This window comes from Lineus longissimus, chromosome 9 (assembly GCF_910592395.1).
Source record: "Lineus longissimus chromosome 9, tnLinLong1.2, whole genome shotgun sequence".
Taxonomy (NCBI): Eukaryota; Metazoa; Nemertea; class Pilidiophora; order Heteronemertea; family Lineidae; genus Lineus; species Lineus longissimus.
The window spans coordinates 11,870,051-11,929,562 of NC_088316.1; the positions used below are offsets into that span (position 1 = coordinate 11,870,051).

General features: G+C 40.1%; 2 protein-coding genes and 1 long non-coding RNA gene across 4 annotated transcripts; 2 read left to right on the forward strand and 1 right to left on the reverse strand.

Annotated features, from left to right (window-relative positions):
* Nucleotides 1–14,247: 14,247 nt before the first annotated feature.
* Nucleotides 14,248–17,398, reverse strand: LOC135493486 (uncharacterized). Of its 2 annotated transcripts, XR_010448251.1 has the most exons (4): nt 17,337–17,398; nt 17,180–17,224; nt 16,764–16,856; nt 14,248–16,481 (listed from the first exon to the last, which is right to left on the reverse strand). It is a non-coding gene; the product is annotated as an uncharacterized LOC135493486 (long non-coding RNA). The 2 variants fall into 2 exon arrangements; XR_010448252.1 differs by lacking the exon at nt 17,180–17,224.
* A 25,795-nt stretch (nt 17,399–43,193) lies between these two features.
* LOC135494064 (uncharacterized) lies at nt 43,194–45,632 on the forward strand. The gene has a single exon (XM_064781814.1). It carries the CDS (start codon nt 43,194–43,196, stop codon nt 45,630–45,632), a length of 2,439 nt encoding a protein of 812 aa, XP_064637884.1.
* A 5,649-nt stretch (nt 45,633–51,281) lies between these two features.
* LOC135494065 (uncharacterized protein F54H12.2-like) lies at nt 51,282–52,622 on the forward strand. The gene has a single exon (XM_064781815.1). It carries the CDS (start codon nt 51,282–51,284, stop codon nt 52,620–52,622), a length of 1,341 nt encoding a protein of 446 aa, XP_064637885.1.
* The last annotated feature ends 6,890 nt before the right edge of the window (nt 52,623–59,512 follow it).

Consider the following 59,512-nt stretch of genomic DNA (forward strand, 5'->3'; position numbering starts at 1 on the left):
GTACATCGAGCCCATGTGTGAGCTCGAAAAAAGCCAGGAATTCTAGCCCAAACGCATTTAAGCTTAAGCCATGAAGAAAAACAGGAAAACCCATCGGTGTAATAATAATTTGACGTCACAAGGCCAGCCAACCAATCAAGCCATTGTTTCGGCAACCAATCATTTTTGCAATAGGCACCTCGCACTTCGTCCGTTTTGGGGTTCGTCCCTTTTGGGGACGAAGTATTGGTCCAGACCACAGCCACCTCCCCTCGTACTTCCGCCCATCAAACAGAGAAGGACATCATTTGAAGAATTCTCGTTCTCCTTTCAGCTATCATCAGTTATAGTCTGAATGGACCTCATCCAGACGTAAGGTAGGTATATGGACTTACAATCAATCACGAAAGCAGGTCTCAAACCGTCTTTGATTGCCAATATCACTTAATACCCATTGTCCGCTCAAATGATGCAGAGACGAAACATAACATATTCTAATGAGTCAGGGTGCTGCTTCGAGCCCAGGCCGTCACATCGCAAAAAATTATCCATATCTTCCATATTTTACTATACTGATTTTCAACTCACGCCTTCTGCTTGAGTGCATAAGCGGCTATTCCTTAAACCGCCCATTTGGTTGCTAAATCGCTACGGTTTTCCACCGTGGTTAGCAGAGCCGGAGAACGTTAACTCATGATTTCCTCAGGATGCTCTTAACTAGTGTGAAGTAACATGATTTCATTTTCATTTTCATTTTTATTATTTGTTCATTATTTAGAATCACTGGTAACGCAGCTTACGTTCACTCAGTCATATTCCGGTCTGTCTTGACAATTAGGGACAACACGGCAAGGGTCACAATTCCAAGATTCGAGATCAGGGGCTTTAGTTTCACTATAGCTCTTTATATATACATACTTGAACATAATAGATGGGCGGTGCTAGTAGGTGACTGGACAACACCATGCCAGTTTCAGCTTTATTTTTCACGAATCAAATTTGGGTTTCACCTCCGTCAGACTTATCATAAAGTTATCATTCACCTAAAATGCAAAATTAAAGACACTTTATTAAACCTGCTACGGTGGACATCTGTTGTTGTGACCTGGGACCGTCGAGAGCGTACAGCAGCGATGTATGTGAATGGTCAAGTTGTCCAAAGGCAACATGTCATGGGAAGTAACCTGGAAAGTATTTACAACAAGCATGAGCGGTATCAGCTCGGATGGAATTGGAAGGGGGATGAGCACGGTGGAGTGGGTGTGTTTATCGGATCCATGAGTAACCTCCATGTTTATCACCATGCACTTTCTCCAAGCAATGTCAAGAAGTTCCATAGCGCCAGTAGGTGTACGCGATGTTATAACTTATATCACCAGTAGGAGTCTTGACGGTTTCTCTAACTTTTCCTGATTTATCTGACAATAGTATAATAATAATAATAATATTTTATTATTTTTATAGCGCCACTTAAAAATTAATTGCCAGTAGCGCTTTACAAAAGTACATTCATACAGTAATAATAGGAAAGAGATTTAAAACATGATTAATTACAGGACAGTTGAAAACATAGTTAAAACAATCAGTGATAAAAGGCTTCCTTAAACAAATATGTCTTGATGCATTGTTTAAAACTTTTAAAACATACAATCTGCCTAAGATGTGTGGGCAATGCATTCCAAAGCCGCGGAGCACAGACCCCAAAAGCTCTATCACCAGCAGTGACTTTTTTGGAACGTTTCCACTCCAGGGCAGGAGCCGAGTGAGCTCTGGTTCCCTGCCTAAAACGCTGGAGTGGAAGCTGAAGATAGTTGGGGCCGGTGCCCTGCACGGCTTTGAAAGCGAAGGTTAAAATTTTGAACTTAACACGTTGTTGAACGGGGAGCCAATGAGGTCATATAAAACAGGCGTGATGTGATCATATTTTCCAGTACCCGTCAAGAGTCTGGCTGCTTGGTTTTGAAGTTTCTGGAGGCGGTTAATTTCACAGAGAGGGAGACCATAGTACAATGAGTTACCAAAATCGAGTCTAGATGTAATAAAAGATGTAATAGTCCGACAATGTCCGACTTTTCCCTGAAAGTTCGGTTTTTTTTAAACTTGCGATAATATCAGGACTTCCCAAAATAGGTCAATAAAGATTGAATGGGGTTAATGAGGTGTGAGCCAAACACTCAGAGTGACCCAAAGTGTGAATACTAATTAGCTCACTCAAGTAGGTAACCTAATGCCACTGACCATCGCTATTGCTCGATCAGTGGTCTGATATCTCGGCTAGTGTAGCGTGTTTGTTTCTTATTCAAAACCACAATATACTTCTTCCTCGAATCGAGTATTGTATTAAAATACGAGGCTGAAGTCAGAAACTCTTCAACAGATCCCCAATTGGTAGCTGGCTAAATTCTTTACGTTTTGTTTTTTCAGTCGTCGTTGATAGAGGGAAGTACATCCGGACAAACACGGACCGAAGCTTATATGACGTATCTGGCCCAATTGAAACATCAACACGACGCACAACAATAAGTTGCATTGCGTATTGTCAATCGTGGATTGTTCCTTGCAAACATGCTATTTTCTCGCAGAAAGCAAAGAAATGTGAGCTTTTCTCAAAGTCGATTTATGTTTTACAAATAAGAACTAACTTAAAGGCAGAGGTTAAAACAGGATTTCACTACAAGCTAAAAGTGGAGGCCATGTAATTAATGAATAATTTGGCCATGTAATGATTGAAAAGAGTTGCTTCTTTCTGATGAGCAGCATAACAAATTTCCATTGATACAGATAGACAAGCCAAAAGTCGTCAGTATACTCGGCGACGAAGGAATTACCTCTACTGGTATCATCAGTTGCGACGTGGTACTATCGGCATAACCTTGTGCACGTGTGGAACATCAAAATACATTCACTAGAAGTGGCTTTTCCGACTTCTTAACAGTTTCTCTACCGTTTTCCTGATTTATCCGAAAAAAGTCCGACATTGTCCGACTTTTCCCAGAAAGGAAAAAACCTGTGAAAAATATCAGGGCTTCCCAAAATAGAGCATTTGAGGTCATAGACCTGGGTTGGATAGGGTTAATGAGGTGACTTAATTGAGTGAGCTAATTAGTATTTACACTTAGGGTCACTCATAGGTCTTTGATCCTTATTAATGCCCTAGTCGCCAACTCTACTACATGACAGTACATCGGCAGCGCTCATGTTTCTACGAGGAATATTTTTATCACTCAGTCATACCATACCCATGCATCTTGACCACAAGATTTCAATGTTTCTAAAAGTACTTGAAATATTAGCGATAAACAATGGGTGAGCCTATGTGAACCAGACCAGACCAGCCGACGAATGTCTTGCGCCCTATCACTGCTTGGAGATGAAGACAGATTACGGACACCACATGGTCGAAGACGATGGGGGCTGCCTGCTGCGCATGAAGTCGACTGGTCATGTGCGTAGCTGGTCTTTCGGTAGGGGAGGCTCTCTTGGGGCGGGGTGGCTAATTGACACTTTTTGAAAACATTCGGCCTGAATCACCGATCATAAATATATACATGTAAGACATTATTTTGGTGATTTCTGCGGCATCTGACCCCCCCCCGCTGCCCAGCTAGCTTTGCCTAATGCTGGTAGTGGTGATCATAAGTCAACCTCACAATTGTGCCATCATGATGTTTCATTTTAACACTTATTGATCTTTATGACGAAATATGCAGCAATCGATAGTCTGGTATATATTCACCAATCAATATGACAAACTTATAGGCCTTTGAAAGTTTGCCTCCTTGGCTCACCGAACAGAGCATTATACAATGGACACTATTTTTGTGCTACAAGCATCATCACTTATTATTTGGCTTACTCATCACTCAGATCTAATCTGTGTCACACGTCGATGATAATTGGGTTTCTTCTTCGGAAATGACAGGCATGCAAAGTCTGCTGCATTCCCGTTTGTGGCTGTCGTCAATCACCATTATCTCGTTGACAGCGTCAGTCCGGCGTCAAAATATGGAGCGTGAGTACCACTATATACATACTTAGTGCTCTCTATCGCATTTCCCCACTCTTACTCGATATTTTCTCTTCAAAGATGAACCCAACAGATTCATTCCTGATCGCAGCCACCTCCCCTCGAGCCCAAAGATGAACTCAACCGATTCATTCCTGACCGCAGCTAGCCCATTATATAGCCTCGATCCGCTACGCTGTACATCGAGCCCATGTGTGAGCTCGAAAAAAGCAAGTAATTCTAGCCCAAACGCATTTAAACTTAAGCCATGATGAAAAACAGGAAAACCCCTCGGTTTAAAAATAATTTGACGTCACAAGGCTAGCCAACCAATCAAGCCATTGTTTCGGCAACAAATCATTATCGCAATAGGCACGTCGCACTTCGTCCCTTTTGGGGACGAAGTATTGGTCTAGACCACAGCCAACTCCCCTCGTACTTCCGCCCATCAAACAGAGAAGGATATCGTTGGAAGAATTCTCGTCTAAGGATATTCTCGTTCCTATTTCAGCTATCATCAGTTATAGTCTGAATGGACCTCATCCAGACGTGAGGTGGGTATATGGACTTACAAGCAATCACGAAAGGAGGTCTGCCGCTTCGAGTACCCTGCATTGAGAATGGCTTCAAAGGCCATTCAAGTCTAAGAATAGTCTCTCTGCCAACGTAGATGTTCATTAAATCGCCAAGTCCCGGATGTGGCACATAGGTGCTTGATGATATTCGAATCATAGCAGAGCAAAGCGATCGTACCTACAATCAGACACCCCCCACATAGAACACATAGAACGCTGGAGATAAAGGAGTGATAGGGTGCACCTAAAATTTGGAATAAAAACCAGTATTTGACCACTTAGGGTCATATTTGGCCAAAAAGTGTTAAATGGCTATCTTGAGTGGTTCACATAAGACTGCTGTTTTCGGCATCAGCACACCTGTGTACATTGAATAGGCCGCAAAAACCCAAATTACCTAAAATTGTAATCAGAAGCCAGTATTTATTATCAAAATATGGCAATTTTTGCAAAAAGGGTTAAAATGGCTATTTTGTCTTGAGTGGTGCAAATAAGACTGCTATTTCAGAATGAACGCCCCTTTTTACATAGAGTAAGCCTGTCAAAACATCCTTACCTAAAATTCTGATTAAAGGCCTCTGTCTCTTGGAGTGCTTGTTCTTTAGATTGTGTCTATTTATTTCGGAGCTGATCAATCGCTATAAATCTGGTATCTTCACGCACCTGTGATCGTGGACGAGGTAAACAAGGCGAAGCGTGTGAAATTGACGCCATTTTTGCATGGCTATCATGTACTACAAAGCTAACAATAAAGACTGACGAAGTAACAAGTAATATGCATGCCCTTTTGCTGAGATACATTGCAAAATATGTTGACTTCATGAAAGTGTACGATGTTTAGCGATATTACTGTACACCGGTTTAGCAATGTAACGCACTGAAAGTGTACGGGTTGTATGGTTCAACGATTAAAAATTATTTATCGCATTTCACTCGTAATATGGCCCAGACAGTCATAATTCCCAATCTAAAAAGTAACTTTACTACCAATAGTCGATCGTTTTTGCCTTCAAGGCGTGGGAATTGTCTTTAATTAACCAAATATTTTACTCAATTTCAGGAGCAACTTTTGTGAGAAAACGTCGATGAAAATGCACGGTCTCGTCGAGCAGTTTCTCATACACCATCCCGGAGAGTGCACTTTATGCTTGTAGGTCTTGTCGCACACCGTATACTCTGTTTTTTATTAACCTTGACCTTTATGGATAGGATGACCATGGAGACGAGAAGAACTGGGATTACCATGCCGGTACCGTGTCATGGAATGCTGCAGTATACGTCTGAAACTGAATTTTAACGAACATATTGCCTTTGTTAAACCGCACAAGGTGAAGTCGCTGAACCACTCGAGGGTAACATATACGGTCATTGCAGAAATCGGTCAAAATCACGAAAAAAATTAAGAAAAGAGCAGAATTGCGAATAAAATACCACGAAACACATACACAGAGGTTGACTCCACAGCTTTGAAAGGAACCTGACGGACAGCGATGACATGGTACCCTACTAAACTTGTTTAAAATTTCAGGAGCAATGTTTCTTCAGAACTTTTGTGAGAAAACGTCGATGAAAATGCACGGTCTCGTCGAGCAGTATCTCATACACCATCCCGGAGAGTGCACTTTATGCTTGAAGGTCTTGTCGCACATCGCACACTTGTAAAGGTTCTCACCAGTGCTATCTTTGACGTGTCTTGTGCTGATTGAGCGTCCATTTTACACATACGTCGCACACCAGTGCTTCGCACCTTACGAGCTTATTACTGACGAACCGTTGCTCGGAGAACAACTTGTTTGTTGAAAGTAAAAAACAAAATTCTATCAGTCAAATTGTTGTTTGCTTATACCTTTTTGTTCTGTTTTATATGAACATTGATGATTATTGATAGAATGTTCATGGAGACGAGAAGAACTGGGATCACCATGCCGGTACCGTGTCATGGAGTGCAGCAGTATACGTCAGAAACTGAATTTCGACGTACAGGTTGCCTTTGTTAAACTGTACAAGGTGAAGTTAATGAACCACTCGAGGGTTCGCTAAATGTGTATGAGCATTGCAGATATCGGTCAAAATAACGAAAAAAAATAAGAAAAGGGCAGAAATTCGAATGAAACACCACGAAACACATCCCCAGAGGTTGATTCCATATAGCTTTAGAGGGAACCTGACAGCCTACCGTTAACTAGACAGCGATGACATGGTACCCTACTAAACTATTTAAAAATTGCAATCAATTAGCCCTATAAACGACAAAAACCATCGCGTTATGATCTGAAGGATAGTATCTAGCAAAAGCCCAGGCCGCTACATCGCAAAAATGTATCCAAATCTTCCATATTTTACTATACTGATTTTCAACTCACGTCATCTGCTAGAGTGCATAAGCGGCTGTTCCTTGAACCGTCTGTCACAACCAAGGGCTGCGGCGACTCAACGAAGGCTTTTTCCTCTACTGCGTTTTATTATGAAACCTAAAAAAGCATATACAAACATAAGTAAACGTAAACATATCACAAAATACGAACCAAAGGCAAAATACGAACTAAAACGAAAACTTACGGCTGTTCTTGCTCTGCTCTTGCATGTCCAATTGCTATGCGGCCAAAAGACCAGGGACCAAAACGGGCGAGGCCAACGCGACCAAGGCCTATATGCCGATGGTCGCTACCATTATCAAGCAATAGGGGTGAAAGCAAGGGTGGTATGTGACACCGTCCATTTGGTCGCTAAACCGTTACGATCATCCACCGTGGTTAGCAGGGCCGGAGAACGTTAACCAACGATTTCCTCACGATGCTCTTAAGTAGCGTGAATAACATTTTTTTTTTCATTTTCTTTTTTTATTATTTGTTCATTATTCAGTATCACTGGTAACGCAGCTTACGTTCACTCAGTCATATTCCGGTCTGTCTTGGCAATTAGGGACAACACGGCAAGGGTCACAATTCCAAGATTCGAAATGCGAGGCTTTAGTTTCACTATAGCTCTTTATATTTTCAAACTTGAACATAATAGAAGGGCGGTGCTACTAGGTGACTGGAGAAAACCATACCAGTTTTGGCTTCATTTTTCAAGAAACGAATTTGTGTTCAGCCTCCGTAAGGCTTTTGAAAATAATATCATTCACCTGGTTTGCAAAATTAAAGATACCTTATTAAACTTGCTACGGTGGACATCTGTCGTTGTGACCTGGGACCGTCGAGAGCGTACAGCAGCGATGTATGTGAATGGTCAAGTTGTCCAAAGGCAACATGTCATGGGAAGGAACCTGGACAGTATTTACAACAAGCATGAGCGGTATCAGCTCGGGTGGAAGGAGGATGAGCTCGGTGGAATGGGTGTGTTTATCGGATCCATGAGTAGCCTCCGTGTTTATCACCATGCAATTTCTCCAAGCAATGTCAAGAAGTTCCATAGCGCCAGTAGGTGTACGAGATGTTAAAACTAATATCACCAGTAGGAGTCTTGACGGTTTCTCTAACTTTTTCCTGATTTATCTAACAATAGTCCGACAATGTCCGACTTTTCCCTGAAAGTTTGGATATTTTTTAAACTTGCGATAATATCAGGATTTCCCAAAATAGGTCAATAAAGATTGAATGGGGTTAATGAGGTGTGAGCCAAACACTCAGAGTGACCCAAAGTGTGAATACTAATTAACTCACTCAAGTAGGTAACCTAATGCCACTGACCATCGCTATTGCTCGATCAGTGGTCTGATATCTCGGCAAGTGTAGCGTGTTTGTTTCTCATTCAAAACCACAAAATACTTCTTCCTCGAATCGAGTATTGTATTAAAATACGAGGCTGAAGTCAGAAACTCTTCAACAGATCCCCAATAGGTAGCTGGCTAAATTCTTTACTTTTTGTTTTTTCAGTCGTCGTTGATAGAGGGAAGTACATCCGGACAAACACGGACCGAAGCTTATATGACGTATCTGGCCCGATTGAAACAGCAACACGACGCACACCAATAAGCTGCATTGCGTATTGTAAATCGCGGATTTTTCCTTGCAAACATGCTATTTTCTTGCAGAAAACGAAGAATTGTGAGCTTTTCTCAAAGTCGATTTATTTTTTACATATAAGAACTAACTTAAAGGCAGAGGTTAAAACAGGATTTCACTACAAGCAAAAAGTGGAGGCCATGTAATTAATGAATAATTTGGCCATGTAATGATTGAAAAGAGTTGCTTCTATCTGATGAGCGGCATAGCAAATTTCCATTGATACAGATAGACAAGCCAAAAGTCGTCAGTATACTCGGCGACGAAGGAATTACCTTTACTGGTATCATCAGTTGCGACGTGGTACTATCGGCATAACCTTGTGCACGTGTGGAACATCAAAATACATTCACTAGTAGAGGCTTTTCCGACTTCTTAACAGTTTCTCTAACTTTGTCCTGATTTATCCGACAAAAGTCCGACATTGTCCGACCTTTCCCAGAAAGGAAAAAAACCTGTGAAAAATATCAGGGCTTCCCAAAATAGGGCATTAAAGATCAAAGGCCTCGCTTTCCAAAATAGGGCATTAGAGATCAAAGGCCTGTGTTGGATGGGGTTAATGAGGTGACCTAATTGAGTGAGCTAATTAGTATTTACACTTAGGGTCACTCATAGGTCTTTGATCCTTATTAATGCCCTAGTCGCCAACTCTACTACGTGACAGTACATCGGCAGCGCTCATGTTTCTACGAGGAATATTTTAATCACTCAGTCATACCATACCCATGCATCTTGACCACAAGATTTCGACTTTGCTGAAAGTACTTAAAATATTAGTGATAAACAATGGGTGAGCCTATGTGAACCAGACCAGACCAGCCGACGAATATCTTGCGCCCTATCACTGCTTGGAGATGAAGACAGATTACGGACACCACATGGTCGAAGACGATGGGGGCTGCCTGCTGCGCATGAAGTCGACTGGTCATGTGCGTAGCTAGTCTTTCGGTAGGGGAGGCTCTCTTGGGGCGGGGTGGCTAATTGACACTTTTTGAAAACATTCGGCCTGAATCACCGATCATAAATATATACATGTAAGACATTATTTTGGTGATTTCTGCGGCATCTGCCCCCCCCCCCCCCCGCTGCCCAGCTAGCTTTGCCTAATGCTGGTAATGGTGATCATAAGTCAACCTCACAATTGTGCCATCATGATGTTTCATTTTAACACTTATTGATCTTTATGACGAAATATGCAGCAATCGATAGTCTGGTATATATTCACCAATCAATATGACAAACTTATAGGCCTTTGAAAGTTTGCCTCCTTGGCTCACCGAACAGAGCATTATACAATGGACACTATTTTTGTGCTACAAGCATCATCACTTATTATTTGGCTTACTGATCACTCATATCTAATCTGTGTCACACGTCGATGATAACTGGGTTTCTTCTTCGGAAATGACAGGCATGCAAAGTCTGCTGCATTCCCGTTTGTGGCTGTCGTCAATCACCATTATCTCGTTGACAGCGTCAGTCCGGCGTCAAAATATGGAGCGTGAGTACCACTATATACATACTTAGTGCTCTCTATCGCATTTCCCCACTCTTACTCGATATTTTCTCTTCAAAGATGAACCCAACAGATTCATTCATGATCGCAGCCACCTCCCCTCGAGCCCAAAGATGAACCCAACTGATTCATTCCTGACCGCACCCACCTCCCCTCGAGCCCAGATATACACCTTTCCAGAAATGGGGCGCTGAGTGTCCGAAATAGTGATGTCATAAGGGGAAACTAGGCCTCATTGTGGAGGGACAAAGGAGATAGTCATGGTTGACCAACACACTTGAATGCCTTTGATGACGGACAAAGGGGGAAAGTTAGTTCCAATGCAAGCCACCAATTTCGGTAGGCATGTATAAACCCAACCGATTCATCCCTGACCGCAGCTAGCCCATTATTTAGCCTCGATCCGCTACGCTGTACATCGAGCCTATGTGTAAGCTCGAAAAATGCCAGGAATTCCAGCCCAAACGCATTTGAGTTTAAGCCATGAAGAAAAACAGGAAAACCCCTCGGTGTAAAAATAATTTGACGTCACAAGGCTAGCCAACCAATCAGGCCATTGTTTCGGCAACAAATCATTTTCGCAATAGGCACCTCGCACTTCGTCCCTTTTGGGGACGAATTGCGAGGTCTAGCTATTGGTCTAGACCGGAGCCACCTCCCCTCGTACTTCCGCCCATCAAACAGAGAAGGATATCGTTGGAAGAATTCTCGTCTAAGGATATTCTCGTTCCTATTTCAGCTATCATCAGTTATAGTCTGAATGGACCTCATCCAGACGTGAGGTGGGTATAAGTTCCTCTTTCAGCTATCATCAGTTATAGTCTTAATGGACCTCATTCTGACGTGAGGTGGTTCTATGAACATTCTCGTTCCTCTTTCAGCTGTCATCAGTTATAGTCTGAATGGACCTCATCCAGACGTGAGGTGGGTATATGAACATTCTCGTTCCTCTTTCAGCTATCATCAGTTATAGTCTGAATGGACGGCATCCAGACGTGAGGTGGGTATATGGACTTACAAGCAATCACGAAAGGAGGTCTCAAACCGACTTGGATGGCCAATATCACTTAATACCTCATGTTCGCTCAAATGATGCAGAGACGAAACATAACAGATTCTAATGAGTCAGGGTGCTGCTTCGAGTACCCTGCATTGAGCATGGCTTCAAAGGCCATTCATGTCCAAGAATAGTCTCTCTGCCAACGTAGATGTTCATTTAATCACCAGGTCCCGGATGGGGCACACAGGCGCTTGGCGATATTCGAATCATAGCAGAGCAAAGCGATCGTACCTACAATCAGATACCCCCACAGAACACATAGAACGCTGGAGATAAAGGAGTGATAGGGTGCACCTAAAATTTGGAATAAAAACCAGTATTTGACCACTTAGGGTCATATTTGACCAAAAAGTGTTAAAATGGCTATTTTAACTTGAGTGGTTCACATAAGACTGCTGTTTTCGGCATCAGCACACCTGTCTACATTGAATAGGCCTGCCGATCGCGAAACCACCTTACCTAAAATTCTAATCAGAAGCTAGTAAATATGTATTTGATATCAAAATATGGCATTTTTTGCCAAAAAGGTTTAAAATGGCTATTTTGTCTTGAGTGGTGCAAATAAGACTGCTATTTTAGAATGAATGCCCCTTTTTACAAAGAATAAGCCTGTCAAAACATCCTTACCTACAAATTCTGATTAAAGGCCACTGTATCTTGGAGTACTTGTTATTCTGGTTGTGTCCATTATTTATTTCGGAGCTGATCAATCGCTATGAATCTGTCATCTTCACGCACCTGTGATATACTCTACGGATCGTGGACGAGGTAAACAAGGTGGCGCCCCCTGTTGGCAACCATTGAACGATGTTAATTTTAAGGATAACAACAAAGTTTCCCTAAGACATCTCTTGTAGCATCCTGAGGAAATCATGGATTAATGTCATGCACGGTGAATAACCGTAGCGGTTTAGCGACCAATATGTACGGTTCAGCGAACTTTCAAGGTAGCACACATTTTTACAATTTTTGGTAAGTTCCTGTGGTTTAATCCGGTTCTGCTTATAATGCATGCATCATCAGTCGTTGTAATTTACATCAGTATGCCCATATGGTTCTGACTTAGAGAAACAGAGCTAATATTCACGTTGAAAGTTGGAAATTTGATGATCTTCAAAGACATCCTTTTATGGCGAAGCGTCTGAAATTGACGCCATTTTTGCATGGCTATCATGTACTACAGACTGACGAAGTAACAAGTAATATGCATGCCCTTTTGTTGAGATACATTGTAAACTATGTTGACTTCATGAAAGTGTACGGTATTTAGCGATATTACTGTACACTGGTTTAGCAATATAACAAGTGTAAGTAGTAGGTATAATGTCCCTTTCAACGCCCGAAATACGAGGCCCAAAGTCCGAGGGTCCCGGGGCGTTGAAAGGTGCATCATTGACGCCCGCGACAAATGCCCTCCCGTGATATTGTGCTTGAAGATTTTTTTCCGCGCTTCGTGTAAGCGCTCAAAAATTCGGCGCTATCCGTCTGCGCTGTCCACGGGAGTGCATTCGTCGCGTAGCAGAGTACAAGCAGACCGATGCCGCAACGAGCACAGATTAATGTGCACTCTTATTCGCGCTGCTCCTGAGGTTTTACGGGCTGCTGTCAAAAACCGAGCGGAGCGAAGAATGTGGATCAATTAGGGTCTCCACCATCGGGGAAATCTGTTCGGGGCAAATAGCCTACTGAAGCATTCTGTTGCTATAACTGGGATGTTATCAGTGTCTAGGCAATCCTTGTCATTGACAATGCATAGAGACTGCTCATCCTAGCTAAAATTATGACGCGAATTGCCTCGACTCGTCGCCACATTTTAGGGGTCCCGTCTCCTCAATGTCCGTTTAGCTCCAAAGCAACGAGGTCTGTACATGTCCTCTTCGTCTCGCATGGTGGCCGGGTTCGTATAGCGCGGGAAGAGCAGGACAGGACAACTCTCTTGCGCCACCCTTTTCCTGATGGAATGGTGGATATTTTGACATGCACATGAAGAAAGAACAACTCATATACGACGTATTTGTGATATGGAAGAAACATTTTTATTTCTAATTTCCAAGTACACATTTTCAAATCTAGAAGAGAACTAGGGACAGAGCAATATTGAACATGACACATTGAAGAGCATCATGCATGTTCGTTTTCACTTTTTATTTCGTTGCTCCTTCTCTGGAGTGGGAACTCTTAGTGGCAATCTCTAACATGATCTTATAAACAACTGAGAAAAAGGGAATTTTAGCAGCGAACATTTTCTTAATTTCAAAACGTGTCTTCACTTAGCGGCACCCTTGTGGTTTGTCAATACAATTCAATTCAATTTATTTCAACTGATTTTTAGGCCACTTTTTTTTTGCAGCATGAAAATATAGACACATACAGCGGGATAATACAATAGAAAGACACGATGATATTTATGTACATAGTAATACACATACACTAACGCCTCTGCTCTTTTACTTTTTTGCAGATACGTGGCCGATAAATTTCGTAAAATTTCATATTGTTTTGTAGACACGATATTGATAAATAATGATAGAACGGTTGGTCGTACAAACGATTCGACAGCTCACAAAAAAATCTCTAATGAGCGAAGACATTGGGTAACTGCTCTCTTGCCTTTCTCTGCTACATGATACAAACAAGAGAATGTACCTTTCTAATAGACAGACAACAGGAGCGATTGCTTTTCACTCATATACCAGTATTCATATGTTCAAAGTACAGGCTATATAATTCATTTACAAAAAAATATATACAACAACAGCAACAGTGATCCCGGCAGTGATCCTTTAAAATTTACGGCACCGCCTATCATTGCGAGCAGGAATATCTGTCAAATGCATGTTACCGCACGGAAGGATAATTAAGTGGGCGATACAGTCTGTTTCGTTAGAAATGTTGTTTTCTTATCGAAGAGTTAGTTTGTTTTAAGCTGCGCGCGGTTGTTTTATTTGCGTATTTCTTTGCCAAATGTTTTTTGTAAAGGTAAAATTCATACTGTGCTAGCGTCATTCTTTCTGGTATGTGATGTGGGTTTTTTTTCGCGCTCAAAGGAATACAGTATTCACGCGGATCGTAGATGATATGAATGGAGCTCTTCTTGCAAGATGTTTTTAAAAGAGCCCTTCTCCTCCCTGTTTTCGTTAAAAGTCATTGTTTTTTCTTGCCCCCACGTCCTTTTCCACATGGCTTTCCGCTAAACGGTTTGATAGCTTCTGTCAAAACAGGCAAACAATGCATTAGACGGGCCTTACAACTTTGCAAAGCTGTGGTTTTTTGGTCGAAGAAACAGTGAAATTTTGTCATGGCTTCTTCATTTTTTTTCATGCCCGCAATAAAAGTCTCGACAGCTTTTTCTTCCCGCGCCATGAGTTTGTCTACAGAGGCCTTTCGTGAAACAAAATCCTTGTGGTATTTTTCGCATTTTTCAGCCCAAGGTTTTATCTTTTTCAAAGCGAGCTTTTGTTTTTCGTGGACAGAACAAATGTTTACAAAATCTTCAATAATGTGAGGATATTTTAATCTATTCTTTTTCGACTCAAATATTGGACGAAGATATTTTTTTACGAAGGCTTTTTCATCGCCTGAACAGCATTCATGAGCGGAAGCTCCAGCTTGTTGGGGGGTTATATCATTGAAGGCAAGTTGTTCGTTTAGCTGGTTACGTAAAGTGATAACATCCTGTTCTACATTATACGCTTTCGGAAAAAGAGACCCACTCGACAGGGATAATTTTTCGACTGCATGTGCACCCGCGGCCCCCCGGCTTGCTACTCCATCCGATTCGGTTTCGGACGCAGTTTCCACGTCGTCACTGGACAAGTTCAAATCGGCTTCCAAGCTAACAGCGCCGTGTTCTTCGTTCTCATTTTCAATAGAAGACATTTTTTGTGCGCAACGGCATTGCCTGTATCATCAATAAAACAACTATTTGCCTTTCGTTTTTTGTTCTCAGAAAGTATGTTTTCAATCTGATTCGAAGTTCTATTGAATCCATCATCAATTGCTTTAATCGCACTCTCTTCCTCGCTATCATACTCACCATTACTGCATTCTAAACTAGTTTTCATGACTTTCACAACATCATTTGGGGCAATAGAAATACTTAAACTGGCCTCTGCTTTCAAAGGACTAGCCCCTCCCCTAATCGAACCTCCAAAATGATAACATGATATTTGAATGGTAAAATCGCCCAGAGTATCGATGATGATTTTAATCAGCTTCATCCATGAGGGACGTCCTGACGAGTCAAAGTGTTTGAGCGTTTTTCGAATGCATTTTGTAAATCTTATGAACTTTTCTTCTGATGGCTCGATAGCCGCGACTATTTTTGCAATGATATCCTCAATCAATTCTGTCATGATGTTTCTGTTATCATCAAAAGCAAATGAATTTGTCTGTGATCATCCGAGAGACCCCGTCTGTTGGCAATTTCAATTCATGATCAACCTGATTTTCTTCCAAGAATTCGAAGACAATTCTTGTTTTCTCCGCAAAAAGCTCAATTTTAGTAAAAACAAAATTACATCGAGTGGTATAAAACTGAAAATGAGCTCCTGCGTCTCTGAATTTCAGACCACGCATGGACGGCTTTTCCGTTGCCTCGGAATCTAATTTAACAAGCGGTCTTTCACCCCTGTCTGCCTCGGGTGCAAAAAACGATTCGATAAAATATAGTAGCGACTGTACGTCGCGTTGTCTAAAACAAGAAGTTAACGCACTGCTTGGAAAATTACCTTGAATATTAACAATTCTCCCTTTGAATTTAAGCTTTCGTCTTGGCGGCTGTGGTGTCAAACAAGAATGTATTTCTTCCAAAATGTGTTCATAAAGTTTCTTGAAATTATTGCTTTCAAGCCAAGCGCCTATATTTTTTCGCAGATGCAAAGTAATGTGTAATTTCTTACTAACCCGGTAGGAAATGTCAGTAAAACGTCGCGTAACATAACCGTCTTTAACTGTTTGGAAATATTTTTTGGAAAAGTGGTAGATTTCAAACTTGTATTTTTCAAAAAATGAAGACTCTATAAGGTCAAAGTGAAATATAACCTGTTTGATGGAACTAACTATTGTATCATTCATTCAGCTTTATGGGGGTTATGGAAGAAACTTAAGTTTTTTTCCAGCGCGTGCACGGGCATACAGTTGTTGTTGTATATACTTTTTATGAATGATTATATATTGTACTTACAAATACTCAGTCTTACATGTAATTCCCTTTAGAATTCCTGAAGTCATAAACACTAGTGAATGAAACAGTTGTAGTACACAGTCACGCTCCAAACGTTGAATGATATATTGAGGCTATACTGTATGTGTATGAGAAAACATCAGGTCGAACTGTCTGGAAAGAGAAAAACGAGGGTTGACGTTAGTTTGCTGTCAGAGAATATCGCCTACGAGCATGTAAAGTAATATGTATTTTTTTACTAACCCAGTAGGAAATGTCAGTAAAACCTCGTGTAACATAAGCGCTTTTACTGTCTGGAAATATTTTTCAAAAATGAAGGCTCTATAAGGCCGAAGTGAAATATAACCTGTTTTATGGAACTAAGTATTGTACCGCGTTCACGTGCATACAGTTGCTGTTGTTATACTTTTTATGAATGAATATATAGGAACTTACAAATACTCCTACATGTAATTTCCCTTTTGAATATTCCTGTACACTCATGCTTCATCCGTTGAATGATTTTGTGAAAACATCAGGTCGAGCTGTCTGGAAAGAGAAAACGAGGGTTGACGTTAGTTTGCTGTCAGAGAATATCGCTTACGATCATGTATCACACGCTTTTGTTCCAACGACGTGCTCTTTGCTTTTTACACCACATCATCAGGAATTGATGTAATGAGACAGACTAAGTACAGCGTGTCCTTGTCGCATTGTATAAATAATCAGCCTTAGCGCTTGTCTATTTTGATGAGATGTTATTCTGGAAAATTAAATAGAAAGGATATGATGAGTTGAAAAACAAATAAAAGCCTTTCGTTTAGTAGAGACAGTATTTTTGTGTGTCCTTGTGAGTAACCAAATAGGCCTACCTGTTAATCGGGCGGGCAGCAAGGGCTGTTTATATCTGCATGGCGCTGGAAGAGAAATATGGGTCGCATGTTATTTCATTTCCCAAAGGAGAGATGATTATTATTGTTGAATCAAAATCATACTGAGCCGACAGAACTATAAAAATGAAGGTCCTACCTTGATTCACGATAACATAATGTTTCTCGGCTTTGGGGCGCTTGTGTATAAACCATCCCTCTGAAAGAGAAAATAATGGACGGATGTTACTAAGTCTGTTTCTGAAGACTTTTAGTCGAGCTGCTAACTAAACGGAAATTAACAGTTATAAGGCCTGCCTTTTATCCCGATTGCTTCTCAGCAAAATGTGTGTGCGTAAGTTGCCCGCATATGCGAAATGGGGGAAGTTTTGCCCTCACAGCTCTTAATAAAGGTTGGAATATTCCATTTTTGACCAATCCTGGGGGCTAGAAGTGTAGTTTGCCACGCAAGGAGTCACGAGATCATAATAGAATATTTTCGTATTGATTTACAAACGAAATCCTTGACCTAAAGCCCTTCGAACTGATCAAGGCACCTCCAGACACTTTTGAAATTATTCTCAAGAACAATCTCCCACTGATTATATAGGGCGCTTAATATTTCATCACAGATCCAAGCTCAGATTTGATAAAACTCGGCCGAAATAACAGCCAGTAAGTGCGAAAATGACTTTTTTCCTGTTCAGGATTCATTATAAAACAATTAGGCACTTTAACTTCACCTTTCGGTCACCCAATAGCTCTCATTAGATTGTGCGTATTAGAAATGATGCCAAGAGAATGAGTTCATAAGAGTTTTTTCTTTGTTGCTAGAACAAAAACAATTGTTATCGCTCCAAGGACGGCTGGAAAAAGGCCTTATTTAACATGCCGGTTAATCAGCCTCTCACTAGTACATTCTACCTTTTTGAAATGACGCCAAAAAATCATTTAAACAAGAGCTTGATTTGGCTCATTGACATACTAACTAGCGCGCTGTGTTTTATCAAAGTGATCTTGAACTCATCAACTAAGTAAACTGTGCAAAGTAGTTTGTAGAACATTTAGTTCTGCAATCAGATAATGAGTTGGTCTTACATCTCGTCCACGAAATAACAATGGGAAGATATTGTGTCAACTTGGCACGAAGAGTAATTTGTTTTTCAATAGCAAACTTGTTCTACTTCGTGGAGAAAATCATTTGAGTAGGCCCAGCATATTCTCGTCACAAGGCTATTAGGAGCAAAATGATGTTTGCTGTCGTTGTTTTTCTCTTAACCATGATGTGACACGATAGAATTTAACCAACGCGTTGGCATCGCCGATTGTTGCTTTCAATACGACTGATTTTGTTAGTGCGCATTTCGTCATCATGTCAGACGACCAACTTTTATTCTATAGACCAAAGATTGTGGATGAAAAAAATGATGATGATGAAGTTGAAACACTCATTTTTCACAAATTGAGTGACTTAGCTTCTGCTCCGGAAAGGGCGACGGCACATTCAGTGGGTTTTGACCTGGCTAGCGCCCATGACTACACGATTTTGGCCGGTTGCTCGCAACTTGTCCGCACAGATTTACAACTTGTTCTTCCGAGAGCGTGTTATGGTCGAATCGCGCCTCGCTCAGGTCTAGCCTTAAACTATATGATAGCCGTAGGCGCAGGTGTAATCGATTCCGATTTTAGAGGCAATTTGGGTATTTTGCTATACAATCATAATCCGTGTAAGCGCATCATGTAACACGAGACGAAAATATTCTTTATGTGATAAACTGATGTTTATTAACACCGTAAAAGACTGAAAATATACAAGATGAAAGTATCCTCAGTACAATTACATATATGAACTATTGAAAAACACAGTATTAGAAACATGCTGACTCAGCCTGGTTGTGATCTTAGGAGTACCAAGCACACACATATAATGCATACATGAATGCATGCAACAGTAGCTACACAGGCATCACAAAGGCACAAATGTACCTCTAAATCCTCATCAAACATAAACATTGGAATATATACCATGCATGTATTATAACCTCACTAGTTGAGGAAACTGTTAATACAGAACAGCATATAGCTGCAGGAAATATATATGGATATGTATGTGTGTATCATATGATAAGTTCACAATCTAACAGAGACAAAGGAAACCCAGCATGGTTAAGAGAATTAGGAAAGGTGAGCTCTTTAAACCCTTAAAACTATGATGTTAACCATCATCTATTGGAAATAAGATAATCTATAGACTCTATAAATATTGATAATTGTACATACCATGTTTTGCCTCTAGAATTTCACATGATGCCTTAGATTTTGATAGATACAAATTGTAGGAAAATAGGTACAGTATTTCTCAGTGTGCTTGTCTCCAAGAAAAGGCCTAGCTCTTGTTTACATTCTGTGGTACTTGAGGTCAGCTAGATAGCATGCACGAAAATGATGCTAGATATGCTCGAGCAGGGGTTGAGACTGTAGACAGGTTGTTGAGTCCAATGGTTGCTACAATCCGCAAAACGAATTTCGTATTCGACACGGCGATCGTGTGGCCCAACTTATTTGCGAAAGAGCCCTTATACCACGTATTCGAGAATCCAAAGATGAATTGCCCTCAACCCCGCGCGGCCAAGGCGGTTTTGGATCAACTGGCGGCTATTCTACGAGAAATTAAGAAGCCGTGAAATGAGCTTGTGATAAAAACGGACCATCCAAATGTAACGCTCAAAGTAAGAAAGTGTATATTGCGGTGGTAGGAACTAGGTTATGTTTTAGGCCCTTTTGACCAAAGACCTTACAGGTCTTTTGCCCCAAATAAGCCTACAACCCCCAAAGAACCATCCACCGCAATATACACTTTCTATCATTCATGAGATTCCCAGTGAAGCGTTGCAATGAAATGGTCAATGAAATGGTGAGGGAATACTAGAGCTCAATGGGTTATTCCATTAAAATAAATGGCCTTTTTACTGTCTTCATTATCCAAAATTCAAGGAAAAATTCAAGTAAATTAAATGTATTATCCAATAGCAAATCAACATAAAAGTAAATTCACCTATGACTTCTTTAATTTAGAAGTAACTGTTAATACTAATAACTTCTTCAGACTACAAGAAACTAAGATAACACCTGGGTTTTTGAGCCTGAAAAATAAGAAAGACTGTCTGCGACTGGAAAAGAATCCATTATCGTTTTATCAGAACCAATTTAACATGGCTGTTTGGTTTGCTACAACAGGTTGTGGTATTTCAATAGACGATCACTTGAATCACAGTGACCCATTGATAAGGTCAATTTACAGGTTTCATGTTTACTATCAAATATTGAAGATCATGAAGAATCTAGAGATACCAATTCCAGGTGAAAGTGATTTTAATGAGACAAACAATAACATTAACCGTAGGAAACTAGGAGGGTTATTGAGTGAATTTGGTTTAAAAGACGAGTACGATTTCTCGGTGTTTGAAAATAAAGGTGGTTGGAGGTAATGGAGTGTACCGGATTACAACCCGAACATAACTGATCCCGGATATTACATCAATGATTCTAAAATCAATTTCTTCCTCATGCAAGTTCATGAAAATAGAATGCCACCGATGTTCAGTAAAGACTGGGATGCTGGAATGGCTAATTTCAAATATCCAGATATTTTCATCAAGGATCATGTCAGGAGACACAAGAATGTATTTGATGTAATTACACAAAATGAATGTCAAACCTATCAACAATTCATGATATTTAAATCAAATGGTTTCTCTAATCCTGGAATAGAGAGGTTGAATGACACAATAAGAACATATGCTTACTGTATTCTGGGTGCTCAGGCGTTGACCAGAACACCAATAATTGGAGTACCGGGTACAGAATTGGATGCTCAGAAGGAATTTAACAAACTATTAAAGGACTCGATTAATCAACATCCTGATATTCCCACTTCAATTCAAAGATACCAAAAAGCAGTGAGTGACACTCATACAAGACTAGATTATGTAATAGCACCAGGATTGTATGTCATAGGATCAAATATGGTACTCGTTATTGGTAAGCTGGATAACTACAATAATAACATTTTAATAGCACCAAAAAATGCTAAACCCGGTAAGAATGACATTAACCACAAAAAAACCTTACCACCACCACTGATGGAAGGAAATAGTTCTAAGAAAATAAGAGTTAAGAGTAGCGTTGGTACATCAATGACCAGTCATACATCAAAGAGTAATGTTGATACACCAAAAACAACTGAAACCTCAAAGAATACTCCTACTACTACTAAACTTGACACCAAAGTTGAGAAGGTGGATGATACTCATGAAACAATTAAATTCATGCTTTACTCAGTTGTTGGTACATTGATTGTTTTTATGGTTAGATAAATAAGTAATTATGGCTGAAGGAGGTGAAAATTATGAAATGAGTTATTACTATCCACATTACAATCCTGATTACGATCCTGATTACGAATCTGATTACAAACCTGAGGATTATGTTGATATCTTTGGTATTAATCCAAAGCCTCGATATGATGACACAACATACAACACAGGAGGTGAAAATTATGATGATATCTTTGGTATTAATAAAAAGTTTCAAGATGATGACACAAAATACAACACAGGAGGTGAAAATCTTACTGATGAAACTTCATTCAGTATACCTCCAGAAAGGCCAGGCACAACATACAACACAGGAGGTGAAAATCTTACTGATGAAACTTCATTCAGTACACCAGAAAGAGCAAGAGGTATTGTCCCTGAATTGATGGAAAAGGAGTTTAATTACGATAAAATAGAGGATAAACTTGATACAGCATTGGGAGGAACAAACTGGAAGTATGACAAGAAAAAATTGAGTAATCTTGCATCACAAATTGTTTACAAAGGTAACAAACTTTATTTACATTGGAAATCAAATTCAGAATTTGATTTGATAACGGATAAACTAGAAAACAAAAATTTATTTAGCACGAAATATACTAATAATAATGGAGAAAAGATAAAGTTAATTCCTTTAACTAAGGATAATGGAAGCTTCTATGCTGAAAACACTTTAAAGACTAAGTTTGGTACTAGATTTGCTAACATGATTAAAGATATGATTGCACCTGACCCACCAGTAAGGGAACCTAAATCTGCATCCACTCAAACAGATATATTAATTAATGAGGTAAACAGTTCAAACAAACCAATAGATAAACTGATAGATTCTAATGATGATGAACTTAAATCACTGGGTTTTACTGAATATGCCTTGAGAGAACTTAGAGGGTTAAAACAGGCTGGTGATGATCTAGCTGCAGTAAAGATGGATAAGGACATGCAAATAGAGGAATTAAAAGATCAGCTTCATAATTTAACAAGAGACTATGTAAAGTCTGTAGAAGAAGATACTAAAGATAAAGGAGAGTTGAAAAAGCAAATAGATGAACTAAATGACAAATTGTATGAGGAAATGTCAAAGGTATGGAGGTTAGACAATGACAGGGAGTCACAAACTAGAAGAATTAAACGTTTAATTGTTGATGTTCTAAAGAAACCAGATTCAACTATTCCTCTGAAGGACAGAATAAAGTTACTTTTTAAGACGTATGGTGTAACTATTAGCGCCATAATAACAGCTGTTGTAATGACATTTACAACTCTAGGTCTTAGTATCAGTAGTGCTTTAAGTGGTGCCACTAAATCTGTAAAACCAACTCCAGGACCAGACCCAACTCCAGGACCAGAACCAACTCCTGGACCTACACCAGAACCTGGACCAAAACCATCAATACCAGATAAAGTAAAAGAAGGTCTCAAGAAGTTTGCTGAATGGCTAAAAGAACTAGCCAAGAAATCAGCTGCGGCTTTACCGGGAATCATCGGTTCAATCGTATCATTTCTCCTGAAAACAATTGGTGCAGTTGTTGGCTTTCTAGCTGAACATCTGATCATAGCAGTTATTGCTATTGTTAGTTCCATAATCTATGGTTTAATAGAGGGTGTTAAAGCCTTAAAATCACGTAAAGCCTTAAAATCACGTAAAAGGTCTTAAGTGAACTTCTATCAAAAAACAATGTTTAAAAAAATAATTATCATGTAAATATGAATAAATACATCTCATTTAAAGATTATTATTCTAGTGAGTGGAACAATGAGAATCTTAAAGGATACATTCGTCCTAGGGTTATGGATCGAGCTATGCTCTCAGGACTGCGTCCGACTAGAAATTTTAGTGAAGAAAATGACAGCAAGAATTATGACAGTGGGAAATTTGATAAGCCTACTCGAGCTATGCTCTCAAGACGAAGATTGACTGAGACACACAAAGTAGTCCTGCCAAGAATGAAAGAATATGACGTCAGTACCAACACTAATGCCCAATTCTGCCGTAATTGTAAAAGGTGGACCCTTTTTGAGTATCAAAAAAACTTGAATTCAGCAAGGTACGCAGCTAAAACTGTGAAGTATCAATTCTGCACCAATTGCAATTCGACTACTTACGATGATGATTTTAAAACTCTTGAGATCAATATTGACAACAAGACACGTTACTTTGACAGTATTCTAAGGAAACTTGGATGGAGGCGGCTGTCCGAATCGGCAGTTAAGTATTTAAAGGACTTTGTGGAAGGGTATTTACAGTGCTACTTTTTAAGTCACAGAAAATGTCTTAGTAAGCAGAGATATGAAAGTACTCTTCAGTCAGCCCTAAAAATGGGTATTAACACTCTCCCCTCTAAGTTATGTAACCAAGGGTTACATGGTGAAGCCATGCTTTTTAAATTTCACTGTGGGGAATATGATTGGTTTCTTGCCATTGAATTTATTAACAGGGCAATTGGTAAACCGCAATTAACCGATGAGAATATCACTGACCTTAGACTAGTGTACTATGCTTTCCTTAGATTTCTGCATTACTGTGGTGTCAAGGTCACCATTAACTACAAGGTATTTTTACACCAAGCCTTTAAAACGATGAAAATTGATTATGTAATATTTACACCTTTTTTAACCAACAAGGAGCGAGTTAATGATTTGGAGAGATTATGGTATGATTTCACTCAAAGTATTTTCTTCCAGAATTACAAGGTTGAGAAGGAATATGACCAGAATATTGACAAGCAGTTTGACGTTTTACTGAGTGCCAGTGCAGGTAGAGACAATAACTGCATCAGTAGTATTAAGTTTACACCAGCCGGACTTCGTCCTGAGAGCAAAGCTCGAGCCGGACTTCGTCCTGAGAGCATAGCTCGAGCTAGTGTTAAGATGCAATAAAGTTGTGAAAACAGCATTTTGCACTTAACAGTCATTTTTCCATAATTTTAAATGAATAATCAGCAAATGAATAGTCAGACATCTGCAGTTATTGAACAACAGATGAAACAGATTGGTGTTATGAGTCCTGAGAGCTTAGCTCGAGTTGGGGCTTCTAACCAACAGAACACTGGTAGTTACCAACAAAACAGAACTAACTTTCAACAGAACTGCTCTACAAATCAACAAGTTTCAAACAAGCAGTTGAATAGTTCAAATTTTGTTACTCCTAGTCAAGGAATAGTCAATTCTAGTTACCAACTAGGATCAACTCGAGCTACGCTCTCAGGACAAAGTCCGACTAGCAATCAACAAGGTTCAAGTAGCAATCAACAAAATTTGAACTATTTGACTGATAGTGGCCTTAAAGCCAAACAAGACTTAGAGATTCTAGTTGCAACTGGTAAAAGCAAGGATTTCCTTAATAAACAAATAACTTTTAATGACTTAGATAATATGACTGAAAAAGAAATCTTAAAACACCATAGAATGTATAAAACAAAGATGGCTGCCAGACTTAATGATTCTTTGGGTAAGACAGTACTTAAAGCTTACACTAAATTATCAAGGTGGTTATTACCAATAGATGATGAAGATGATCTTTACCATGATCTTAGAAATGATTATTTGATAACTAACGAGTTGGATAAATGGCTTGGATGGTTGAGTTTGAGAATGGGTCCATTAACTGCACTTGCCTCAACAACACTTATTACTTTAGGTCATTGTCATGAGGAATCATCTATGAATACATCGAGTATGACTGCATCAAATATGAATACACCAAATATGACTGTCTCTGAATGTGACAAATCAATAGATGAAAGTCTAGATATCACAGGTAGTGATGATAAAGAAGACTAAATTAACCTGGTTATGAGAACATAGTTCGAATTAATTTGAGCAAGATAAATGGAACTTGAAACTGTAACTGATACTACTCGAGCTATGCTCTCAGGACAAAGTCCGACTAAAGTTTCAGTGTCTAAGAAACCTCGATCAGAGAAACAATTAGCATGGTCTAGAGAACTGGGTAGAAGATCTAAGGAATTTAAGAGGATAAAAAAGGATAAGACGACATTTAAAGTACAGGACTCTGTCCCAAAAAACAGAGTTATGGAAATAAAAGAAGGAGAAGTAGAGGAAGAAGAACCACAATCTCAAAATACTGATGTATTACTGCGTGAATCTAGTAGTAATACCTATGTCTATGTACTAGGTTTAGGTGCCGTTATTTTAGCAGCATTCATTATGTTTAAGAAACTTCCTAAAAAAGTAAGTAAAGAGCAGCGATCAGGCTTGAATCGAGCTATGCTCTCAGGACAAAGTCCGAATGAAGCAGTCATGAAGGGATCAATTAACCCTCTTGTTAAACCTGTAGTTAAAGAGAAGAAATGTACTATTCCTTTAATGGAATGATCTCATCAGGTGGTCGAGCTTTGCTCTCTGGACTTTGTCCTAGTCGGACTTTGTCCTGAGAGTTTAACTCTATTCTTAACTCTAAAGAAACCTCTGTTCCTCTGAAATTAACTAGCTTACCATTCTCATCAGTGATTTCGAATTTTATGTGATTAGTACACTTATTTATCGTTTTCTTACAATTCGGTTCGTATCGCTGCATTTTTATTTGGTCACCATCTTCTACAGGTATGATGCAGAAAATGTTAGATGGTTTATTGTTGTAGTGGGTCTTAGCTTTGTCAATCAAATTAGCTTGCAGGAATAGATATTTCCTGTAAAAGTTGAGTGGTCTTGTGGAGTAGTATTTTCCTTTCTTGGTGAATTTAGTTTGCTTAAAGCCAAACCATTCATTCACCACTGTGAGCTGTTTTTCTATCACCTCTCTTATGGTTTTGCTTATTTGAAAACCTTCTGTGTTTATCTCAATCTCGGTGTGTTCATGTTTATGTAACTTGTCTACTTTCAGAGGGTACTCTTTATCCTCTGTAAGTTCAAGGGTTATGTAATTATTGTTATCACAGTTGACCTTAACGTGGCTAATTCCAATTTCTTTTATGTATTTTTGCCATACCTCACAAAACTCACTTAAACTAAAATGTCGAGAGTATGGAAATGTGTATTGAGTTATGGTGTCTTTAGTTGTGGTAGATTCATTTTCCAGTTCGCAAACTTTCATGACTTCCTTTTCAAATGTATCTGTTTCAAGTCCAGGAGCAAATAATGGCCTAAATTCATCCATACACAATAATTGTTTACCTAAGGGCTCATCATTTTTTGTAATTCTGGTTATTTCGACTAGAAATGAGAAAATCCTGACTCCCTCTGGTAGAAAATCACCTGTCCACCATGAATTGTAAAAGGTTATCGATTTCAAAGTAATGGATTTTATGTCTAATTGGCCTGTTAAGTAGTACTCAAATTTGGCTTCATTACATTCTTGTTCATTGATTATGAAGTCCATTTCTATTTAATTCAAGAGATTTATTGAATTTAATAAATTTTAATCTAATAAATAGAATGACTGATAAGAATCAGAAAATACTTTGCACTACATGTGACAAGTACATATCCTACAATAATATGGCTATTCACAGGAGAACCAAAGGTCACTTAAGTAAATTAAATCCGGATTATGTCCCTATTGCTCAACCCCGAGCCCCATCACTGATCACTAAAAGTATGGATAAGAAACTTGCATTTGAGGAAAATGAGCTAGATGGCATAAAGAAAGTGAGTGGAATAGAAATAGTAAAACAATTTGGAAAGCCTGTAGTCACCATTAGTTTGAAGATTGACAGAGAAGCTAAACAAGTGTATGAATACAGAGATAAATTAGAGGAGGTATTATTTCAACTCAATGATTACCATCACAAAATTAGCATATGAGTATTTGCTCAGTTTGATCGACCTTTGGTCGAAGAGCAGAGCATTGATCGTCAGGGTGAAAGTGTAACCCGGACAAAGTCCCGAGAACAAGGTTCGACACACCCCATTCAGTCCCCAATGGAAAGCATAATTTCAAGGAACCAGGCAATTTATGCCATAACCAACCAGTTAAACTACATTAAGACACAGATTGAGGAAAGGTACTTTCAAGGTTCTGGACTTACTTTAAATAAAATAGAGTCTTGTAACATGACCATCTGTTCTTACAAGAGGTGTAAAGGTGGTCATTACACTAAATTACCATTTAAAACAAAAGCAGTAATAAATGTGGAATCAAATGACAATAAATGTTTTCTCTGGTCTTTATTGGCCGCTAAATATCTGAAAGAAAATCCAGAGACGGACTTTGTCCTGAGAGCAGAGCTCGAGAGTACATTCAATATCACTACTGATATGCTAGAAATGACTTCGTCACGAGAACAGAGTTCGAAAACTACTGATATCAAAATCAAATCATTTCCTGTATGTATTCAAAAGGATATTCCTAAGATAGAGAGTGATAATAATCTCAAAATTAATGTGTTTAAATTGCAGAATGAATCGGCTAAGAGCACCTGTGAGGCAAAACTAGAACCTCTCTACCTGTCCAAGAATTATGATGATGATGATGTCATCGATCTGCTGTATTTCAAGGACCATTTCATGTACATAAGAGACATCAATCTTTTCTTCAGGACACTAGCTCATAGAGTGTATCTTTGCAGGAGATGCATGAATTACTTTTACAGGAAGTCAACACTAGATAAGCATAAAAAGAAATGTGGAGAACACGATTACTGTAAGATTACTTTGCCTCCACCTAACAGTAAATTGTCACAAATTAAATTTGAAAAACACTCATTCAAAAATAGAGTTCCGTTTGTGATCTATGCTGATTTCGAAGCGATAAGCACAACAGTCAATGATAACTCGAGCTCTGCTCTCAGGACAAAGTCCGACACAACTCAGACAGATACCACTGTTACCACTAAAAAACTTTTTAAACAAAATGCATCAGCTGTTGGTGTTTATGTTCACTCAGACTACACACACCTTTACAGTAGCCAGTATGTGTCTCACAGGGGTGCTGATGTTGTAGATGTGTTCTGTAATTGGTTAATCAGGATGGAAGAACAATTCTCTAATTTATTGAACTGTAACTTTCCTCTAACAATGACAGATGAAGACTGGCATAAATATCAATTAGAAACACATTGTTACTACTGTAATCAACCTTTGGGATATGACAAGGTCAAGGATCATGATCACTACTGTGGTAGATATCGAGGTGCTGCTCACAACTCGTGTAATTTGAATGAAAAGAAAGCTATGTTTGTTCCAGTGTTTTTTCACAATCTCAGTAATTACGATTCTCACTTATTTATTAAAGAATTAATGACTAAGATACCGAAGTACAAGAAACTGAAAATACTTGCCAAAACATCAGAGGAAAACATCTCATTTCAGTTCGGTTGTTTCAGGTTTTTGGACTCGTACAGATTCCTGCAGTCCAGTTTAGACAACATAACCAAATCAATGTTGGATGATGATTTTAAAATTACCAGACAGCTGTTCCCAAATACCACTGACTTTAAGCTATTGAGGAAGAAGGGTTCAGTACCTTACTCTTTTTACACATCACATGAAAGCTACAATGTTACTTACCTAGAAAAGTCTATGTTTTTTGACGAATTGAAAAATGAAATGGCACCTGATTCTGCCTATGATGAAGCTAAGGTAATATGGGATCATTTCAAGATCAGGAATCACGGTGAGTTCATTGACCTCTACCTCAAAACTGATGTGATCCTTTTAGCTGATTTATTTGAGAAATTCAGGGATGTCAATTTGAACTACTTTCAGATAGATCCATGTCACTGTTACTCGGCACCAGGCCTAACCTGGCAAGCTGGTTTGAAGTACACAGGAATAAACCTAGAACTACTGACTGATACCAACATCTTACTTACTTTTGAGAAAGCAATACGAGGTGGAATTTCGGGTGTTATGGGAACAAGACATGTCAAGGCAGATGAACACCACAAACTACTCTACGTAGACGCAAATAATCTCTACGGCTGGTCTATGATGGAACCTCAACCCTATGGTAGTTTTGAAATGATAGATATTGATCCACTCGAGCTATGCTCTCAGGACAAAGTCCGACTTAACATGAATGTTATCAGTAAAGAGCAGATTATGGCAATTCCAAGTGATAGTGAGGTAGGGTATTTCTTAGAGGTTGATTTGGAGTATCCAGGAAATATTAAATTTAAGTCAAGGAACTTTCCACTCTGCCCCGAATCTCTCTTTATTGAAGATGATGAATTAAGTCCTTACCAGAGAGAGTTACTGGGTGATGATAAAAGATCAAATGTAGAGAAACTAATACTAACACAAAAGGATAAAACTAATTACATAGTGCATTACAGAATGCTACAATTTTACCTCAAGCACGGAATGGTACTTAAGAGGGTTCATTCAGTGATAAGCTTTAAACAATCAAAGTGGTTAGCACCATACATTGATTTTAACACTAAAAGATGTATGGATTCTAAGACTGATTTTGAGAAAGACTATTTTAAGCTCATGAATAATGCGTTCTACGGAAAGACTTGTGAGAATGTAAGGAACAGGGTTGAAATTGAATTTGTATTGGACGGGGAGAGAGCCAGGAATGTAATGGCCAATCCCAGGTTTTCATCGATATGCGTATTTGACGAACATAATGCTGCTATTAGCATGAGGAAAACATCAATGAAATTCAACAAACCAATCTACATAGGAGCTTCAGTACTTGAATTGTCTAAATTATTAATGTATGAATTCTATTATGAAGTTCTTCAACCGTACTTTGGTGAGAAAAATATTGAACTGCTGTATCTAGATACAGATTCCTTTGTACTTAACATTAATACTGATGACTTAACTAAAGACTTAAAGGAGTTGAAACACTATTTTGACTTCAGTAATTATCCAAAAGATCATCCACTCTATGATACCAGTAAGAAGAAGGTACCAGGCTACTTTAAGGATGAGCTAGGAGGAGTAGAGATGACTGAATTCATTGCCCTGAGAAGTAAGATGTACGCTTACAGGACAAAAGATTACGATTCTAAGAAATTGAAGGGTATTGCCAAGAATGTAGTAAGGAGAAATATCTCATTTGATGACTATGTTGATTGTCTTGAAAAGAGTAGGTCATTTTACCACAAGATGAGACACTTAAGATCAGATAAACACCAAATCTATTTGGAAGAAGTTGACAAAAAAAGCCTCAGTCCTTTTGATGATAAGAGGTTCATACTTGAAGATGGAATAAGCACCTTACCATTTGGAATGTATTATGAAGGCTACATGGATTACAGCGATTCAAACTTCGCTTGAGTCGAGCTTTGCTCTCTGGACTTTGTCCTAGTCGGACTTTGTCCTGAGAGCATAGCTCGAGTGCAAAATCTTTATTCGGACTTTGTCCTGAGAGCAGAGCTCGATTAAACTAATGAATAGGGTGGTGCTGATGGTAGTGCTACTTGGTGAAATTCATCCCTAACACCGAAGTCATGGTGATAGTGATAGTGATACACCACATTAGGATTAGGACTATTTAGTACGACTTCGTCTTGAGAGCATAGCTCGAGTCGAACTTTGTTCTCTGGACGTAGTCCGGGTCCTGTTTGATTTACTGTGACTTCAGTTTTTCTAGCATCTCTGTCTGTGCTAGTTTTTTTCCTTCTTCTAAAAAAGTCTTCTTTAAAGACTCTACATCAACAGCTGAACTTGCCTCCCTTTGTTTTTTCCTAATGGCATTTTTCATCGAAATGTATTTCTCCTTCTCCTTGAGAATCAAAGTAAACTCATCTGTAGATATGTGAGAATCGGTTAAGGCTTTACTGACCAAATCATTGATTGTGTTCAGTTTTGAAATTGCCAACATTCTGATATTCTCATGCTTTTCAATTTTCCTTAGAATATTCTTTTTCTCCCAGCCTAAGGCTGATGAAATAATGGCACTACCTATTGTTACGCCACCCAAAGCTAAGCCTATCGGTGCCGTGATGACACCAGCTAGAGCGGAAACACCAACAGATCCGGCTGCTACGCTAGTTAAATTAAGGAAGTGGCTAATGCCAGTAATTACGCTAAATGCTTTTTTGTACTTTGAAAATATCTTTCTTCTAAATTCAATCTCGCTTTCTAAGAAACTCTTAACATCACATATTTGTTGTAGTCTGAAAGCCTGAGGGTTACTTTCTGTATGCTTTTCAGACCTTTCATAGTTTAATTGACTTTCAGAGTTTAAATTACTTAAATCTGGATAAACCTTGTTGTCTCCATTCATTTAATTAGTGGGAATAACTAGAATCAGTTGTTCTGTCATTTCTAGTGTTTAGTGTTGATCTTACAGACACTACAGGTTTTTGAAGTACATTAAATTTTAAAGGTTTTTCTGACCCAATAGGTTTTTCTAACCCAGCAGGTTTTAAAGGTTTTTCGGGACCAGGCTCCAACTTTGACTCTACTTCTGCCTCTAATTCTCTATGAAATCGTTCTAATCTTTCTTTCCAATTACGTGGTCGTTTTGTGTAACCCCAAGTTCTATCCATTTAATTAAGTAAAATAAAATCAATTCACTGCAAAGAGTAAATTTCTTTCAAGTCTATTATTCAACTTAATCATCTCGTTTATGATTTCTGTCTGACTACATATGTTAATGTTCTGGTTCATTCTCATGTTATTATTTAAATTCGATAATCTATCAAGCAGAATCATATTTTCATCACGAAGATAATCCCCGAAATGCTGTGATATCACTATTTTCCAATCTGGTATTACATCCTGGTCTCGAAAGACAAACCAGTTTTCACTTCTCATCTTTACCATGAAATCCATTGACCTATCCAATTGATCCTTAAATAGTGTGTAGTCTACTTTAGCACTCTTCTGTCTGTTTTCTGTCTTTTCCATTGGTCTCATGTTAAACCAAGCAAAGCACAGTTCAGGTTTATCTTTGAATTCCTTGATTGGTAAGACATGATCCAACTCTTCTTCTACTATTCGAACTCTGTTCTCGGGACTTTGTCCTATTGGAGATAGACTCCTCTGGTACTCTAACCACTGTGAGAAGAAACTGTCTGTACATCCTAGATTGAATGATGAATTACCAGTACACTCTCCCTTAGAAATGCGGTTTAGACCAACTCTAATTTTGTGTCTGTCTCTATTACCATTTTGATCAAGGTAATCCTTTTTGTAATATGAATTAAAACATGATCTGCAGTTACCTCTATTTCCGTTTTTACCAAATTCACCATCACTTAGTAATTTAATTTCATAACATTTATTACATCCCTTGATTTTACTTGAACCACATTCTTTACAGTAATCAAGTAGTTTATTACGCCTGTTCTTTTCAAAATTAATTTCAGGTTTCTTTTCACAGCACTTAACACAATAAATTGTAGGTTGATTTTTCATGTTTTGATTCATCATATTATTCGGATTTTCCATGTTTTGATTCATCATATTATTCTGATTTTCCATGTTTTGATTTAACATAATCTGATTTAAGATAAACTGATTTATCATATTTTGATTTAACATAATCTGATTTATCATATTTTGATTTAACATATTATTTTGATGCAAATAATACAAAAACTTCTGAATATTTTGATTCATCATATTATCATGATTCATCATATTATTCTGATTCATCATACCATTTTGATTATCAAATATTTCTCCCTCCATTTCTTTCTTTATTTAGTAGGACATTTTTTTTTAAATTACGTTTTTCGAACTTGTTCTTGTGACTTCAGTCACTTTAGAGACTTTATTTCATTTCAATGATTTGATATCAGCAACTGGTAACCATTCATTGAACTTATCACTGTAACCCTTCCACTTCACTAATCCGTATTTCTTGCCTTTACTGGTCTTGTACCTTAGGATTTTCTCGATCTTGTACTCTAGCTGGTCAGGATTAGGAACATAGCTCAATTCCTCTTCATAGAAATATCCTTGAATTTCTTCTTTGTGGTAATCCTCAAGCTTGTAGACGATAGGGTGAGTAAAGATGATCTGTTTGATTTGGAACACCTCCTCAGTGTAGTTGGGCATGTAACCTTTACCAAAAATTGACTTGTACTTTGAAATTCTTACACTGTCACCTACTTTGTACTTTGGATTACCAAATGTCTCTTTGAGGTGAAGACCGTAAAGATTGTACCACACTGTTCCTTCGTTTTCCATCTTTCTGGCGTCTACAGGTTTCATACCTATTGATGAGTGAAATGTGTTGTTGTAGCCGCTGACCAGGTCATCCAGAACGTCAATCCACTTGTCAGTCTCCTTAGCGGTGAAATAACGCCACATTTTTTTTTAAGGGTTCTATTGAATCTCTCTACTACTGCTGCCTTCTTATCAGATTTTGTGGAGAACCATTCTATGTCATTTTCTGTTAAGAGTTCCTTGAAGTGTTTGTTGTAAAATTCTTTACCGTCATCAAACTGGATTTTCGTTGGTTTTGCTTCCTCAAATATCACTTTAAATGCATCTCTGATTTCTTCTCCCCTCTTACTCTTAACTGCTAGAGCCCAAGAAAAACGACTAAATAGATCTATGACTGTTAAAATGAATCTGAAACCCTTATTCGGACTTTGTCCTGAGAGCATAGCTCGATTCTTACTCTCGAATTTCTGCATGTCAACCAGATCAGCTTGCCACTGTTGATCGATGTACGATACCATTGTCTTCCTGAAGGTGAATTTCTTAATGGCCGGTTTGTGTAGTTGGTGAGTTGGTAGTGTTTCTAGAAATTCTTTCACTTCTTTTTGTTTAATAAGTTTTCCTGAGCTCTGCTCTCGTGACGAAGTCATATCTTCCTTGACCTGTTTCCAGATTTTACTCAAAGAACTGTAAGCCACGGGACTCTCGGGGTTGTAGTACAAATCCCTTAGATACTGCTGTTTGTCATCCTTTACATTCATTTAAATGAGTGAAGTATTTATTTACGAGCCACACAATATGTTAATTTCTGGTGTTACCAATTGTGGTAAGACATATTTTGCCCTTGACCTCTTAGAAAAGGAGTATCGGCACAAGTTCCAGAACATAGTCATTTTCTGTCCAACATATTTCAACAATAAGACATATGAAAGGAAATGGATTTACCAAGACAAGAACGTCTACATAGTTAATCCCGAAGCTGTGGCCAGTAATTTGGACCTTGTGCTTCAGTTTGCTACTCTGACCTTTGCTGGTTCTAACACATTATTCCTCATTGATGACTGTGCTAATTTGAGAGACACAAAAAAGAAGGTGTCCGAGTTATGTAATCTTGCCTTTTCCGGCAGGCACTACAATCTCACTGTTTGGTTACTAGTTCAGAAGTACAATTCAGTTGTCAAGGACTACAGAGAGAACATAAGAATTTTAGTATTATTTTTTAATAAGGATGAATCAGCCATGAAAGATGCCTTAGAAGAAAACAGTGTTATTCCTAAGGAGAAAAGACAGTACTACATAGAAGAACTTAAGATGAAAAAAGGATCAAAACTGATCATTAGACTACAACATCCATTTGGATTTACTCTTTCCCATCAAAAATCTTAGTCCCGCTTCTGATCATCAGGACTGTGTCCGATCATCAGGACTGTGTCCGATCATCAGGACTGTGTCCGATCATCAGGACTGTGTCCGATCATCAGGACTGTGTCCGATCAGTGGTCTTAGTCTTTCTAACCCTAGTAAAATAATAAATTATTAATCCTAAACCACTAAGTCCTAGGATAATCCATAGGTACTCGTATTTCTTCATTTCATCACTAGGTTGGTAGTAATCACTTAATTGTGGTCGCTGAGGTAGTACAATAGTTCTTTCTGGATTTAAATGATTGTAAACAGTAAGTGCTGAATCAGTATTGTTAAAATCAATAGAAGCGTCTCTTTCTCTCTTTAATTCAAGATTAACAAAGTCAATAGTACTCTTTCTATGCTCCTCCCATTCGGTTGAAGCTTTTTGTAATTGCTCCTGAGCCAAATCATGTCTTTTCACTTCATCTTCATAACCGTTTTTGTCTAGTGACTTGAAAAGGTAACCGGATCCAGTGAATGCTAATCCACTGATTATTGCAGATCCAAATAACATACCAATGCCAGCCATTTAATTTCAACGAATTTTAATTTCAATGATGTGTCGGACTTTGTCCTGAGAGCATAGCTCGAGTTAATACCAATTGGTACTGTACATTATGACCATTAAGATCGATGATGTCACCTTTTTCATCAGTTAAGAGAATATTCAGCTTATTGAATCTTGGTTTACAGGGAATTGCTATTGGTTTCTCAAATGTGTATGCTATTAAATCTCCAAAATTAGCTTCCTTTATTGGTCTTGTGGTTAGCACATCAGATGCTTCACCATTACTTAATACACTATTAGATTCGATTATGTCACAGTGAAAAACAAAATGGTTAATTGGTCTAAAATTGATGGGTTTCTCGCTTACAACATCATCCTTACTTTTATTGTCTAAAGGGTAAGGCCATTCTGATTTCATGCCAAATAATTCATTACTTTTACCAAGAAAATAGATCTGATAATGCGCCTTATTTTTTCTCTTTAGGAAGTGTAAGATGGCCTTACCTGTTGGTTCTTCAAGGTCAAATCTGACAGCACCTCGACTCATACTATTTTCTTTCAACTTATCCGCAAATACTTTTGAAAAGCTTTGTAGGTCATAGAGACCATCTGGTAGCGTAATCTCTGCCACATCAAACCCCTTAACTTTGATTCGGTTATTCTCCCTGGCTGCACTTATGTTGTAGAATGTACAAGGTATTACTGCAAAAGTTAAAGTGATGCTACATGCATCTTGAATTTCAGTCTTGAGATTGACTGTTAAATCACTTGAACTCTGATCTGGATAGTCACTTGAATCTATGTTCATTATAGTAACCATTTACTTAAGCAAATTTTCGTTTTCAAATTTACCTTTTATCAAATAAGTAAATTATTCTTACTTCATAATATTTCTGGGTAGGATTCCTTGATCGTAAAGGTACTCTAATGTTCCATTACTAATAGCTACAGTTCCGCCCAGTTTAAGAATTTCCTCTAGGTTGGCCTGACTTGGGGGACCAATATTGATTCTCAAGAACCTTTTCAGTAACATAGAGTAACCAATTGTTGTTGATGCCAACAGTAAACTTTGATACAGTGTATTTATGATATCTTTCTTTCCTGGTGTATCCATTTAATTACTTAGAAAATCACTAGTAAAACTCATTTATCTAGTATTCAGTGCTGGAGCGAACTTTGTTCTTGCAGCACCTCAGTGTTGGAGTGAACTTTTGTTCTTGCAGCACCTCAGTGCTGGAGTGAAGCAATCTGAGAATTCTGAATGTTAACCTGGGCGTCAGAAACCACGAATATGTGCATTTTGTATGGTCCCTTTCCAGATTTCTTTGTAATAGATAATTGAATACCATCTTTTGTGTTCTGGAGCTTCTTTCATGATCCGTGTAGACGATTGTCTTCAGAAGTTCTCAGGTCCAACCATAAACCATAGTGATTAGAATCACCATAGTATTTCTCCATTGTCATGTTACAGTCATGAGTTTTCTTCAAATCTTCAGACATAAAATGTTTCTTGATCTCCTCCCATTGATCCATCATTCTCATTCCTTCTGGGAACACCTGATTGGCAACACCCTCTATTGTGATCTGCACTTTACTTATGTTAGGGTTTTCAAACTTCTCTGAATCTCTAGCTCCATCTACATAGTCAGACACAAATAGTAACAATAATCCTTTAATAGACATTCTTGGAAAGTTGATGTTCTCATTAATTAGTGTTTCATTAGTAGTAACATTGACTGTCTTAAAATGGTCTACCCAATCATAAAATATTGAGAATCCAGAATTGTACTTGTTACTCAATTGACTAGCAATCATTTTGTTGGTTACGGTGTCATATTCAAAACAAATATTCTCTAGTTTGTAGCCCATACTTGCTGTGGTTGCGGTAACTATGATCTCTTCTTTTGGTGCTAATGTGATTTCAATGATAACATCTTCTTGAATTGGAAACTTGTAAAATGGAGCATGATTTTGGAATAGTTCAAAATCTAACGGTATTTTGTACTTCTTGTCAAACACTTTCTTTAATGTTTTTTCATTAGCTGTTTCTCCAGTGACATCAGCTTCAGCGACTCCTGATCTTAATTCTCTAAGATTTTCTGATTGAATACCCTGAAAAACTCTATCATTTCTTTCTTCTTCTGTTAGCCACAGATCTTTAAATGTAGAATAATGACTGTATTCGTCAAGGTCAAATATCTGCTCTGTTCCCCACTTAACCACCATCTTTGAAATCAGGTTTCTACCAAGATTATTTACAACACTATTTTTAGAATCACCAGAAATGGTTACATCAGCAGACAGATAAAGAGATTTAGGTACAAAGAATGTATTCTCTCGCAATGCCGGTATTCTAACATACAATGTTTCTTTGGGGTTAGCAGATGAGGGGTTATGAGTAATGATATGATGCTGCCTCTCAGCTTTCAAACCAAGTGGAATCTTATGTGCCCTTTCGGTATTTAATAAATATCCTGTTGCCATTTTCTATTTATTTACTAGTAAAATTATGTTACATTTTCCAGGCAAAATTAAGGCCTCTAAAATCCACTTGGTTCCACAGTAAATAGAAATACTACAGGTGGCGCCACATGGTGTCAAACTGGTACATCATTCCCCTTACTACACAGATAAACCACCGCATCTAATCCCTTTAAGCAGAATTACATGTATTTTTGACTACCGGTAGTTCAAAAATTCCCGCCCATGACGTCATCACCTAGCTCATGAAGAACTGAACAACTCAGTGTCACCAGGGCACACCAGGGTACATGTGAATGGACACAGTCGTCGTCAACTAGGGCCTCCCAGTGGTTGTCTGCAAGATGAATGAAGATTTCAGTTACGCACAATCTCACCAGATGGAGGAAGTGTGACGTTAACATCATGTCTCCATGGACAGAATAACATTTGCCTTTAAACCATAGTGATATTCAGTTGTACAATGACCATATCAGATGTTGCAATCATTAATTATTTGTGCTTGCAAATTACAATGGCCATATCAGATGTTGCAGTCATTAATTATTTTTGCTTGTCAAAGACATGAAAAGGCCTATTGTGTCTTAATGCGTTTATCCGACAGAATTTTCGAAAATATTTTCGGAGCTGAAAATTATTTTTGCGTCGTTAAAATAATTTCTCGAAATTCTGTCGGATAAACGCATTAACGAACAATAGACCTTTGTAATACTTTGGGACGTGAGTATTGTTTGGTAACATATGTTACCATGTACATGCAGACTCTGTCAACAATATTTTCAATAGATTCAAGCAACAATGATTAATCACTGTATCAGCTGTCTTGTAGGCCTACAGCATTTATTGGAATACGCTGGGACTGTCAAGATGTGCGAACTTCAAGGGTTCATTTCTCTGCTATTTTTTAACGGATATTTGCAAATGAGGTATCCTTGGAAAGATATTAACGTGTACTTTCTGTTGGAATACAGTAAGTCATGATTAAATTAACCCATTGAACTCTAGTATTCCCTCACCATTTCATTGACCATTTCATTGCAACGCTTCACTGGGAATCTCATGAATGATAGAAAGTGTATATTGCGGTGGATGGTTCTTTGGGGGTTGTAGGCTTATTTGGGGCAAAAGACCTGTAAGGTCTTTGGTCAAAAGGGCCTAAAACATAACCTAGTTCCTACCACCGCAATGTACACTTTCTAAAGTACAGTTGTGTTGTTGTCACTATGAGAGCACAATTCTCCTCTGATGTTTTGAAAAAGAAGCCCCATGATTTGGGGTGGAGCCGTTCACTAAAGTCTACTGCGGCATCAGACATGCATTATATTAGTAGGCGAAATAAGAGTTGCCGATGTCCAGATTTTGCCTTGACTTCGATCAAAGATGTATTAGAACGTGTCTGTCATTTTGGGAATCTCTGCCCCCTATGTAGAGTCGACTGTCCCTGTTGGAAGACGATGCTAAGAGCTTTTGCACTACCTGATCTTTTATTGTTTTCGTTGCAATCATTAGTCAGCAAACAATTGATAAGAAAGAACACATCTCCTGATGAAAGAAAGAAAACACAAGAGAAGAGTTACTCTATCCTTCGTTCGGGTTTACAAATAGATCTTGTCGCCTATCGCGCCATACAAGATATATTCTGTTTCGTGCCAGAGGAAGGGTCTAACTACGTCAAAATCTAACTGAGACAATAGCTAGACGCCTACCATTTACTAAGAATATTTCAAGGATAGCTTACTTTAATCGTGACCAAATGGAGGAGCAGGAACAAGATACGTATATCGTGTGCCCTCAAATACGCCCGTACAAAGGGGAAGTCGGCCCAACACTAGTTCGAATTTTAGGATTCCTTTGGCGAAGCCGCTCGATTTCACGATGTCGCCTTTTGCATACGAATGTGGCATCGCGGAGGTCTACTACGCACATTCTTGGTCGAGCGAGATCAACGTTAAGAGGTGTACTTACCAGATAGCGCTGGCAGATTTAAACGAACCCGACAAAGCGCCCGTATTGCTTGATGCCTGCGCGCAGAGCGAAAAATGGGTCTCGTCAATTGAAGATTTGATAACGGCGCTAAATAGACAGAAACCAGTTCAGTGGAGCGGTGATTTTCTTCTCACGCGGGGCCAACACGTAGCCATAAAACTGAGACACGGCGAAGCCATTTTGATGGACACTTACTTAGCAGAAGTGCTCGGTTTTGCGAAGGCGAAATATTTTCACGTCGATGGAAAAATTATTATACCCAAGAGTAATTCTGAGGCTAAGAAAACGACACCAGTACACACTGTTGTCAAAGACAGTATTGGGGGAACATTCGGCCAAGGAAACCCAGTGACGGCGGGCCCTCTTGTGGGCAAAAAAAGTTCCGAAGGAGGGAACACCGATCGCACTTTTACAAGCGATGATTTTGGCAGGTCAGATGAAAGTATGGATGATGATGATGATGATGATGATACGTCTAGTTTACAAGGAGATCAGGCAGCCGTGAATTTACCACCTCTGTCAAGGCGTTTTTATCGCGTTGTAGCGGAACGAAAATGTGATTTGATGTCCTCGAAGTATGCACTATTCTTTTACTCGAATTTAGTAAAGCCAACACAAGTGGGAAACGTTTTTGTCCCCTTGCTACGAACGATACCCACACGCCCGGAAGAACACGGCAAATATCTCTCCAAATCGTTTGAAAGAATACGCTACAGACCCCTGAGTGCAAAGTTTTTTCAATTCATAGAAATTAACATTTGCGACGATATGCGAAATCTAATCGATTTTAAATTCGGTAAAGTCATTGTGACATTACACATTCGACGCCAGCGGCGCCACTAGATGAAAGGCAGACGAGAGCTAGATTACCCGTTGGCCTTGTAAATAGCACAAATCATAAAAAACCCAGGACAGAATCATTTTTAAGCGACAGATGGAACGTCAGGGCTCTATCACAGAGGGAGAAGAAATTAACGTTTACACGTATCGGTTGAGTGTTCGCGTCACCCTCCGCATATCAGCACCCATCAACGCACGGTTGCAAAAAATATCGCTTATTAACTTCGACGCGGAAAACCGCATCGATCTGACTTCAGAACAAGCCCAAGAGATGCTGTGCATGAGTGAACAGTTAACAGATGCTTTTTCGCGCCAACACCATTCAGACGAAGAATATTACTATTCGCTCCGTGCAGTAGGACTGCTTGTTAATTTCACCAGAAGGAATAGGCTAGAAATACAAAGCTTGGACAAGTGCCGCCGAATTTCACTCAAATTGCGTGAATTTCGAAACCTTTTAAGAGCCTACGGTGAAGTTCAGAGAAAATTGCATTTCGTAGGTGATCATTTGAACCAACAAGAAGAAATCGAATGTCCTTTTTGCACACCAGACGCCTAAATCCGTCGGATTTTATCAAAGCTTTATATTCAAACATCATGCGGCGTGTTATTAATATCTCTTCGCTCAATTTAAGTAATATGGGCTTTCGAAATCTCGAAGGGTGGCTGTTAGCATCTCGTCGACACGTGTACATCGGACGAAATTTGACGCATTATCTGGGAGATTCGGAGATATTGCGCTGTGGCACGAATAATACGAATATGACTGCAGAAGAACAACGCAAATGTCAGAAACGCTTATTTCAAGCCATCTGGGATGGCAGAATCCGTACATAATTGACGAAAATACCAGCCGAGAACGCTCTTTGAGGTTTTATAACGAGTAAGCTTACATACGGCGGAGAAATCTTCTCCGTTACATTCACAAATTGTCGCATGCAGTTCTGGGCTGTTGGTGCAAACCAGGGCGCTGCCACGGAGATCTATTGAAAGCATTGCACGAAAACGAATGCCCTATTTGCAGGTCTGTTGCATACTAAGTCAGAAATAGTTGCCCGAAGTGATCACCAGGCCATCTGCAAACACAAAAAGGAATTAAAGTGATAGAGGTTGACGGAGACGATACCCGTTTGCGGCAGGACGGCTTGAAAATTAGTGATTTTCGAGGTCTATTTTAGGACCTCTTTCTCTCTCTGATAATGGCGCTCGAAGCAGAATTTCGTTTAAAAAAATCATTCCGAGGCAATCTGGGAACGCAATGGGAACACACGAATATACACGTTGCAAATGATTTGTTGAAGTTTTTGCACAGGGAGGCAAACGGACTTATTCATAAACACATTTCTCAGAAATTTGATAGTCTAACTGACGCGAAGAACGCTCTTAAGTATCACTTTGAGGTTCAAGTTCTATTCAGCAAAGAAGTCGATGTCGTGGCAGATGATGGATCCATTATCGAGGGACAATATGAGAAACGCACATCGGAACCCTGGATTTGCACCAATACAAAACAAGTTTTCTATAAGAGCCAATTAAAAGACTTGTTACAGACAGATTTTCAAGAAATCATTTCGAAATGCGAGTCCTATCTACACGAAGGTTCGGGCTGGGTTTTTGAACATGTGAACGCGTTGAGATTAACGGTGGCACAGTTTGAGCCCCTGAGGGGTGGCACTTCGCATCCACACCCTTTCTTACCCTCGGCGGTGAGAAATAAACGCGCTTGTATTCAGACGAACATTGATTACGGAAATGACGATAAATGTTTTTTGTTCTGTATCGCGGCCCACTCAGAACGCCTGGCAGGAGGTCGCATCAGATCGGACAGGCAATTTGACATGAATTCATGGGAAAGACGTACGAAGCTCGATTTGAGTAATATTTCCTATCCAACTAGCATTGGTCAGATTTCCACTTTCGAACGACGGAACAACCTCTCCATTAACGTTTTTCGTTGGCTTTCGAACGAGAGTCATGAAGTTGCTGGCACAGCAGGACGTCATGCTGTACCGTTGCAAGTACTGCATCTTTCAGCAAACAGGAGATCGATTCCGGAAGAGAAGCATATTGACTTGTTGTACTGGCAAGATCACTTTTTTCTGATCACAAATCTGAGTAGGTTAATCGCCAACGGGGCTAGTGGTCGCCACGGGAAAAAATTCGTTTGCAGATCGTGTTTGACCTGCTATTCCTCAAAGAGTAAAAAACGTGCTCATGAAAGATGTTGTCTAGATACGGGCCAAGTGTACACCTTTCCGAGGAAAGGCCAAATGAAATTCGACAATTTCAAAGCCATGTGCGCGAGACGGCACCTGATAATATATGATTTTGAAACTTGTCTTATACGCCATGCGAATCAACTCTGAGTGATGGTTCAAGCCGCTATATGCCCATCGCGGTAGCGGGAAAACGTCTCTGCGTCAATCCCGATTGCAATTCTTCCCTCTTCACCTACGTGGGCTCCGATTGTGTAAAGAAATTTCTCGAATGGCTCAATGAACAGATCGAGGAAGCGCACATTATCGATTTACATTGTTCAAAAGACAGTCTTGAACATATGTCTTCGCGTGATTGGAAGAAGTTTGTCTCGCAGCAGCATTGCGAGATGTGTGGCATTGAATTCACTATAGGCGTGAAAAAGTGCATCGACCATTGTCACTTGCAAGCGGATCGGATGCGATACGTGCTCTGTAATCGTTGCAACTTGACTTATGCTTCGGAAAGGGAATTACAGATCAGTTGTTTGGCGCATAATGCCACGAGATATGACAATCACCTTTTTGTAGAGGAATTGGCAAAACAAGATGGAGAATCGAATAAGTTTCGAATATTGCCTAAAAACTCAGAGCACTACTTGGCCATATATTGTCAAACGTTAGTCTTCCTGGATAGTTTTCAATTCTTGCCCTCGTCTTTAGCAAATCTAGTGGAATTGATGAAAAACAAAACTAGCACTATTGTAGACCCGGAAAGTGGGATGAAGCAGAACCAGATCGCATTTCCTCTCCTCTCCGAATACGTGAAAGGATCGAGTGAAATGTACGATCTTTTGTTGCGCAAGGGTGTCTTTTGCTACGAATATCTGGACAGACCATCAAAACTTCAAGAGAGGCAGTTTCCGCCGGTCGAGACATTTTTCAATTCGCTGAAAAAACAACCCATTTCATCGGAGGATTACGAGCATGCAACAAAGGTATGGCGAACAATGAACTGCAAGACCCTTGGTGATTATCTTGTAGTCTATCTCCAAACAGACGTTTTACTACTAGCCGATTGTTTTGAGAAATTTCGTGCCATGTCCATGAAACATTTTCAATTAGATCCAGTAAAATATATATCGGCCCCTCACATGACATTCGATGCCATGCTCAAAATGACAAGAGTTCATATAGACTTGATAGAAGACCTGGAGCAATATCTGTTTGTCAAAAAAGGCATTCGTGGAGGTGTCGCTTCCATTTTCCAACGACGGGCCCACATATCTGTTGACGATGATGATGATGTTGAAGAGAAGGGGGTATTTTCAGGAGAAGCAGACAAGAAGAGTGGCGCGCAGATATTTGCCCTTGACGCGACGAATCTCTACGGCTACTCCCTCAGTCAAGATTTACCGCACGGAAACTATCGCTGGATCGAGGTTGACGACCCGAACGAATTGAATGTTTTGTCTTTGTCAGACGATAGCACTACAGGATACATACTAGAGGTGGACCTCGAATATCCTACTTGTCTACACGATTCGCACAATGACTTTCCTTTAGCGCCAGAGAAACTGTGCATATGCCCTTCGCAGTGGAGTCCGCTAATGCATGTTTTGGCGGGAAAACTAATGGATCCCTCACAAATACGAAGTGCCGCCACCGGAGAAAAACTGATTCCTCATCTTGGACCGAGAACAAATTACATTGTCTATCTGAAAAACCTGCTATATTATCTTCAGCTGGGCATGACGCTGAGCAAAGTGCATAGGATTCTGGCTTTCGATCAGTCGCCTTGGATGAAAGATTTCGTCAGCTTCTGCACGGAGCAGAGGAAGGCCGCGGCAAACAATCCCTTCGAATCTGACTTTTGGAAAAAAGCGATTAATTCTTGCTACGGGAAATTCCTCCAAGACAAAACAAAGCACATCAATATGAGTCTAGTGTCGGACAAGAGAAAATTCCTAACAAAAACGAGCAAACCGAATTTCAAGTCAGTTACCATTTACAATAGGAAACTGGTAGGCATACAAATGAAACCCCGCAGCATACTTCTGGATCGTCCCATCACAGCGGGAATGGTCTGTCTCGAAACAAGCAAAATGAAATTGTGCAAAATGCACTATGACTTCATTAAGCCATTGTACGGGGACCGGTGCCACCTGTTGATGACGGACACGGATAGCCTGCTGTATTTCTTGGAAGAATATGAGGGGAACGTGGACGAGGACTTCTTCGCGAACCGACGCTATTTCGATCTGTCTAATTATCCGAAAGACTCGCCCTACTTCTGCGAAACGAACAAAAAAGTTCGAGGTACTTTCAAGCGAGAGGATGCGTGCGATCCCATTGTGGACTTTGTTGGTTTGCGTGCCAAAATGTACAGTACAAGACATCGGTCGGAGGCAGTCACCAGCAAGGCCAAGGGTTTGCCCAGATGCGTTATGCAAAGCATTGGCTTTGAGCAGTACGAAGATGCGCTATACATGAACACATCTTCACAAGCGGCACCCAGTACGTGTAATTTTAAATCGATTAGGTCGAAAAAACTAAAGCTTTATACATTAACGCAAGAGAAAAAAAGCTTTGTCACCATTGGACACGAAACGCTGGCTGTGCAAAGATAACATTCACACATTCGCCTTTGGACACTACCGCATCAAAAACGAGTAAAGAAGTCAGGGAATCACATTGTGACAAGGACAAATATCCATAAGTGTATTAGACGCATCTTGCCGCAACATGAGTTCGACAAAGAATACTAGAAGTACAAAAAACATACGCTGCAACATAGCGGTCGGCAAACGGTGCAACGTTGATGTGACGAGATTTAAAGGTGACACCTGGTTTCACCTCTATTTGAAGAATAATCGTCAAAAGTGCATCAGTTTACTTGGGGAAGACATCGCAGATTTTTTGATGAACGTGGAGAAATTGAAGAAGGTCAGTTACAAGGTTTTCAAAGCAGAACAGCAAAACGGAGAAGGCGATGGAAGAGGAAAGGGGCAACAGCAGAGAGCAGAGCTTCGTTGTAGACAAAACGAAGAACAAAATGTTGAGGATGAGTTTTTTCAGGCCGGCGATGCTAAAAAGGCTCCCCAAACGAGAGGAAGAAAAAGAAAAATCGTGGAAAGCAGTGAAAGCGAACAGAGCGAAGAGCAGGAATCTCCCCATAGCGAGGGGACTCTCGTTTCGAGTTGGTACTAGTCTGCGCGACACAACGCAAACGATTAGCCCGTCTGTGAAAAGTGACATGGAAGACGTTCACTGCACTCTTATTTGCTGCGCTCGTGTGGAAAGAAAACACGAGCAAGACTTTTTCGACGGGGAAGACAGTGTATCTACGGAGCCATTGGATTTTGTAAAGGAGTTTGAAGCTACACCATCCCCTTGTGAGCCTATTGAAGATTGTGATAAGTATCATGTGACAAGAGAATTTACTAGAAAAACTTTACATTGTACAGCAAAGACTGTCTCTATAGTCCAGCACACGCATTGTAACATATAGTTCATAAAAACATATATTAAGCATATTATTCATATAAGGATGAGTCGTCCTGCCGAAAATGTCTTTATGTTCGCGGTCGAAGGTATAATCGCAGCCGGCAAAACAACCATCATAGATCAAATACAAGAAATGGCTACCTTCCACGGCGACGATCTACCCTTCAGTATTGTTAGCATAAGGGAATGCCTGGACGAGTTCACCTCGTTTCAGGGACACAACCCGCTCAAAATGTGTTACGAGAATCCCTTGATGGAGGCTCCCCTAGCCCACATCCATTTTGTACAGTCGCTCAACAGAGTCGTCCGAGAGACAGTTCCTCAGCTTTTGAACAAGTTAGCGATGGAGAAGAGGGAAAAGAACACTACAATAATCGTAACGGATCGAAGCCTTTTTTCGTCCCTCCACTTCGTCGAAACCTTATTCGAGCTTGGGAGAATAAGCTGTTTCTCAAGAGATTTCCTCATCGACTTTTCGAAAAAAGAAATCATGTTAAAGATTGGTCGAGGGGACAAGACACTTATACCTTACATCGAAAGGTGAGATGGCGTTTCCCGCATAGGGGAATCGATGATCAGTGGCAATTAGACTTAGTTTCGCTCGATAAAATAGCCGCTCGCAATTCGAATTATAAATATCTCTTGACCGGAATCGATGTATTTTCACGGTTTGCTTTTGCGGCACCCTTGAAAACAAAAACTGGCCGCGAGGTAGCTTCGACCCTGGAGGATATTTTCAGAAGACTAAAACGCCAACCGCGACTTATTCAAGTGGATCAAGGCGGTGAGTTTTACAATGGTGTTGTACAAAGCCTTTTAAAAAAGCGTGGGATTAAACTATTTTCGGTCTACAGTCATCCCAAAGCGGCCCTAGTGGAGAGATTCAATCGAACGTTGAAAGACAGAATGTTTCGTTTGTTCACGCAACGCAATACATACCGATGGTTGGAGGCACTGCCCGATTTGCTGGCTGCTTACAATGCAAGCGTTCACAGAGTAATCGGTATGAAACCCAAGGATGTGAAGATTGAACACGAATAGTATTTATGGGACAAACTGTACGGAAAGGAATTTCCGAAAAAAGCCATTTTTTGTTTCCAAATCGGGGACGTAGTTCGTATCGTTCGAATTCCCACCAGCCTGTTTGAGAAAGGATCGACTGCCAAATGGACAGAAGAGAATTTTGTAGTCGCACATCGCAGAGCGACAGAGCCACCCACCTATAAGCTGCATGACTTACAGCAAGAACTGATCAAAGGCTCGTTTTATGAACATCAGATGCAGAAAATTGAGATGCCAACGGATGAGCAAACCTATCACGTCGATATTTTAAAACGCCGGAAACGCAAGGGAAAGCTCCAATTCTTCGTACACTACAGAGGCTGGCCGTCGAGTTTTGACGAATGGGTGGACAAAGGACAAGTGACTTCCCTTACATAACAGAGGAGGGGTCACTCATCGACACGAAGGAAGGAGGCCTGAAGGCGGTGAGAGATTGCCAAGCCATCTTCGATCATCATCAGAGCTTGCTCGCGTTTCATATTAATTTGACTGTGAAAGAAACTTATTGAGACGGATGTCCACATCATCTCATCGTATACTGTTAAAAAAACCAGTTACACGAGATGCCCTCTTTATCATGATGGAAGAAAGGCTAAGTTTCGACGGCAGAATTGCTTTGCCCTTTGGGGCCATAATTCAAGGGGCGCCCTTGAGCGGGAAAACAGAATTTACTATGCGCTTGATCGAAAATGCCAGTCGTATCTTCGATAGACCATTCGGCTTCATATATCTCTTCTATGGGAAGCGAAGTAAAACCGTGGCTGAAATTGAAAGTGACACGACGAGAAAGCGAATAATGCTAGTTCAAGGACTACCCGAAAATATGGACGATTACATTCACCCGCAACAGCACAACGGAGAGCAGAAGTTCGGATTGCATATCTACGACGATTTAATGGAGGATGTCTCGAAGAGCAAAGCTATTTCCGATATGGCGACAAGAAAATGTCATCATAATTCACTTTCCTGGATAATTCTGATGCAAAATATGTTCTACCAAGGCTCGGAACGCATTACTCTACAACGCTGCGCCCATATTTACGTGCTATTCCATAGTCCATTAGATAAATCTACAGCCCGTCATCTCGGCTCCAGGATTATGCCGGCCAACCAACGGCTTTTCATGGAAATCTATGAAAAGGCAACTTCAAAACCGAACGGATATCTTTTCGTCGACGGCACTCAAAATAGTCCGGAGGAGATTCGCTTCAGGACAGACCTTTTCGGAGACTATCAAAGAATATTTGTACCACGAAAATTGTACAACAATAGTAAGCGAATTTGGCAAAAAAACCGCTAAGAACAATGTGATAGGCTTCGTTTGGATGCGGTGTGTGAGAAGACAACAATAAACATTGAGTCAAAAGAGATCGTTTCGTGCAATTATATATTACCAGTGCCAGTATAGTTTAAGATGCTACCAAATAATAGACACCTCATGGAGCAATTAATTCGGAGTAAACAGAAGGGGAGACGCAAAGGAACGGGGAGGAGACAGTCTTATAATAGGCAGAGGAATCTCCCTCGCGATTTCACTGCCGCCGATCATATCGATTTTTTATCGCTCTTGAGCAAAACTAGCAAAAAGAATCAAGCAAAACTCTTGGAAATCGCCAACGCGGGGCAAATGGACGCTTTGCTCGAATGCATCCACAACGTGGGTAATAGAAATGTGAGCGGCATTTCAGCGGATAAGATCAGGAAATTGCAGAAACACAGCTCTATGGTACAGAAGCTCTTTCGCCCACGAACAAGCCTGCAGCGACGCAAAGACATACTGGCGACCGAAGGCATCAAAGGAGGATTCTTGAGCGCCTTGATTCCACTGGCCGTTTCGGCGATTGGCAGTTTGATCGGTGGAATCGGCAAATAAGTCTTTCCTCCGTTTTCGAAGTAGAACTTTAGCCAGCAAAATGGCCAGATATTCAGGACAACAGGACAAAGGGGGATTCGAGGAATGTATCTTAATTCCGTGGAAGTCTACAAGCGTCGTTGTGCGATGGTCGGTGCAGACATACCGACTAACAGTTACGATTCATCAACGACGAAAGCCTTTAACTCTATCAGCAACGAGGCAGCATATGACAAGGAGCAGGAGGAGGAGGAGCCTTCATCGGATCGACTGTTAGTGGCGAAAAAATATGCCAATCTACCGGTCGATTTAAAAATGAAACTTTTCAGTCAGGCTCGAAGAAGAGAGACAAAAGCTTTATTCGATCGCGTAGCGGATTACGGGGAAAAGAATGTACTCGATCTGATCGCGCCCACTTTGAAATTACACCACCCCTTTATTAAGGACATTATGAAAAATTACGTAAGACGTCACCGTTCAACGATAGACTGGGATCCGTTCAGCTAAAAATTAATAATCGAGGGAACAAAGTTACCCAATACAAATATCGTACGAAACATTGAATTCCTAATGAAGCCGGAGAGCATGAACTACGTTGTCCCGCCGGGGGCCACCGAATTGAGAGATGCCTTCTTGAAGATCGGAGTGCCGCCGGGATGGATAGCCTATACACCGGAAATGAAGAGACCGTCTACCAACACACCCCCACTACTATCAGAGAGAAAAAAACCGAAACTTGTCGCTGATGAGGACGGTTCCAAATTGACAACAATTCAGAGCGCTATTAGGAAGTCAAAATTGTTATCTCCACTCGCGGGGCGCACCTTGGAGGAGAGCATCAGCACAGAAGAGGGTGTCTTTTCGCCGTTGATGAAGGCGAAAAAAGCAGCCAAAAGGAAGGAAACATCGGTTATGGGCTTGCCAATACCTCTATCTTTTGCCATGAGTCCACAAGAAAAAGCTACAAGTGCACCAAAATTGTTTAAGGATTCAGAAATACCGAAGCAACGACGCTCGTCACGTCTGAGTAAAACCAGGGAAAAAGCACTTATACTCGGGAGTAAAAAAACAACGCCTGTACAAACTGTGCCCAATTGGTCCCAAAACAAATCATGGAGTCCTCTATTGGAATCAACAGCTAGTCCGGACAAAAGTCATAAAGAAAACGAAGAAGAAGAACAATCGGACCGCATAACCAAGTGGGAAAAACGCACCTAGCTCTTAAAGGGTTTGTGAGGGGAAAATATCGTGTTTTTAAAAACAAGAAACAAACATTCACCCTGTAAAATCGTTCGAGGACAAATTCATCATGGTGCTGGTTCCTTACCGTCCGGACTTAAACGCATATCGAAGACACTATCAGACGGGTTCTGGGCTTCCCGTTTTTCGAGGAGATAGCTTATACCAGCATGGGCATGGACTCGGAGGCATATTCAGCTCAATATTCAAAACAGTGGTTCCGATGCTGAAAAAGGTCGAGGTTCCTTCCATAAAAAAGGTAGCCGTAAGCGCTGGAAAGAGCCTCTTAAAATCGGGCGCTCAAGCGCTTTCGGACGTGGTGTCCGGTGAAAAAGATATTAAAACCGCCCTGAAGGAAAGGGGAAAAGAAAGCTTACACGAAATCGGACATAACATTAAAAAACAAGTTGTTGGCGGGATCAAGCGTCATATCTTAGCGCCGGATAATACAGATGAAGAAATTGGGCAGAGTTTAACGGCCAAAAGACACAAAAAACAAGGAAAAGCCCATGTGGGGGCCCAGGAGTCCCAAGGAGGAAAAAGGAAGAGAAAATCGCGTAAAAACCGACGACAACAACAGGGAGGCAACATTTTCTTCAGCTAAAATATAAGAGCTATCATGTCGCTATTGGATACGGACTCTTGCGATTGCGGACGTAGCGAATTGGAACTCTTTGAAGTTAAGCCCACACAGACGAGTATAGAGGACAGTTCATTCAAAGAGTTCCATCCTATCACTTCCCTGGACAAGGGTGGTCCAATTGAATTTAGGGTCAACGCCGCCGAAGACGAATATTTGAATTTGGGAGACAGCTTTTTGTATCTGAAATTCAGGATACTGGACAAAGATGGTGCAGTACTCACGACAGCGGACCCATTTCCCGATAAATCGCTGGTGTTTCCCATCAATTATTTTATCGGAAGCTATTTCAAACAAGTTGAGGTTTATGCCAATGGAAGACAGGTAGGGGGGCACGATCAGATGTACGGCTATCGATCGTATCTCGAGTCCACCCTCTCGTTCTCGAAGGCAGCAAAAAGTGACCAGCTCCAAATTGGTGGATATTACAAGGACACAGCGAACCCCGATCTACAGGGTAATACCGTGAAAACAGGAACAAGTGCAAACAAAGGCGCCAATGCTCGCTTTAAGTGGACAAAAGGCAGTAAAACGGTAGAGTGCCTGGGGCAGATTCACAACGAACTCTTTGCGCAGAAAAAATTAATTCTGATTCAAGTAAAACTGACGGTAAGATTGGTGAGACAAGACCCCAGTTTTGTCTTAATGGCCAAGGATAACAACCAGGAGTACACGATTAGTTTGGAGGAAGCGATTTTGAAAATCAATATCAAAACTATTGCCGAACATGTTCGCCTTAGCCATGAGGAACGTCTTTTGCAAGGACCCGCCAAATATCCCGTAACATCGATTCAAATGAAGTTTTATACACGTGGCGCCAACCGTTCGGATTTGTCAGAAAATAACTTGTTACAGGGTCGTTTACCGGGAAGAATCGTCGTAGGATTGGTGGAGTCCGACGCTTTCAACGGAACGCTGGACAAGAACCCGTTCAACTTTCAGCACTTCAATGTGTCGAGTATTACGTTGCGACAAAACCGAACGCCAGTACCGTTTGAAACGATCAAACTCGATTACGGCAACGATCAGTTCCTACCCGGTTACTTCACGGTATTACACGGAACTAACGTTTGGGGAACTGACCAGGGAATAGGTATAAACACGAACGAGGATTATCCGAAAGGATACGCTCTCTACGTCTTCAACCTGTTAGCAGATGATTCCAACGGTTCCAATTTCAACTTGGTACGTGAAGGAAACATAAGTCTTGACATTCGTTTGAAAGAACCAGCCGATAAGAGTATAACTATTGTAGTTTATATGGAATTCGACGCTATTGTGGAAATTGACAACAATCGCACAGCCACCTTCAATGAATAATAAGGAAATCGATCGTCTTCTCAAACGACATTTGGAAACACGAACAACCTTCGTTGAAGTTTGCGCGGCTGATACACTGCCGTTAGAGCCAAGAGACAGAAAACCATGTGCATACATTGTGAATACGGACATCGCTTCCGGTCCAGGCAAACATTGGATTGGTTTTTACTTTTCTCCAAATCAAATACCCGAATATTATGATCCGTACGGCTTTTTGCCAGCTGTATCAACATTCTACGATTTTCTAGGCACAAGAAAACATTACAGGCGGAATACACGCATGATCCAAAACCCACTCAGTACAGTTTGTGGACAACACGTTATTTACTATATTTTCCAAAAATGTAGAAGCGACACCATGCGAGATATAGTGAACAGTTTTGGTAAGAATCGTTCGAACGAAAACGATGAAATGGTGAACAATTTTGTGACAAAAACATTTGCCGCTGATCATAAAGCAGTGTTCGATTCCAGTTTCCTCCATTTCCACATCGCAAAAAGCATAAAAGAGATATTGTATGGGGCAGACTGACAGCATATATAACAAGCGCATCATGTATCCATTAATAATGTGTATCTCTTCTTGTAAAATGAATATTATTTGTAGAACTTGTTGGCTGAATGCATGTAAAGACCATACGCGAGCAAGTATAGATTTTTAAATTGAGTAATTTTTTATTTTTTTTGACGAACTGATTAGCAATTTCCTAAAAAAATAAATTATTAACGAATTAGATAGTTGCACGCGTGTGGTTTTTAACGGTTTATTTAGAGCTCATCTGAAACCCCGATATAGGTTTCATTGCTTACTATGCAACTTATGTAAATGTCAAAAGAGTAAGACCGATGAAGAAAATGAAATGTTTCTTACCTTTGCTGTTGTGAAGGATGCAGTCGATCAGACGCTAAAATTGTCACGCTAAAGATCGGGAGATTGTTCCCGCAAAACATCGGAGCGTATTAGGAAAAAGCAACGCCGCTTCAGACATCCTTCATTGCTGCATTCTAGACTCAGAATAACAGTAGCTTCATCATCAGTTTCATTATGATGGTGCTTATTAAACACAAAAATATTGAATGCAAATATATACAGGCCATTGTATACTCTTATAGACCTTCATAAGAAAGGTATACTCTTGTATAACAAAGATCAATGGAAAATGCCAACCAACTTTATATTATAAGCATAGCCAACTTGAGACAACTATTTTCATGACGGGTGAGCTTCTCCCGAAAAACATAGCAAAATGCGCCATGTACGGCAGGCATCTTCCATTGAGTGTTGATTTTAGAATCGGAATATATTAAACATTCTATAGGGCGTTTATAAAAATAAAACGCGTATACTCGAGCGGTGAACATGTACGTAGACCAAGAGCATTAAGAATAAGATGTATTCCTCTATATAGTGAGTTAAGCAAACTCTCAGCCCGGGTACACATACAATGTACATGTGTTGTCGTCATCAAAAACCCAATCAGGGAAACAGAATAAAAATGCATAAGCATGTCTAAAACTGCATTTTTGTCACGAGGTCGGACGCGCCTGGGTCTTTAAGCATATAAAAATGTTATGCATGAAGAAAAATCTAACAAAACGATGTGAAATGACAACAGAAATAAAAGTGTTTTTTCATATCACAAATACGTCGTATATGAGTTATTCTTTCTTCATGTGCATGTCAAAATATCCACCCTTCCATCAGGAAAAGGGTGGCGCAAGAGAGTTGTCCTGTCCTCCTCTTCCCGCGCTATACGAACCCGGCCACCATGCGAGACGAAGAGGACAGACCTCGTTGCTTGGGAGCTAAACGGACATTGAGGAGACGGGACCCCTAAAATGTGGCGACGAGTCGAGGCAATTCGCGTCATAATTTTAGCTAGGATGAGCAGTCTCTATGCAGAGTCAATGACAAGGAATAACATCCTAGTTATAGCAACAGAATGCTTCAGTAGGCTATTTGCCCCGAACAGACTTTCCCGATGGTGGATCGGAGAGTTGTCCTGTCCTGCTCTTCCCGCGCTATACGAACCCGGCCACCATGCGAGACGAAACTAGAGGACATGTACAGACCTCGTTGCTTTGGAGCTAAAGGGACATTGAGGAGACGGGACCCCTAAAATGTGGCGACGAGTCGAGGCAATTCGCGTCATAATTTTAGCTAGGATGAGCAGTCTCTATGCATAGTCAATGACAAGGATTGCCGAGACACTGATAACATCCCAGTTATAGCAACAGAATGCTTCAGTAGGCTACTTGCCCCGAACAGATTTCCCCGATGGTGGAGACCCTAATTGATCCACATTCTTTGCTCCGCTCGGCTTTTGACAGCAGCCCGTAAAACCTCAGGAGCAGCGCGAATAAGAGTGCACATTAATCTGTGCTCGTTGCGGCATCGGTCTGCTTGTACTCTGCTACGCGACGAATGCACTCCCGTGGACAGCGCAGACGGATAGCGCCGAATTTTTGAGCGCTTACACGAAGCGCGGAAAAAATTCTTCAAGCACAATATCACGGGAGGGCATTTGTCGCGGGCGTCAATGATGCACCTTTCAACGCCCCGGGACCCTCGGACTTTGGGCCTCGTATTTCGGGCGTTGAAAGGGACATTATACCTACTACTGTCAACCTCACAATTGTGCCATCATAATGTTTCATTTACACACTTATTGATCTTTATGACAAAATATGCTGCAATCGATAGTCTGGTATATATTCACCAATCAATATGACAAACTTATAGGCCTTTGAAAGTTTGCATCGTTGGCTCACCGAACACAGCATTATACAATGGACACTATTTTTGTGCTACAAGCATCATCACTTATTATTTGGCTTACTCATCACTCAGATCTAATCTGTGTCACACGTCGATGATAATTGGGTTTCTTCTTCGGAAATAACAGGCATGCAAAGTCTGCTGCATTCCCGTTTGTGGCTGTCGTCAATCACCATTACCTTGGTGACAGCGTCAGTCCGGCGTCAAAATATGGAGCGTGAGTACCACTATATACATACTTAGTGCTCTCTATCGCATTTCCCCACTCTTACTCGATATTTTCTCTTCAAAGATGAACCCAACAGATTCATGCATGATCGCAGCCACCTCCCTCGAGCCCAAAGATGAGCCCAACCGATTCATTCCTGACCGCAGCTAGCCCATTATATAGCCTCGATCCGCTACGCTGTACATCGAGCCCATGTGTGAGCTCGAAAAAAGCCAGGATTTCTAGCCCAAACGCATTTAAACTTAAGCCATGATGAAAAACAGGAAAACCCCTCGGTTTAAAAATAATTTGACGTCACAAGGCTAGCCAACCAATCAAGCCATTGTTTCGGCAACAAATCATTATCGCAATAGGCACGTCGCACTTCGTCCCTTTTGGGGACGAAGTATTGGTCTAGACCACAGCCAACTCCCCTCGTACTTCCGCCCATCAAACAGAGAAGGATATCGTTAGAAGAATTCTCGTCTAAGGATATTCTCGTTCCTATTTCAGCAATCATCAGTTATAGTCTTAATGGACCTCATCCAGACGTGAGGTGGTTCTATGAACATTCTCGTTCCTCTTTCAGCTATCATCAGTTATAGTCTGAATGGACCTCATCCAGACGTGAGGTGGGTATAAGGACTTACAAGCAATCACGAAAGGAGGTCTCAAACCGACTTGGATGGCCAATATCACTTAATACCCATTGTCCGCTCAAATGATGCAGAGACGAAACATAACAGAATCTAATGAGTCAGGGTGCTGCTGAGAATGGCTACAAAGGCCATTCATGTCCAAGAATAGTCTCTCTGCCAACATAGATGTTCATTAAATCGCCAAGTCCCTACAATCAGACACACCCCCCCCCCCCCCCCCCCCGAGAACACATAGAACGCTGAAGATAAAGGAGTGATAGGGTGCACCTAAAATTTGGAATAAAAACTAGTATTTGACCACTTAGGGTCATCTATGGCCAAAAAGGGTTAAATGGCTATCTTGAGTGGTTCACATAAGACTGCTGTTTTCGGCATCAGCACACCTGTGTACATTGAATAGGCCGCAAAAACCTACCTAACCTAAAATTGTAATCAGAAGCCAGTATTTATTATCAAAATATGGCAATTTTTGCAAAAAAGGGTTAAAATGGCTATTTTGACTTCAGTGGTGCAAATAAGACTGTTTTTTCAGAATGAACGCCCCTTTTTACATAGAGTATGCCTGTCAAAACATCCTTACCTACAAATTCTGATTAAAGGCCTCTGTCTCTTGGAGTGCTTGTTCTTCAGATTGTGTCAATTATTTATTTCGGAGCTGATCAATCGCAATGAATCTGGTATCTTCACGCACCTGTGATCTACTCTACGGATCGTGGACGAGGTAAACAAGGTGGCGCCCCCTGTTGGCAATCATGGAAAGATGTAGTTACGGAAATCAAGGGCTTTTTCCCCAGTTAATTTTGAGGACAACAACAAAGTTTCCCGAAGACATCTCTTGTAGCATCATGGGGAAATCAGGGATTAATGTCAGCACGGTGGATAACCGTAGCGGTTTAGCGAACAATATGTACGGTTCAGCGAACTTCCGTTTTGCTCGAATTTTCAAGGTAGCACACATTTTTACAATTTTCAGTAAGTTCCTGTGGTTTAATCCGGTTCTGCTTATAATGCATGCATCATCAGTCGTTGTAGTTTGCATCAGTATGCCCATATGGTTCTGACTTAGAGAAAAGGAGCTAATATTCACGTTGAAAGTTGGAAATTTGATGATCTTCAAAGACATCATTTTATGGCGAAGCGTCTGAAATTGACGCCATTTTTGCATGGATATCATGTACTACAAAGCTCACAATAAAGACTGACGAAGTAACAAGTAATATGCATGCCCTTTTGCTGAGACACATTGCAAAATATGTTGACTTCATGAAAGTGTACGATGTTTAGCGATATTACTGTACACTGGTTTAGCAATATAACACATAGAAAGTGTACGGGTTGTATGGTTCAACGATTAAAAATTATTTATCGCATTTCACTCGAAATATGGCCAAGACTGTCATAATTCCCAATCTAAAATGTAACTTTACTACCAATAGTCGATCGTTTTTGCCTTCGAGGCGTGGGAATTATTGTCTTCAATTAGCCAAATATTTTACTCTATTTCAGGAGCAACTTTTATGAGAAAACGTCAACAAAAATGCACGGTCTCGTCGAGTAGTTTCTCATACACCATCACGGAGAGTGCACTTTATGCTTGTAGGTCTTGTGGCACATCGTATACTCTGTTTTATATGAACCTTGACGTTTATGGATAGGATGTCCATGGAGACGAGAAGAACTGGGATTACTATGCCGTCACCGTGTCATGGAGTGCAGCAGTATACCTCAGAAACTGAATTTCGACGTAGAGATTTCCTTTGTTAAACCGAACAAGGTGAAGTCGCTGAACCACTCGAGGGTTCGTTAAACATATACGGTCATTGCAGAAATCGGTCAAAATCACGAGAAAAAAAAAGAGCAGAATTTCGAATGAAATATCACGAAACACATCCCCAGAGGTTGATTTAATAGCTTTGAAGGGAACCTGACAGCCTACCGTTAACTTGACAGCGATGACATGGTACCCTACTAAACTTTTTAAAAATTGTAATTAAATAGCCCTATAAACGACACAAACCATCGCGTTATGATCTGAAGGATAGTAAATTGTATCTAGCAAAAGTCCAGGCCGCTACATCGCAAAAATGTATCCATATCTTCCATATTTTACTATACTGATTTTCAACTCACGTCATCTGCTAGAGTGCATAAGCGACTGTTCCTTGAACCGTCCATTTGGTCGCTGAACCGAAGGCTGATGTTACATAGGAATGAGCTACTCACGCCACATTTTTCATCGACTCACGGCTCATTTTCACGTGTCACTCCTCATTTGTCACGAGTGACCGCGGCGGTTTACATACAGATCATTTTTCGCTCGTTCATTTGTCACTTGGATTTTCTCGGCGACGCACATGGACTCAGAAGAAGAAGTGATGCAGCCATGCTGCTCCCGATGGAGAATAGAAAACGAAAGCGGAGGCGACGGACGAGAACAATGTGGTACATAAAAGTGCTGCATTTTTGCATTTTTTTGTTTCTCATTTCCAATCGAAATTAGCTATTGTATTAATGAGTAAACTAATGAAAATGCCGAAAAGTAGCTATACTCACAGTTTCGAAGGCGATATCACTACAAATGCACATGGACGTCCATTTTCTTTGCCAGCTCATTTCACAAAGAATGAACATGTCCATTCATCGCCTCACGCGTGAAATGACATGAAATGACGTGAGGCGACGAATGCGGGCAAAACTTACAAAATTCACTTCAATGAGAACAGGTCAATAGGTTTTCCAATGTCCATTCATCAGCTCACGAATGACAAGTGACAAATGAGTCGTGAGTCGATGAAACGTGAGGTCTATGTAACTTCAGCCTTAACGATCATCCACCGTGGTTAGCAGGGCCGGAGAACGTTAACCAATGATTTCGTGATAGCGTGAAGTAACATGATTTTTTTTTCATTATCTTGTTCATTATTTGTTCCTCATTCAGAATCACTGGAAACGCCGATTACGTTCACTCAGTCATATTTCGGTCTGTCTTGGCATTCAGGGACAACACGGCAAGGATCACAATTCCAAGATTTGAAATGAGGGGCTTTAGTTTCACTATAGCTCTTTATATTTACATACTCCAACATAATAGAATGGCGGTGCTACTATGTGACTGGAAAATACCACACCAGTTTTGGATTCGTTTTTGACGAAAAGTATTGATGTTTAGACTCTTTCAGGCTCGTTATAAAAATCTCATTCGCTTGCAATACAAAAATAAAGATACCTTATTAAACCTGCTAGT

What these genes read in the sequence shown, in the direction of transcription:
- LOC135494064 (XM_064781814.1), top strand. Translation starts at nt 43,194, where the DNA reads ATGCCCATCGCGGTAGCGGGAAAACGTCTCTGCGTCAATCCCGATTGC.
- LOC135494065 (XM_064781815.1), top strand. Translation starts at nt 51,282, where the DNA reads ATGTCGCTATTGGATACGGACTCTTGCGATTGCGGACGTAGCGAATTG.